At 44.8% G+C, this 72,089-nt stretch overlaps 1 long non-coding RNA gene across 2 annotated transcripts; it reads left to right on the top strand.

The window, feature by feature from the left end:
• The first annotated feature begins 35,556 nt into the window (after positions 1-35,556).
• On the top strand, positions 35,557-46,808 carry LOC138849192 (uncharacterized). Of its 2 annotated transcripts, XR_011387632.1 has the most exons (4): positions 35,557-37,084; positions 37,458-37,529; positions 40,781-41,004; positions 46,759-46,808. It is a non-coding gene; the product is annotated as an uncharacterized lncRNA (long non-coding RNA). The 2 variants fall into 2 exon arrangements; XR_011387631.1 differs by lacking the exon at positions 35,557-37,084 and having other exon boundaries at positions 37,091-37,529.
• The last annotated feature ends 25,281 nt before the right edge of the window (positions 46,809-72,089 follow it).

Genomic DNA, 72,089 nt, shown 5'->3' with positions numbered 1-72,089 from the left:
AAAAAAAAAATCAAAATCCATCTATTTGCTGCCTACAAGAAACACATCCTAACAAGAAAGATACATGCAGACAGAAAGTGAAAGGATGGAAAAAGATATTCCATGCTAACAGAAACCAGAAAAGAGCTGGTGCAGCCATCCTAATATCACAAAATAAACTTTAACACAGAAACTGTTGAAAGAAGGGCACTGTGCAATGAATAAGGGATAAACTCAACAGGAAGATGTGACTATAATAAATGTATACACACCCAACTACAGGGCCCCTGGCTATTTAAAAGAAATATTGATGGATCTAAAGGGAGACTTAGACTCTCATACAATAGTAATGGGGGACTTCAATACCCTACTTTCAGCAATGGACAGATCAACCAGACAGAAATTCAGCAAGAAAACAACAGAGTTAATTGGCACTATAGACCAAATGGCCCTAACAGATATCTACAGAATTTTTCATCCTATAGTTGCAGAATACACATTCTTCTCACCAGTGCATGGAATTTTTCTAGGATAGATCCCAGACTAGGCCATAAAGCAGGTCTCAGCAAATTAGGAGGAATCAAAATCATACCGGGCATCTTCTCTGACCACAATGGAGTGAAGCTGGAGATCAACAACTTCAGAGTCTCTAGAACGTATGCAAACACATGGAGACGAACAACATGCTCCTGAATGAACAGTGTGTCAGAGAGGAAATCAAAACACTTGAGGAATAGTTTTTTCATACTATTTGTTGAACTCTTTACTTAGTATAATCTGTGTATAAAGTTAATTGAAAATAGATTTTAGTAAAAAATAAGAATGGGAACAGGAGAGGGAGAAGGAAGAAGTGTGGGAGTAGGGGTGGGAGGGTGGGTAACAATGGGAAGAATCACTATCACTATGTTCTTAAAGTTGCATTTATGAAATGCATAAAGTTTGTATGCCTTAAATAAAAGGTTTTTGGGGAAAAAATGAATACTGCCAACTACTGGCTCATGTGGTAGAGGAAGACTGGTTGGTTTGTGATGTCCTTAATCTTGGGAGAAATTTTTGAGATGAAGCAAGTTCTCAGTTGTGTGAAATGCTGATAAGATGCCAAATGTAGAGAAGTGACCACTGCATTCAAAAATGGAGTCACGGTGCAAAGAGCAATTTGGGTAGAGTGGTGGCTTTGGAAGCACAAATGAAGGTTTTTAAGGTTGATCATGAGGACACAGGGCTGCAACAGGTGCTATTCCAGAGCCCAGGAGTCAGTGAGGATATGCTACAGAGGGGCCTGGCCTCCTCAGGCTACTCAGTTTCTGACCTGAGGTCTGTGAGAGAGGGAGGTGTTAACCATGTGAGCTGCAGGGGAGGGCGAAGAGGCTCTCAGGGAACAGAATGTGAGAACATCCAGGAGTAACAAGGCAAGTGCACAGAAATGAAAGAAGGCCAGGGGACACAGGAAGGCGGAATGGGGCAGGTGTGGATGGTGAGCTGAGAGTGCTCAGGAACCCCAGCTTTGCATGTGCATGAACCTTACTTGTCTATCACACATGTAATGGGATATAACTGAGAGGCTTTTAAAAGTAGAGTTTTATGGTTTTTTAAGATTTATTTATTTATTTATTTGAAAGGCAGAGTTACAGAGAGGCAGAGGCAGAGGTGACAGAGAGGCCTTTCATCCACTGGTTCTCTTCCCAATTGGCTGAAACAGCCAGAGCTGCGCCAATCCGAAGCCAGGAGCCAGGAGCTTCTTCCAAGTCTCCCAGGACTTGGGCCATTTTCTATTGCTGTCTTAGGCAATAACAGAGAGCTGGATCGGAAGTGGTGCAGCCGGGACTAGAACCGGCATCCATATGTAATGCCAGTACTGTAGGCAGTAGCTTTACATGGTACGCCATGGCACCTGGCCTGAATTTTATGGTTTGAAATATGTGGATCATATACAGAAAGCAGAGAGGAGGTGGGTGGGTGAGATTAATTAGGAAGGTTTGCAGGGGTTCAGGTGAGAAACGATGGTAGCTGACTCTCAGCATTTAGGTCATTGGAGGAACTGTGTCACAGAAGCCCCTCATAGGACAAAGAAACAAGTTCAACCATAGCAATAAAAATGTTTTATCTTTCGAAATGAGCATGGTCTTTGCATTTGACAATATCTCATGTTAATTTATTCCCTTGACTAATTGTTCTTTGGAGAAATTGAACTCATTCACCATTAGATTTGACATGTTAAATTAATCAGATCTCTTAAAAGGCTTCCAACTTCTGAAAGCCTCAGACAGCTCAAAATTGCAACCACATTTATCAACACCGTTTTTGACATGATGTGCAAAGGCAAACAGCCTTGTTCATTCCTGTCTGCTCTCTAGCATACTTCTTATGGCATGGGGGCATTTACTGGGTTAAGATGATTTCCCTGTGAGCCAGGATAGACTGGTTGCTTTAGACTTGACTTTATGACTAATCTATTATTTATCAGAGAGGAGCCTGAAAATACTGTTTTAAAAGTTAAAACACTCACACAATAGATCACTTTCTAATTTATTATCTCATCATTTCTGATTTTGATGTTGCTTTAAAAAAGATTTTCTCTTCTTTGTAATGAGATGTGTTGTCTCTAACACATTTCCCATCATACTGACATTTTCCTTTAATGGAACTCAACTCGAAGCACCCATTTTAGCTTAGAGCAAAATGAGATTCTTCTGCTGAGTTGTTGCGTTAACAATCCCTGCTGTCTTGAACCCTCCGAAGCCTCAAGTGATGCACTTAATGGATCTTCTTCTCACATTTGACCCATCATTTACATTTCCAATGGATCATAAAGACTCCCTCCCCAAATCTAACCCCTAGGCCTTTCTCCCAAACTCAACCCTTTCATTTTCATGCCTCACTTCCGCATACTTTACTCACTTAAAGATGTCATTCTTGTTTTAGGAGATGCAAATACCTAAAAATAACATTTGCACAAACATATTTAGGAAGGCTGACCTTTTCAGGGGGCCTGAACTTCATCTTGAACAAAGACCTGACTATGTCCTTTTTTTTTTTTTAGAGGAAAGGTTTATTGTGGGGTGGGGGAAGTCCCATGGGCCAGGGGGAGAGAGGAGGAGAGCATAAAAAAGGGAGAGATCCCTGACCATGTCTTTGTGTATAATGTGTGAAGTCTCAACTTGAACCAGTGCTCTGTTGGTCTCAGGAATGTTGCTGCTAAGTGCTGTATTTGTCTTGAGCAGGACTGAATTCTCTCTCTCTCTCTCTTTGTAAAGTAGTCTCGTGACCTGTCTTTCTGTGTCCCTGTCTCACAAGCATCCTACCACTGTTCTGATGAAAGGCTGCCAGTTCTATCTTTTCTCTACACTGTCCATTTTGATCCAGAGCTTACATCCATTCTTCTCACCAACTCCCTCCTCCTTTTCACCATGACTCTGGTAGTCTATGTCCTGTATGTTCATCCACTTACACATTGACCATTTTTTCTTGACAGGCAGAGTGGACAGTGAGAGAGAGAGACAGAGAGAAAGGTCTTCCTTTTCTGTTGGTTTACCCCCGCCCCAATGGCCGCTGTGGCTAGCACGCTGCGGCCAGCGCACTGCGCTGATCCGAAGCCAGGAGCCAGGTGCTTCTCCTGATCTCCCATGTGGGTGCAGGGCCCAAGCACTTGGGCTGTCCTCCACTGCACTCCCGGGCCACAGCAGAGAGCTGGCCTGGAAGAGGAGCAACCAGGACAGAATCCGGCGACCCGACCAGGACTAGAACCCAGGGTGCTGGCGCCGCAAGTGGAAGATTAGCCTAGTGAGCCGAAGCGCCAGCTGACCATTGTTTTAATATAGTAGATTATCATGTATCATTCATTCAGTAAGCCAAACTTGTAGAGCCCTGAGTGCACATCCATCAGTGTGTTGTATACTAGGAACCCAGACACAATGAGATCAAACCTGTGTCCTCAAGGAACATCATGAAGGAGGGGCAAGGTGTTGCCTAGACTCAAAAGGAAGACTAGCTGAAGCCTGGCTGAGATAGAATCTGCCCACTTCAGGGCAGCAGCACCAACAACGCATTAAGGATTTTCCATGGTATCTCCAGGGGATGCTTGCATTAAGTCTGTGCTAGGAGCCTGCTGTAATCCAGACCTGTTACACTCATTAATCTCCAAAGCAATCATGAGAAGGAAAACATTATTATCCCTGTTTCATTGATGAGAAAATCAGAACTCAGAAAATGTACAACTTGTCTCATATCACACAGCTAATAATTAAGTTGTAAAGGCTTCTTTAACTTTTACCACAGGCATTTTTGGACACATGTTCAGCATCTCTCATCCATCTTCATCAGTTTTCAAGATCCCATTTTTCTTTCATCTATTCTTATTTTCTTTTTTTTTCTTTTTGGTCAAGAATTATCTTAAGCATATACAAGATGTCATATCTCTGTACCTATGCACATTTCAGTATGCATCTGTAATAGATATGGACTCTGAAGAGTTATACACACAGCAGTATTAGCACTACACACAAAATGAACAACTTTCCTTAATAATCACAAAATATCATCTAATGTTCAATGTGTTCCCACTTTCACCTGAGTGTCTTATTGGAGATCTTTTTTTATTAATCATGAAGATCAAAACCAGGCCTACACACTGTGTTTGGTTGATGTAACCCTTTTTTAAAAGATTTATTTATTTATTTGAAAGTCATAGTTACACACAGAGAGAAGGAGAGGCAGAGAGAGAGAGAGAGAGAAAGAGAGAGGAGATAGAGAAAGGTCTTCCATCTGCTGGTTCACTCCCCAATTGGTGGCAATGGCCAGAGCTGTGCCAATCTGAAGCCAGGAGCCAGGAGCTATTTCTGGGTCTCCCACATGGGTGGGAGAGTGAATCAGTGGATAGAATACCTCTCACTCTCTCTGTCTCTCCTTCTCTCTCTGTGTAACTCTGACTTTCAAATAAATAAGTAAATCTTTTAAAAAGAAGTTCTCCTCCTCACTTTTCTTCCATGCCCATTGTTGGTTGAAAACATCGGTTGTTTCTTTTGTAGAATTCCCCACACTTGGGATTTGGCTATTTCCACTTGGTTTTCTTTGATATGTTTCCTGATTTGCCATAGTTTCTATTAACTGGCAGGTCAACCTAGTGGCATTATGAGATTCAGATTAGCATGTGCTTTTTTTCGATGAGGTTTTCCTTCCTAGGTGATGCCAGGCACCTCCCAGGCCTCTGATCAGGAAACAGATGGTCTGGCCATCTCTTTCCCATGGATGTCACAGCTGATACCAGAGGCCAGGTGCTGTCAGTAGTCCCAGGTGCCTGTCACTGAGGGTTTAGTAAACCATTGATGGGCCTTACTCAATTTTTTATTTCAATAGGTGTCACAATGTGTTGATTTCTAGAATTCTTTCATTCCTGTTGCACTCGTTACAGGAGTGTCTCCTCATCTGTTACAAGACCCCAAGGAGATGCCTGAAGCCACAAATACTGAGCTCTATACTCATACACTGGACCAATACTACCAAGGGAGATTGTGCAGGATTTCGTCATGCTACTCAACACAGCATGCAATTTAAAACTTATGAATTGCTTATTTCTGCAGTTTTCCATTTAATGTTTCCAGATCTTTTGTCGACCACAAATTATGGAAAGTAGAACCACATGTAAGGGGATTGTTATAGTTAGCTTTTCTTTTTTTTTTTTCTTTGAGATGTATTTATTTTATTTGAAAGTCAGAGTTACAGAGAGAGGAGAGGCAGAGAGAGATATCTTCCATCTGCTGGTTCACTTGCCTAATGGCCACAATGGCTGGGGCTGGACCAAGCTGAAGCTGGGGTCAGGAGCTTTTTCTGGGTCTCCCACGTGGGTGCAGGTGCTCAAGAACTTAGGCTATTACCCACTGCTTTCCCAGGCACATTAGCAAGGAATGGATCTAAAGTGGAGCAGTCTGGACTCAAACTGGTATCAGATGGGATGCCGGAGCTGCAGCCAGCAGCTTATCCAGCCATGCCACAGCAACTTCCCCAGTTAGTATTTCCCTATAATAAGAACTTTTCCTTCGTGAATGATTGCTTACGCTGAAATATGGCTCAAAACTAAGGTGCAGGCTAAATGCTTGATTCTGACCCTTTACTACCAAGTTTCAGAGTAGCAAGTTGGTGGGCTACCAAGCTATCACCCAGAGGCATGCAAATCTTTGGCTTTTTAATTTCTGTGTATCTGGAGAGCATAAAATGCTACAAGAATAAAAGCCAAGTCCAGACATCCTAGTTCTTGGCAGTCAAGTGGTTAAAGAGCCAAGATCCCGGAGGCTTTTGCCGAAATGTCCAGGGTCTCTAGGGGTTACCATCACACTAGGTAGCAGCTCCTGCCCTTTGCAGGCAGGTTAACCATCATAATCACTTCAGACTCTCCACACTCAGATAGCCAACAGCTCTGTTTAATTAACAGCCTGGTGTCTGCAGAACGCGGACACACTCCCCTCTTCCCCTCACCTGCGCTCCCAGCCGCTGCTTGCTGATGCATCCCCTGCTCAGTCACTTTCTGGAGACGGCAGGCGCCTGTGGAAGGAGAGGGGAAGTGTGTGAGTAAATACAGTGTTTCCTCTCCAGCCTCAAGAGGGTTGCCTTTGTCAGCATCAGCCAGCGATCGTAGATTGGAAGTGACTCCACGTTTCTCCTGAGCTTGGCTAGGCGCAGCTGCTGGAACCAAGCATGTATCTGTGTGCCCATGTGAATACCTGGAAGTAATTTGATTTTTCCTATGCTTTTTAAGTGAAATAATTTTAGAAAATCCTCTAGGAGGCACCAATGCCATTGTGGGAGACCCAAAATTGGCAGTACTGTTACTAACCTCAGATGGGAAGACTGAGTCCCACCCTTACTCTTTGAAAGGGATGCCATGGGACAACAAAAGTGTTTAGAATTGCAACATCCCAGTCCTCTCCACAGAGCTCCCCCAAGTTCACCCCTCCTGGGAACCTTAAAAGGAGGAGAAGATTCCTCCAGGCAAGTGACTTGGAGAGGCAGCTGGTGGAGTGTTGGAGTAGATGGCATCCAAAAATAGAGAGAAAAGGGCAAAGGATTGGTGTACAGAAAGCCGATGGCCCAAGGAGAGTAGAGACGTGCAGCTGGCCTCAAAGGCAGGTGCACCCCTTTCTTATCCCTCAGTGCCCCAGGTGGAGCAGTTCCTCGCAGGAGTCCCATAGTGAGTCTTTAGACAGCCAGCATCCACAGGGTAGCTGCAGTGGAGGTGGACCAGGATGCACCTGCTGTTTTTCCCCATGCTCATATTTATGTGGGCACAGGAAAGAGACTCGGTCTCCTTCTGTCTGAGATCCACATGGGGTTGCTGTAGCAGTGGTAGAAGCTGGCTAGTGCATGCTGCCAGAAAGGTCCTACGGTCTGCACCAGCAGCCTTGTGCTTCCTGCGGAAAGATGGTGTCTTCCTAGGGTGGTGGGTGGGGGAGGGGACATTTAGGGTCAGCATAACCCAGACCAGGTGCTTAGGGCGCAAGAATTCCATTCCTTCTGAAATTTTATTGTAATATTAAATGTTCTATTTTATAAATATTTATTTGTTAATATTCTATGAAATTCCATAGTTAAAAAAATCGACATATCTGGAAACAATATTTAATGAGTGTTTATTAAATGAATACATGAAAGAAACAATGACAAAAATTAGACAGGATGGGCCACATCACCAGCATCCCATACGGATGCTGGTCCCTGTGTAAACTTTTCCACATTTAACCTAGATCCCTGCTAATGGCCTGGGGAAGACAGTGGAAGATGGCCCAAGTATTTGGGTCCCTGCCACTCACGCAGGAGGTAGGGATGCAACTCCTGCTCCTGACTTCAGTGTAGCCCAGCATTGGGCCTTGCAGCCATCTGGGGAGTGAACTAGTGGATGGAAGATCTGTCTCTTCCACTTTCTCTATAACTCTTCCAAATTAAATAAAATAAATCTAAAAAAAAAATAGAAAGTAGCCAGCACTTTGGTGTAGTAGGCTAAGCTTCTGCCTGCAGTGCCAGCATCCCAAATAGGTGCTGGTTGGTTTTCGGGATGCTCCTCTTGGGATCCAGCTCTCATCTATGACTTGGGAAGGTGGTAAAAGATGGCCCAAGTGCTTGGGCCCCTACAGCTGTGTGGGAGATCTGGAAGAAGCTTCTGGCTTCTGGCTTTGGATTGATTCAGCTCCAGCTGTTGAAGCCATCTGGGGAGTGAACCAGCAGATGGAAGACCTTTCTCTCTGTCTCTGTCTCTCTCTCTCTGTGTCTCTCTCTAACTCTACCTCTCAAATAAATAAATAAAATCTTTTAAAAAATAGGAAAGAATTCCACAAAAGTGCTTACGGGATAGATGGATGGAATCTCAATACTGCTTTTCTCAGGTAATTCTCCTTCACAGAGACTAGCATGAACCTGGACCTTCAGCCGCCCCTTGTTCTGTGTCACTACCACCACTTACATGGGGGACCCCCGAGGCTCAGGAACTGAGCACTGCTGTGGAAAAGTGGCTCCAGGACCACAGGCAGGTCTGCGAGACTTGGTACTGGGCTGGTTCCTCGGCAGCTCAAGGCTTGTGGGCCTACGGGGTTGCCTGAGCTGCGGAGCCGCTGCATCCAGGGAGAGAGTCGCAGCGCCGCTGTTCCACACTGGCTGCAGAGAGACTCTGCACATCCGGCTCCTCTGTGTGCACGCCTGTGTGGCCCGGGGCGGCGGCCTCTCAGAGGGAGGGCTGAGTCTCCTACACAGGCGCAGTGTCTCCCTCCGTCCACACACAGAGAGGACTGCAGTCTACTTCAAGCTCCAAAGCGCATGTTTGTGGAGGCTGGCGCTTGGCTCAGCTGCCAGGACGCTGCTCAGGATGCCTGCATTCCTCTCCTGGCTCCTGCTTTCTGTGGATGGCATCCTGGGAGGCAGCAGATGATGGCGCAAGTGGTTGATCACCCACCTGGGAGGTCCGGGTCGAGTTCCAGCTCCTGGCTTGAAGTAGGACGTGAACCTGGATGGGAAATCTCTCTGCTTTGCTAAATAAATAAGTAAATCAAATTAACTTTAAAAACAGGTGTGTCCACGTGGTTGAGGGAAGCTCTGTCTCCATTGGCACTTATGTCAGCACATTAGTGTCACCATCTGAAAAAAGGCTGAAACTGTTGGCAAATCAAACCAACCCTCCTTTGCTTCAACCTCGCTAGGTATCCCCATGTTCAGAACAAAATCGCAATGCCCCAGGCCACCTGGCCTGGCCCTCACCTATCCCTCTCACTTCCTAGTGTCCTGCCCCCATGGTACACCACTCAGGGCCTGTGCTGTGGCTGTTTCTTCTGCCTGGAGCTGTTTCCCTGATAGTCTTGTATGATGAAAGCCATTTTCCTCCCCTACCTTGCCTTCCTCCCCAGGACAGGGTAGATGGCTTCCTTGGGGTCCCAGGAGGGGTTGGGGGTCATATTCTTGGTCTTGTTCTGCTCTGCTAATTCAGTGCCAAATTACTGGGCCTGGCCCCTAATTCTGCCCTACACTTATTTGGATCTTGGACCCTGGTTCTTTTCTTTAGGGCCTGAGCTTTGGCTGAGCTGTGAGGCTGACCTGGCTGGTGACCGTCTGCTCTTTGGAGCTTCTGACTGCAGCTCAGTTCTGCTTCCAGCCGTTCCTACCCCTGCCTTTTCCTGTTTTGGTGCTTCAACACTAGTTCTGCACACAGCCCTCTGCCAACAAAATCACAGGCAAGCCTGAAGGGTTTCCAGGAAGGAGTTTTAGAAAAATCAGACTACCTACACATCAGTGGGCATGGTGCTGCCATTCCCATCTGGCCACTAGGGGCAGATCTAGAAGATGGAGACAAAGATACATGGAGATGGACTGTGTGCCATGTGAGGCAGAACACAAGAGAATGTTAAACCAGGGCGTTCAGAGCAGATCCTTGAGCCTGCACTAGCTCCCCCTGGAAATGTTCGTGAAAATGCAAATTCACAGTCCTTGTCCCAGCCCTACTTAAGATGAATATTAACAGGATGGCCCTGGGCATTTGTATACCCTGTTATTACATTTATAACTTTTGTTTAAAGATTTATTTTATTTATTTGAAAGACAGAGTTACAGAGAGAGGTTGAGCTAGAGAGAGAGGTCTTCTATCCACTGGTTCACACCCCAGATGGCCACAATGGCCAGAGTTGCACCTATCCGAAGCCAGGAACCAGGAGCTTCTTTTGGGTCTCCCATGTGGGTGAAGGGATCCAAGGACTTGGGCCATCTTCTACTGCTTTCCCAGGCCACAGCAGAGATTGGATTGGGAGAGGAGCAGCTGAGACTAGAACCGGCACCTATATGGGATGCTGGTGCTTCATGCCAGGGCTTTAACCCTGTGAGCCACAGCACCGGCCCCCCTTTTAAAACTTATACACTTTATTTTTAGAGTGGTTTTAGACAGGCAGAAAAATAAGGAGAAAATTCAGAGCTCACATCTAATCCCTGACTTGTTTCTTCTGCTATTAACGTCTTGTATGGGTACAGAACTTCTGTGAAAATAGATGAGCTAGGGCTGGTGCCGGGGCTCACTAGGCTAATCCTCCGCCTGCGGCACTGGCACCCCGGGTTCTAGTCCTGGTTGGGGTGCCGGATTCTGTCTTGGTTGCTCCTCTTCCAGTCCAGCTCTCTGCTGTGGCCAGGGAGTGCAGTGGAGGATGGCCCAAGTGCTTGGGCCCTGTACACGCATGGGAGACCAGGAAGAAGCACCTGGCTCCTGGTTTCAAATTGGTGCAGCGCACCAGCCATAGCGGCCATGTGGGGGGTGAACCAATGGAAAAAGGAAGACCTTTCTCTCTGTCTCTCTCTCTTACTGTCTAACTCTGCCTGTCAAAAAAAAAAAAAAATATAGATGAGCTAATATTGTTCCATTATTATAAGCTAAAGTCCGTGGTTGGTTTACATCAGAGATGCTTCTTAGTGTGGCACATTCTATGGGTTTTCACAAGTGTCTAAGATCATGCATCCACTAGCATGGTATCTTACAAAAATACTTTCCCTGCCTGAACATCCCCTGCGCTCAATGCAAGATACCCCTAGTCCTGACTCTTGGCCACCACTGACACTTTCACTGTCTCCATTGATTCATCTTTTCTAGAATGTTCCATGGCTGGAGTCATATGGTGTGTAGCCTTTTCATTTTGGCTTCCATTACTTAGCACTTGATAACTTTTCTTTTATCTCTGAGCAGTCTCATGTTGTATGGGTGTTAAGTACAGTTTGTCTATCTAGCCACTCATTGAAGGACGTCTTGCTTGCTTCTAGTTTAGGACAATTACGGGTAAAGTGGGTATGATCACTCATATGGAGGTTTTGTGTGGCAGCAAGTTCTTAGTTTATTGGGTCAATAACTCAGAGCACAATGACCAGATTGTATGATAAGATAATGTTCAGTTTCAAGAAACTTCCAAGGCAGTTGCATCATTTTGCATTCTCATCAGCAATGAATGAGCATTCCTGAAGTCCCACATCCCTGCCAGCACTGGGTTTGTCAGTGTTCTGGATTTTAGCCATTCTAATAGCTCTGTAGTGAAATCTCGTTGTTGTTTTAATTTGCCTTTTTCCTTATGATATTTGATACTGAGCATCTTTCAGGTGCTTATTTGTCCTCTGTGTATCTTCTTTGGTAAGGTGTCTATTCACATTTTTTGCCCACTTAATTATTATGTTGTTTGTTTTCTCATTGTTGAGTTTTACGAGTTCTTTGTATATTTTCAATGCAAGATACATATTTTGTAAAATTTTCTTTCAATGTGTGACTTTTTATCCTATTAAAGGCTTTAAAAAAGATTTATTTATTTGAGAGGCAAAGTTGAGGGGAGAGAGAGAGAGGGAGGGAGGGAGGGAGGGAGAGAGAGAGAGATCTTCTGTTCACAGGTTCACTCTCAAATGGCCAGAAACATCCAGGGCTGGTCCTGACTGAAGCCAGGAGGTGGGAGCTTCATCAGGGTCTCCTGCATGAGTTCAAGGACTCAAGCACTTGGACCATCTTTTGCTGCTTTCTCAGGCGCATTAGTAGGAAGCTGGATTGGAAGTGTAGCAGCTATGACAGGGATCCATGCCTATATGGGACACTCACATTGCTGGCTTTGGCTTAACTCACATGCCACAACACCAACCCTATCAGAAGCTTTTAAAACTTTACACTGGGACTAGCATTGTGGTATAGTAGGCTAAGCCTCTGCCTCTGGCACCAGCATCCCATATGGACACCGGTTCATATCCTGGCTGAAACTTTTCTAATACAGCTCTCTGCTAAGGACTGGAAAGCAATAGAAGATGGCCCAAGTGCTTGAGCCCCTGCACCCACATGGGAGACTTGGAAGAAGCTCCTGGTTCCTGGTTTTGGATCATCTCAGCTCTGATTGTTGAGGTCATTTGGGGAACGAACCAGCGGATGGAAGATCTGTCTCTCCCTTTCTCTGTCTGTAACTCTACCTTTCAAATGAATAAATAAATAAAAAATCTTTAAAAATATTTTACCTTTGTGTCTAATAAGCAAAATGCTAAACTACTGGGTGCTATGGGCCCTCAGAACAGAGTGGCTGGGTCTTCAAAGGTAGCTTCACGAAGCTGGTACCCTGGCACTCAGTAAAATCTATAAAAGTGTGCGTAAGGCGAAAACAACAGATTAAATCAGGGATGTTGTCAGTAGATGGGACTTTGGATGAAGCTTACAGATGGAGAGAGCATCAGATGAGTTGGATGGGTTGAAATTAAACTGGTTAAGAAATGTGAGTAGGGGCCGGTGCTGTGGCACAGTGGGTTAACGCCCAGGCCTAAAGCGCTGGCATCCCATATGGTGCCAGTTCTGGTCCTGGCTGCTCCTCTTCCAATCCAGCTCTCTGCTATGGCCTGGGAAAGCAGTAGAGGATGGCCCAAGTCCTTGGGCCCCTGCACCCATGTGGGAGACCCAGAAGAAGCTCCTGGCTTCGGATCGGTGCAGCTCTGGCTGTTGCGGCCAACTGGGGAGTGAACCATTGGATGGAAGACATCGCTCTTTCTGCTCTCTTCTCTCTGTGTAACTCTCTGACTTTCAAATAAATAAATAAAATCTTAAAAAAAAGAAATGTGAGTAAATTCATGGCTTGAACACAATCACGGGGCAGGAAGGAAACTATTGGATAAAGTAAAGAAACTTCTCTGTGGTACAGAGAAAATAAGGGGACCAGGGTTTATAACAGAACAACAATCAAAACAGGAGCCCATGCTGTAGGATATATATATTTTGGATAGTGTACTTTACAAATGGTGTGACTTGTATGCTTTGCTATCCATTTTGGTCACTGGCTTGGTGCCTCACCCTCCTGAGGCATGGAGTCCTGGAATCCAGAGCAGCGCAGAGAAGGCAGGGCCCGGAGTGGCCGTCAGGGCCACCTCCAGCATTCTGACCCCAGGACGTGTGTGATTGCAAGTTCTACTGAGGGCACAGTGTTCAGAGTTCTGTAGTCATTATCCTTCTGCCCCCAACACAGTATTTTTGGTTGCTCACTTTAGTCACTTTCCCGCCCCTGATAAGCCAGGCCCCTGTTTTAAAGGCATCGTCTAGACTGGGAAATAGTTCTGCTGAGCCTTTTGAGACTCCCATCTGCATCCCTTCCAACTTCCTTGAAGGCCCTGGTAAGGGGAGGCCTGCGGGGTCTGTTAGAGGACCAAGGGGGGCAATTCCAGGTGTGTCTTTGTACTTTGAATATCTTGGTGCACCCTAAATCTACATGGGTCTGTCCTCATCTCAAACTAGGAAGTGGGCAGAAGTCCAGTAGGAACACACAGGAAACATGAATGATCTTGTTCCTTATTATAGTCCATCGGGTTGTACCAACGCGAGCAGGGGACGGGTGATCTAGACACCAACAAGACTCTGGACAGGGAAGGGCAGAAGGAAGGGAGAAAGCATTGTGTAGTACAGAGGCTTCCACCAGGAGAAGGGCACCTGGTGGCTGAGTGTGGGCTGCTCTGTGAACCTGCAACTTGTAGAGCCCACTCCAATTCCAGGGGATCACTCCCCCTTCACGTGCCCTGTGCTTTACACACTTGCGAAGGAGAGAAGCGCGGGTGCCTTGACCACACTCCACGGAGACACACGCCCGGTCGGCACATGGCAACTTTCCTCACAGTATGAAGAGCTAAGTTTAAAGAGACGTGAAGGTTTTGTTGGAGAAATGAAATGCCTGCTGCTTGTATTTACTTTTCTGTCAAGAACACCTGGAGCATTTTCCATTTCCCTCAGTTGCTCTGAATTCCAAGCTGGGCATCCTTTTTAAGATCTGCTATTCGTTACTGGATGGTGGGCGGGCAGGGGGTGTGGGTGGGGAGTGAGAAAGCCAGGCTGGCAGAACTGAGGCCGGGAAGTCTGGGCGGGGGAAGGGGGGGGACGCACAATTACAGCTGTGGGAGGGGCCGGCCCAGAGGGCAGCAACTGCCTTTGCTCACAGGTCTCCATTCTGCTGCAGGGATGCAGCAGGAAGACGTGTGGATGGACCTGTGTGGTCAGGCACGCTTCTTTGCCGATGTCGGCCACACAATTTAGGAGGCTGATGTCAGAGGAGGCTCATTGCTTGGAATTTTAGTTTTCAAATGCCTGAAATGTTCATTGGGTTCTAGAAAGAGAAATGTGTTTACCTGCAAGGTGAGCATACCTGGGCCCAGCCCTGGGGATAGGCTTCCCTGGGACTGTTTAGGATTCCATTACCATGTCCGGAGGGGAGATGGTACTCGGGATCCTCTGGCCAGTACCAACCCCTTGCTTCTCACTCTTCCTGCTTTCTTCTTTGTCTTTCTCTGTGAGAAATGAATAGATGGATGTGCATTCTAAATTCCTATTTAGGGAGACAGGCTACTTTTGAATTCTAAGTTTAACATCTAATGCAACTGTATATCTTAGGGAAAAATTTAATAAAAACCAGTTTCTTCCTTCTCTCAAAAACAGTATCAATGATTATGGTATGTGTGATTGTGTCTTAAATTACTTTTGCTTGGTTTCACGTGATGAGAATATTAGTGACCATCTTCAGCTTAATTATTCAACAGTACCCTATCAGCCATCTGTGATGGACATGTCATGTGGCTAGACCTGGGATGTAGAGATGACTTGCCACAATTAATGCACTCAAGGATCTCCAAGTCTTGAGGAAAGATAGAGAGCAGATCCTTACATCCACAAGAGAAACTATATTGAAGATTCTCAGATTGATTTCAGAGCCTATTATTCCCCCCGCAGGATGCCGGAAATTAAAACTGAAAAACTAGTCTCATTCAGGTCCTATGTCATGCCCCAGGAAAAGCACCTGGCTCCTGGCTCCTGCCATCGGATCAGCGCGGTGCGCTGGCCGCAGCGCGCTGGCCGCGGCGGCCATTGTAGGGTGAACCAACGGCAAAGGAAGACCTTTCTCTCTGTCTCTCTCTCTCACTGTCCACTCTGCCTGTCAAAAAAAAAAATAAATAAAAAAAAAAAAAAAAAAAAAAAAAAAAAAAAGTCATCAACTGAGGAAGCAACTAATTCAACAAATATTCATTGAGGACGTACTCCATGTCAAAAATGTTTATGGATGCACCAGCACTTAAGTATCTGCTTGAGATGCTGGCATCCCATGTGGGCACCGCTTTGAGTCCTGGTTGCTCCACTTCCAATCCAACTCCCTGCTAATGTGCCTAGGAAAGCAGTGGAGGATGGCCCAAGTGCTTGGGCCCCTACACCCACATGGGTATCCAGAAGCTCCTGGCCACTGGCTTTGATTTGGCCCAGCCCCAGCCATTGTGAATATATAGGGAGAGAACCAGCAGATGGAAGATCTCTCTCTCTCTCTCTCTCTCTCTCTCTCTCTGTATTTCTTTCTTTTAAATAAATAAATCTTTTAAAAAATAGAATGCTTGGGGGTTGACACTGTGGCATAGTAGGTTAATCCTCTGCCTGTGGCCCTGGCATCCCATATGTGTGCCAGTTCTAGTCCCAGCTTCTCTTCTTCCAATCCAGTTCTCTGCTGTGGCCTGGGAAAGCAGTAGAAGGTGGCCCAAGTCCTTGGGCCCCTGCACCCACGTGGGAGACTGGGAAAAAGCACCTGGCTCCTGCCTTTGGATCTGTGCAGCTCCAGCCGTTGCGGCTATCTGGGGAATGAACCAACAGAAGGAAGACCTTTCTCTCTCTCCCTCTCACTGTCTGTAACTCTACCTCTCAAATAAATAAATAAAATCTTTAAAAACATAGAATGCCCATGGAGCTTAATTTGTTAGATAGTGATAAAGATGGTAATTCAGAAATTAGACTAAAGATAGGCAGAGATTGGGGAGAGCTTCTGAATAGGATGTCAGGGAAGGCCCATTTGAGAAGGGAGCATTTGAATAGGGAAAGAAATGAGTCAAGCAATGTCTGGAGAAAGAGAAGCGCAGTGTCTGAGGCAGAGACGAGCTTGGCACATTTAAGGGACAGATTGGCTATAGAAGAGGAAGTAGAAGTGAGTGATGACGAGGAGGAGGATGTCTGTACAGCTACACAGGTCCTGGTAAAAGTTTTAGATTATTCAGAGTAAGAAATCTAGTGGCAGGTGCATCCATAATAAACATTATTTAAGATGATATTGCAGTGTTGAACAATGAAGTAATATTATCTATGCTTCCAGACTTTGGTCCACACTGGGAAAAGAAAGAGGTGGGTAGGTTTGGTGAGTTTTGAGTGGAAGGAGGGCTTTCTCTCAAAACCACTCCACATGCTGCTTTGGGAACAGCCTAGGTGGAGGAGTGGGGAAAGCAGGACATGGCTATGGAAACAGTTCGGGTAGATGTTGGAGGCTGGAGCTAGAATGGCGATGATAAGAAGGGCAGATGCTAAGGGTGTGCTGAAAGTGGAGCCAATAGGCCCAACAGGAGATGGCTTGTATGCGGTAAGCTACATACAAAGAACCTGGCTCTAGGTTTTGTCCTGAGTGACTGGTAGACAGCAGCAGGCATCTACCAAGGTGGAGGTGTGGCTGTATTTGCAGTCCTAGGTCAGGTGAGACACTCTGAGGAGTAAATAGTGGACAGGAGAAGAGTGAGGCATGAGCTGAAGGCCACTCCACAGTGGAGGTGTTGGGAAGATGAGCAGCATCTGGAGGGGAACTGAGGAGTGGAGAGTAAGATCAGCGGACAACGGAGAGATAGGCTCCTGAATGCAGGTGAGGACGCCCTCAGCCTCGCCCTGCTGCTGAGTGCCTCACTACAGGGCACTCTCTGTTTTCATTTTGTTATCAGCCCTAAAAGTTAGCTTTTCATGCCTGCATGTGGAAGGTTCCCCTGCCCCCGTTTTTTTCTTTTTTTTAATAAAGAAGCAATTTTCTCAACTATTTGTAAAATGGATTGCGTGCTGTCCTAGCCTGTACCTAGCCTAACCCTAGCCCTAACCCTAACCCTAGCCCTAACCCTAACCCTAGCCCTAGCCCTAACCCTAACCCTTACCATTACCTAACAAATACTGTAGACCAGATAATTTGTGATTCAAAGAAATCTCTTTCCCATGAGATTATTATTATTAGGGTTAGAATTAGGGTTAGGGTTAGGGTTAAGGTTAGGGCTAGGGTTAGGGTAAGGGTTAGGGTTAGGGTTAGGATTAGGGTTAGGGTAAGGGTTAGGATTAGGGCTAGGGCTAAGGCTAGGGCTAGGGTTAGGGCTAGGGCTAGGGCTAGGGTTAGGGTGAGGGTTAGGCTAGGGCTAGGGTTAGGGTTAGCGTTAGGGTAAGGTTTAGGGTTAGGGTTAGGGTTAGGGCTAGGGTTAGGGTTAGGGTTAAGGCTAGGGCTAGGGTTAGGGTTAGGGTTAGAGTAAGTGTTAGGGTTAGGGCTAGGGTTAGGGTAAGGGATAGGGTTAGGGCTATGGTTAAGGTTAGGGTTAGGTTTAGGGCTAGGGCTAGAGTTAGGGTAATGGTAAGGGTTAGGGTTAGGGCTAGGGCTAGGGTTAGGGTTAGGGCTAGGGTTATGATTAGGGGTACGGTTAGGGTAAGTGTTAGGGTTAGGGTTAGGGTCAGGGTTAGGGTTAGGGCTAGGGTTAGGTTTGGGTTAGGGCTAGGGCTAGGGTTAGGGTTATGGTTAGGGTAGGGTTAGGGTTATGGTTAGGGTTAGTGTTAGGGTTAGGGTTAGGGCTAGGGTTAGGGTTAGGTTAAGGGATAGGGTTAGGGTTAAGGTTAGGGCTAGGGTTAGGGTTAATGTTAGGGCTAGGGCTAGGGTTAGGGTAGGGCTAGGGATAGGGTTAGGGTTACAATTAGGGTAAGGGTAGGGTTAGCGTTAGGGTTAGGGTTAGTGTCAGGGTTAGGATTAGGGTTAGGGCTAGGGCTAGGGCTAGGGTTAGGGTTAGCTTTATGGCTAGGGCTAGGGTTAGGGTTAGGGCTAGGGTTAGGGTTAGGTTAAGGGATAGGGTTAGGGTTAGGGCTATGGCTAGGGTTAGGGTTACAGTTAGGGTAAGGGTAGGGTTAGCGTTATGGTTAGGGTTAGGGTTAGGGCTAGGGTTAGGGTTAGGGCTAGGGCTAGGGCTAGGGTTAGGGTTAGGTTTATGGCTAGGGCTAGGGTTAGGGTTAGGTTAAGGGATAGGGTTAGGGTTAGGGCTAGGGCTAGGTTAGGGTTTGGTTGTGCTAGTGCTAGGGTTAGGGTTACAGTAGGGCTAGGGCTAGGGTTAGGGTTAGGGTAGTGGTTGGGTTAGGGTTAGGGTTAGGGTTAGGGGTAGGGTTAGGTTTAGGGTTAGGCCTAGGGCTAGGGTGAGGGTTAGGGTTTGGGTTAGGGTTATGGTTAGGTTTAGGTTCCTGAGGCTGAGACTTCCAAGATGAAGGCCACAGTAGGTTCAGTGTCTGGGGAAGGTTGCTCAGAAGGGTTTGGGCTAGTGTTAGGGTTATGGTTACTGTTAAGGTTAGGGTTCGGGTTAGGGTTAGGGTTATGGTTAGGGTTAGGGTTAGGTTCCCGAGGCTGAGACATCCAAGGTGAAGGTGACAGCACGTTCTGCGACTTGGAAAGGTTACTCAGAAGGACTGCTTCTGCTTTGTTTGCATGTGGCAGGAGGGGCAAATCATTCCCTGGTGTCTCTTTCTAGGCCTCTAATCCCATTCATGAGGTCTCTGCACTCATGACTTACCCTATGAAGTCTCAAGTGTTCAATATTTATTTCTAGTTACCGTAAGTGTTACACTTAAGGCTTAGTTTACGCTTTCATGGGTGTCCTGTTTGTAGGATGATGGGATACAATGGATTAATCAATACTCCATATTAATATTATCACAGTGAGGACTAAATTCTAACTTATGAATTTTGGAGGGCCTTTGTACAATAGCACTTAGCAAAATGTATGACTTCGCATTGAGATGGACAGCTGGGCTCTGGGTTGGTTGGGTTGTATTACTATCTTCATCGACCTCACACCATTTGTAGTTCACATTTATATCTCAGCAAAAAGACAGTTTCCTGTATGTTGCTGACCTTTGGGTCTGACAACCTGTAATTGAAACTGCAAAAGTTAAACTCATAAATACCCAGAGCAGACAACAAAGAGTTGCAGGGGTTGGTTGTGATCAGAACATGTTCAATTTAGGCACAAAATGTAAGGATAGTCAATTTGGCTTGCTATGTGGTTTGTTTATTTATAACCTGCTTTGTTCCAAACTGTAATCTTTCAGCAGTAAAATCTATGTTTAAAGTGCCCATTGCTTCCAGAAAGTTGGACTAAGTGCCTGGGGATAGAATGAAGATTTAAAAATGCATGATTAGAAGAAATCTTCTGGTTGACTTCCTTCAGCCAATGTGCAGAAGTTGCATACTTCTTAGACTTTCAGTTTCTCACTCGTGGTCATTTAGATGCTAACCACTCAGACCAAATCCAGCCCACAGGCACATTTAGATTGATGCACACAATGTTGGCTTACATTTTAAAATCTGGAAATGTCACTCGTATATCCACATTTCTGGTTCATTTTGGAAAAAACCATCCCAACAATTGCCTTAACTATTCCATTAATAGATACAAATTTCACTGTATAAGACTTATAGACGGCCGGCGCCATGGCTCACTAGGCTAATCTTCCGCCTTGTGGCGCCAGCACACTGGGTTCTAGTCCTGGTCGGGGCGCTGGATTCTGTCCCGGTTGTCCCTCTTCCAGGCCAGCTCTCTGCTGTGGCCAGGGAGTGCAGTGGAGGATGGCCCAAGTGCTTGGGCCCTGCACCCCATGGGAGACCAGGATAAACACCTGGCTCCTGCCATCGGATCAGCGCAGTGTGCTGGCTGCAGCGCGCCGGCCGCGGCTGCCATTGGAGGGTGAACCAACGGCAAAGGAAGACCTTTCTCTCTGTCTCTCTCTCTCACTGTCCACTCTGCCTGTCCAAAAAAAAAAAAAAAAAGACTTATAGACAATCAAGTTTGCAATAATTGACTTACAGGATTTATTTATCAGATGTAAATCATTTCTCATTGAGCCTTCCTTCAATACAACTTCAAGTGGCTTACTTGTAAAAATGTTTCAGGATGATAAAAATCAAGTTTTCTTCTGTGTGATACATTGTTTTTGGTGCTATAAAAAACCACTTACAAGGTAAGTATTTGGCTGAGCTGTTAAGGTATCACTTGAGGTACTTGATTTCCATATAGAGGGCCTTTCTTTGAATCTCGGCTCCTGACTCCAGCTTTGCGGGGCTGTGTACTCTGGGAGGTAGCAGGTAATAGCTCAAGTAGTAGGTGGCCTAAATGGAGTTCCCAGCTCCTGGCTTCAGCATGGAAGCCTTAGCTATTGTGGGTATTTGGGGAGTAAACTAATGGGTGGGAGTTCTGGCTCTCTCTCTCTCTCTCTCTCTGCCTTTAAAATAAATGAAACAAATAAAGGTAACATTTAAACAATCATTTGCACTATTATTTTTGATATGTCAAAATGAAATGATGTGGTCCTGGTGCTGATAAATAAATATGTGCTGCCACATTTTTTCAGTGTCAGAGTATTACAAAGGATGGGTAAGTTGAGTCCAATCTCTGACATGGTTTTTATTAGTTTATTTTGAAGATTTATTTATTTATTTGAGTGTCAAAGTTACAGAGAGAGAGGGGGAAGGATTGATCTTCCACCTACTGGTCCACTTTCCAGATGGCTGTAATGGCCAGGGCTGGGCCAGGCTGAAGACAGGAACCAGGAGCTTGACCTGGATATCTGGGTCTTCCATATGGGTCCAGGAGTCTAAGGACTTGGGCTGTCATCCACTGCTTTCCCGGGCCATTAGCAGGGAGCTGGATTGGAAGTGGAGCTGCCGGCATACCAACTGGCGCCCATATGGGATGGCAGCATTGCAGGCAGCAGCTTCACTAGCTCCTCCTCAGCACCGACCCCCATTATTTTGTTTTGAAGGACTCAGGACACGATATCTCAAAACAGATATTAAGATTGGCATAGCCAGCACTGTGGTGTAGCAGGTAAAGCTGGTGCCTGCAGTGCCTACATCCCATATGGGTGCCGCTTCAAGTCCTGGCTGCTCCACTTCCAATCCAGCTCTCTGCTGTGGTCTGGGAAAGCAGTAGAAGATGGCCCAAGGCCTTGGGCTTCTGCACCCACATGGGAGACCTGAAAGAAGCTCCTGGCTCCTGGCTTCAGATCGGCACAGCTCTGGCCATTTTGGCCATCTAGGGAGTGACCCAAAGAATGGAAGACCCCCCACCTCTCTACCTCACATGGACTCTATCAGCAAGATGTCATCAGATGAGGCCCCTGCATGCTCTTACACTTGCACCCCCATAACCATGAGCCAAAGTAACCTCTTTTCTTTATAAAGTAGCCTGCCTCAGTATTTCATTATAGTAATGCAGAAAAGACTCCTAAAATGATTTTACCTGCCATTAGTTTTCCCCATTTATTTGTCTTCTCACAATTTACTACCCTGAAGCAAAAACTTTCTCTAGTTGCTTCTCTATCACTTTGTTAAAATGGTATATAACAATTTTAACCCCTCCTTGGTTTTTTTTTCCTTCTGTGAATCCCTCATACATGTAAAAATTATTAACATAAAATAGAATTTGTTTGTATGCTTTTCTCCATTTGATTTCTATTTTGTCAGTTTAATTCACAATTCCCAGTGAAATAACAGAGGATAGAAAAAAGTTTTTCTGGCCGGCGCCACGACTCACTAGGCTAATCTTCCGCCTGCGGCACCAGTACTCGGGGTTCTAGTCCCGGTTGGGGCGCCGGATTCTGTCCCAGTTGCTCCTCTTCCAGGCCACCTCTCTGCTATGGCCTGGGAGTGCAGTGGAGGATGGCCCAGGTCCTTGGGCCCTGCACCCGCATGGGAGACCAGGCTCCTGGCTTCGGATCTGTGCAGCGGGCTGTAGCGGCCATTTGAGGGGTGAACCAATGGAAGGAAGACCTTTCTCTCTGTCTCTCTCTCACTGTCTAACTCTGCCTGTCAAAAAAAAAAAAAAAAAAAAAAGAAAGAAATAAAAAAGAAAAGTGTTTTTCCTCTGCTATGATTTATTCACTCATCTACATTGGTGCCTTTTATGTGACAGATGCTGCTAGGGGATGAGAGAATAGTCCTTGTGTTTATCTGCCATCATGACTGTGGGTAGATGAATACAAAAACTCACGATCACGATTGAGTGGGCTACATGCAAAATGAAATATCAGCACAAGGTGCCAAGGAATCAGAGAGGAGTGGGGCCACTAACCCCACCTTCATTCCTAACTGCTGAATGAGTATCATTGACCTTCTTTAAACTTGTCATTCTATTTCATGCCTGGGTGTTCCATTCCAGGGTATTCTTCTACCCCCATCCCCTGCCCTGGTGATGAAGGGGAGGTTAAAATTATTTATTTTAAGATGGTTCCCAGGGACAGGCTTATATATGGTGACAGAAGAGGCTCTTTGTCCAAGAAATTTCTTGTCTTTTGCTTTGCCATGGGCCATACATTGAGTACATAATTTATGTTCTATAAGTTCAGTGTACATGGTTACTAATGAGGCATTAGTTTAGATTAACCTTTCTCAACTAGGGCTCCTCCTATGAATTATAGAGCACAGAAAATGATATGAGTGACTATTTCCTCACTTCTCCCAAAGGGAGTATATAAGTTGTGCCATTTGAAATGAATAGGAGAGAAACTCATTCTTCTATACAATGGATCCCTTAAGGCATTAGGGCTTAATTCTCTCCAGAACTCTGCTGGTCCTGCTGCTGCATCTAATTGGTCCATTATTGATCTATTCTTGCCGTCCTGCCAGCCAGAAGTCCACATTATGACCAGGAATCCAAGTCAGCAGGTGCTGTTATGTATGCCCCCTCTCCCTGTGATACAAACCTTGGCTAGCTGTAGGGTTTGGCCTATGTGGATGACTGATGTGAAGGCCAAGGTTGATGTTGTCATAACTTCTGTAGGTGTTGTTCCCTTGGAAATGGAAATCTCAAGTGTCTGAGAAAAGTAAGGAAGAACTCAATATCTAATATAATGTTAGGGCCAGAGCTCCTGATATGGTGGCCAACAGTTGCACTGAGTTTACCAAACAGAATTGTGAGTATAAACTCAATCCATGAGCCATCATTATACCAAGAGGCCATGAATATCAGAGTGAATTAAAATAACAATAATGAAGAAAATGGCAGATACTCACTATCAAGGGTCCCTTTTGTGTAGTGTCTTATTTAACGTTCATGAGAACTGCTTGTCTTGACGTCCTGCTCCCATTAACAGGTGAGGAGCTCAGAAGAGTTAGGTTACTTGCTCAAGATGCAGGGCCAGCGTCCAGCACTGTGGTGTAGCAAGTAAAGACGCTGCCTGCAGTGCCAGCATCCCATGTGGGTGCAGGTTGGAGTCCCTGCTGCTCCACTTCCAATCCAGCTCTCTGCTATGGCCTGGGAAAGCAGTAGAAGATGGCTCAAGTCCCTGCACCCACGTGGGAGACCTAGAGGAAGCTTCTGGCTTCTTTTTTTTTTTTTTTTTTTTTTTTTTTTTTTTTACAGGCAGAGTTAGAGAGAGAGAGAGAAAGACAGAGAGAAAGGTCTTCCTTTTTCTGCCAATCCGAAGCCAGGAGCCAGGTGCTTCCTCCTGGTCTCCCATGCATGTGCAGGGCCCAAGGACCTGGGCCATCCTCCACTGCACTCCCGGGCCACAGCAGAGAGCTGGCCTGGAAGAGGAGCAACTGGGACAGAACCAGGCGCCCCAACCAGGACTAGAACCTGGGGTGCCGGCGCCTCAGGCAGAGGATTAGCCAAGTGAGCTGCGGCGCTGGCCCACTCCTGGCTTCTGGCTTCAGATTGGCAAAGCTCCGTCCAGTTGGGGAGTGAACCAGCAGATGGGAGACCTCTCTCTCTCTCTTTCTCTCTTTGCCTCTCTGTGTAACTCTGACTTTCAAATAAATAAATAACCTTAAAAAAAAAAAAAAAAAGATCCAGGGCCAGCCATGGCAGAGGCAGGGAACAAATCAATGTCTCTGTAACCATGATGACCTTGTTCTGAGCAGCCTCTCCTTCATAGCAAATAGGAGTCAGGTGATGTTTTCCAAAGGGAGGGAAAGCCTGAAGACATGCTAGAGTGCTCAAAAAAATGATCAGCTTGGCAATGAACAGGCTGAGGGCAAGGGGTGCAGGCATCTTCATGGGATATACTCCAGGTGATTTAAAATAAATTAACATTTATTTGAGAGGCAGAGTTACAGAAAATCAGAGAGGTAGAAAAAGAGAGAGAGAGAAAGAGAAAAATCTTCCATCTGCTGGTTCACTCCCCAGATGGCTGCAATGGCTGGAGCTGTGCTGATCTGAAGCCAGGAGTCAACAGCTTCTTCCGGGTCTCTCATGCTGGTCCAGTGGCCCAAGGACTTGGGCCATCTTCTACTGCTTCCTCAGGCCGTAGCAGAGAGCTGGATTGGAAGAGGAGCAGCCAGGACTGGAACCGGTGCCCTTATGGGAGGGCGACTTTACCGGCTACGCCACAGTGCCAGCCCCACTCCAGGTACTTTAAACACTACACTTAAGGAAGGATTCCCAGTTCCACCTCCAGCAGTTGATGGCACTGAGAGCAAGGGCCAAATACTGCCGTGGCTGGAGTTGATGCAATGTCCAAGGGAGGTGGGTGCTGAAAAGAGCCTGTAGTTCAACCCCCTGGGTGCAGGTTAATTGGGAAGGGGCTGAGATTGGTGCTGCTTGTGGGGCTACCTGCTAGGGAGTGAACCTGTACTCACATTTTTGTTTGGGACTATTTGGTTTGAAATAGCATCATGGACCCTGTGGGTCCTCCACATGCATTTGCTCAGATCCGTTTTAAAGTTTTTGTGCAATTCTTCCCCACATTTTTTGACTTCTTGCCTTATTTTCAGAATTGCCTTTAGGCGGAAGGATTGATTCTTGCAGAGAGAGTTAGAGTGCTTGCAGGGTCATATCTTCCAGGGCAGCCCATCATGGGCCTGGCACTGAGAACCATGGTGACTCAGCTCCCATGCCTGAGTGAGCTATTCTGAGACAGCTGCTTCTGCAGAGTGATGGTCTCTCTCTCTCTCTCTCTCTCATTCCTCTTTAATAAGTAATTTGTTCCTGATCCTTGTCTCAGGAGCTGCTTTGGGGAACTCACCCAAGACATGCAGTATTCATGTTTTTCTCTTACATATTTATATACAAGTTGAGTCATATCCCAAACTCTTGTGAAGTATTGTTCACTGAAGAGAGAGCCTAGGGTTTGGAGGCTGATAAATCTTGCTCATACGCAAACTGAGCCCTCACCACTGCCACTGAGGGCCTGGGGCAAGGGACCGTCCCCCTTGTTTGCTTGTTGCATATCGTGTGATATATCAGCAATGACGCCTAAGCTGGAGAAGTCTGAGTATAATGGGACAAAGTAATGAAAGCATCTGGTACTCAGTGATACTACCTATTAAAATCCCACACAAAATAAGACTGGAGACCTTTCCAATCCCGGGACAGTCATAAAGAAATGACATCTAAAATATCCCATTCATTATATGGTATATTTTGCACAGATCTCTCTCATGTGCAAAAAGGAAAAAAAAAATCCTCCCATCTCTGACCTTCCTAGAGACAGGCAGTGCCTGCTTGGAGCACTGTATTGTTGCTGCCAACATGTTCCCACCCTCAGGAGGCACTGTCTGCGGACAGAGAAATAAATATTTCTGTTTGTTTCCTCATTTAGTCTATGTCAGTCCTGCATTGATCTTGGCTATTTCCCTCAAAGGGATGGATGTAGAAGCAGCTTTCACAGTGCAGATAAATATTAAAGGCATATTTAGCTCCCCACAGCGAGCACGGCTGAGGAGAAAAACAGGCCCGTCACTGACAGATGTGTTTGAAGGCACTTTCAGGGCCAGCCGTCACAGGGGCCTGCGGGCGGCCCCCACAAGTGCGCCTTCCTGGGAGCTCAGAGACCGCTTCTCTGGCTTTGGACTTGGGGGAAGTGCATTGTCCTGGGCCACTCCTGCTTGCTGTTCTTTCTCTGACTCGTTGTTCAATATTCTCCTCACGGAAGCCTGAGCCATGGCATTTCCTGCGTTTCGTGTAGAACGAGAAGTTCTTTCTCAGACACAATGTGGGCTTTGGGTTGGCACCACCTGCCCTCTGGGAGCTAAGAAAGCCCCCAGTGTGTATTCAGTAGGGCCCCCTCTCTGACTTGGGCTGAGGGAGCACTTAGCACCTTGTGGCCACTCCAGACTGACCAGCCTGTTTCCCACCCCTCTGCCTTGGCTTATCCTATTTTTTTTTTTTTTTTTTTTTTACAGCATGGACTTTCCATCCCTTCTGTTACCCCTGCACCTGTCTCCACTTGCCTGGTGATCAGCTACGCCGACCCCACAACTCAGCTCTGGCAGTGCAGTGGCATCTCTGAGAGGCCTTTCCTGACTCCTGTAGTGAACTTTTTTTCAAAAAAGACTTATTCATTTGAAAGGCAGACAGACACAGAGAGAGATCGATTTTCCATCTGCTGGTTCACTGCTCAAATGGCTGCAACAGCCAGGGCTGGGCCAGGCCTACGCCAGGAGCCTGGAACTCCATCTGGGCCTCCCACATGGATGCAGGAGCCCAAATACTTGTGTCCTCTTCTGCTGCTTTCCCAGGTGTATTAGCAGGGAGCTGGATCAGAAGTGGAGCAGGCAGACTTGGACTGGCTCCCATATGGGATTCCAGCATCGCAGATGGTAACTTAACCCACTGCACCACAATGCCAGACCCACGTGGTATATCTTGTTCCTTGCCCTGGGTATATATAGGAGCAACTGTAGTCAGCTAGTGCCTGGGACTATGATTTCCTACAAGCAAGGATCAAGATATCAGTTTGTGGTCTTTGCTTATGCACTAGGCAGATAAAACATTACTCAAAAGTTGGCGAGTAAAGGAACAGTCTTGAAGCCATGGAGGATGCATCGAGGCATATTATGTGCTGGAGAGGAGAAGAGAGACACGGAACGAGAAGCCCCGCACATGCTCGCGGCTATTCCTCCAGGAGGGAAATTTTGTGTCTCTTTCATTCTGATTTTTTCTGAATGCCTTAAAATAGTGCCTGCTGCATAGTAGGACCTCCGTATTTTAGGGATGAAAAGAGTGAGTTCCATGTGGTCATGATCCCAGCTCTTCTAGGAATGGCTCCTGTTTCAGGTTACATCATGAGAAACTTCCTGCTTTGGATCTCCAAATCAGACAGATAGCCTCGTTGCAGAGATAAACTTCCCTGGGAAAATGCAATGGTAATTATTTTACATCTCAGTCTAATCAAACAGAAGGATAATAAATCCCAGGAAAACCGGTCAGCTTTGAGCTCAAATGCTGTCCCAGAGACAGGATAGTGCACCCTGGGTTTTGGTCCATGCAGCCATCTGCAGCCACAAGACTCATGTTGAGCTGTAGATTGTTTTATCCCAATTTCGGGAGTTAAGTAGAAAATGCTTTCCTGATTGAAGTCATTTCTGCTCTTCCCTTGTTGTTAGGTACTTTGTCACCATGGTAGCTTTTGTCTCTTCTTTCTCTGTGTGGACAGGGAGGTCGCCCAGAGGGCACTGAAGCCCTTGGCACAGGGCTTCAGAGCAGGCTGTGCCCCTGGAGAGTTCCTGGAAAGCCCATGGCAGGTGTCTCTGTGGGACTTCTGATGGCAAAGTGGAACTGCACTCTGACTTCCCAGCACTGTTTTGACTCTAAGGAGAGATGGTTAAAGAATTATGAAAAATAATTCTATTCTAAGACAAGGAATCTGAGGAGATTGAATTTAGCTGTGAACATGAGCAATGAAGGAGAGGAGAAATCACAAAGTGTAGACATATTTACCCCCTGAGTTTTGTCTTTAAGTGTGTTATTTGCTTGTATTCTTCTGTTTAGTGTTTTTTAAAAACATAAGTTTTATTTATTTGAAAGTTGGAGTTACACAGAGAAGTAAAGGCAGAGAGAGAGAGAGAGAGAGAGAGAGAGAGGTCTTCTGTCTGCTGTTTCACTCCCCAGTTGGCTGCAATGGCTGGAGCTGCACTGATCTGAAGCCAGGAGCCAGGAGCTTCTTTCAGATTTCCCACGTGGGCACAGGAGCCCAAGGACTTGGGTTGTCTTGTGCTGCTTTCCCAGGCCACAGCAGAGAGCTAGATTGGAAATAGAGGAGCCAGGACTTGAATGGGTGCTCATATGGGACACTGGCACTGCAGGCGATGGCTTACATGCTACGCCACAGCACCGGCCCCTCTGTTTAGTGTTTTTTTTTTTGTTTGTTTGTTTTTGTTTTTTTCAGTGGGAGGTAAAATAGCAAGGTTTATTAGGGAAGAGGCATCTGTAAGGATGGATGGGCACTTCTCCAGACAGAGCCTGAGAGGGTGCCCAGTCTCTCGAACTGGGGGGGGGGGGAGAAGGGAAGAAGCGAGGTTACATGGTTGGGTGGAGAGATTACATCTGGCCAGACCAGGCGGGAGACTCAGCAGAGAGGCAGAGGGCTGAGCACGCAGTCTGGTTGAGGCAGGGGGTTTTTAAGGAGATGGGTCTTGCTTCCCCACCTGTTCCTCTTGGAACAAAGGGCTTTTTGGATGCAAATGTTAAGAAACTTCTCCCTGAGTTTTGCAAATGTTAAGAAGCTTCTCCCTGAGTTTTGCAAATGTTAAGAAGCTTCTCCCTGAGTTTTCTCTTGGAGGTCTGAAACAAAGGAATTTATGGATGCAAATGTTATCAGACAGGAGGAAGGGAGCAGGGTGTTTGAGATGCAGATACTGGGCTGCACCTGGGAGATACCAGGTAGAAGGGGTCAGGGCAGGGCAGGATGTTTCAGGGCTGCCCCTGAAACACCATCAGGATGACTTTGAGATGCAGATGCATATGCTGGACATAGATGTCTTCTCTTTAGGCCTTTATGTCACACACACAGAAGCTCATAACTGACTTAATACCTAACGTTCCCCCCTCAAGAGGTAATATCCAAAATTCTTCTTTGGGATTATGGATGGAGTTCTGTTTTCTGTACTTCTTCAAAGCTGGCATGTGGGCGTCAAGGGGGATTTGGGTATTTCCCCTTGCTATCTGTCTTATGGTGTGCGACAGTGGCCTTGGAAAGACTGTGCTGCTCGGTCCAGAGGGCTGCTCAGGTCGTCCAATGGAATGGGCTGGAAGCCTTGTCTGACGACCATTTGGAGTTTGACAGCTTTTAGTCTGTTAGAGACAAAATGAACAAGGGCATTAAAAGCACATGGTGCAAAGAGAAGCATCAAGATTACAGAAGTTATTGGGCCAAGGAGAGGAAATAGCCAGGATTTCCATGATCAGATGTCAGGCCAGAAATCCTAGCCCTGCTTTGCCTGATCCTGGAGCTGTTTGGCTTTTTCCAGGAAAAGTACGAATTTGGATTTGTACCTGTCCAGTCTGATTGACCCAGAGACAACATTCTTCCTGAAACATGGCACAGACACCCCCCGGAGCAGCAGTTAGCATGTCCAATATTTCTTTCTTTCATAACCTTTTGTGACTTCCACACACCCTCTTCAACTTACTTGAAACATTCCATCATTTCCATTTCAGTCTAGAGTAAACTAACCATCAGGATTCTTACAAACCATGTAAATATGGAAAGCCTTATTTAAAAAGCTCTTTCCTTTTTAACCCTTCTTACTAACAATACTCTTTCCTTCTAAACCTTTCTTACCAAGCACACATTTCTATACTTGTGATGTTTTTTATAGAGTCTGGTTGGCTCTTTTTACCTTACTGGAAGACTGTGGTCTTCATGCAGAGTGAAGGTGCCTTACAAATCCCTTCTGTGATCTAGAGCTCTATTTAAGGCAATCAGTTCTGCTAACTGAGCAGAAGTTCCTGGGGGCAGAGCACGCTTCAATAATGTGCCATGCCATCACTGTTGTATACCCTGAGAAGCAGGTCCTGTCTGACAAAGCTGCTTCATCTGCATTAGTCAGGGGGCTGTCTTTTAGGTCCCTTCTGCTGGCATAGATCAAGTCTATAGTCTCAGCACAGGAGTGGAGGGGACCACTTTCCCCTGGAACTGGCATTAAAGTAGCTGGGTTTAGAGTAGAGCAATGCCTTATTTTCACCTGAGGGTTTTCTTGAAGGAGGACCTGATACATTAGTATCCTACTATCTGTGAGCCAGTGATAGCCCTTTTGCTCTAATAGAGAATTTATTTGATGTGAGGTATAAAGGGTGATATTTTGCCCCAATGTAGCTACCTCCTCTGTCAGCAAGGCAGCTGCTGCTATCATCCTTAGGCAGTGAGGCCATCCTTGTGCAACCATGTCTAAGGTTTTAGAAAAGTAGCCCACAAGTTGCTTAACAGGTCCCAGATCCTGAGTTAGCCCTCCTAAGGTGACTCCCTGCCTCCCAGTGATGAGAGGGTCTCTCTGGGTTTGGCAGTCCTAGCACAGGGGCTTTAGTCATAGCATCCTTTAGCTGAGCAAAGGCTGTGGTTTGCTCTTTCTGTTTAGTGTTAATAGAGATATCTATTGCTACTTATTTGGAGAAGTCAGTTTAGTATCTTCATCCTTAGAAAAGAATGTGCTCCATAGTTCAAGCCAGATAACCATGATATCCTTGCTCCTCAGTAGACATTTTCTGGAAGAAAAGAAGGAGAGAAGCAGGAAGTGGGCAGGGATGGCTGCAGGTGGTGGTGAGGGGTCAGACAGTGTCTGGCAGGATCCCTAAAGAGAGAAGAGGACATGGCCTAGCAGAGTGTTTTCTTGTAGGTACCTGCTGTATAAAACCAGAGTCTGTGCCCATCATCTTGCCCTTCATGCCAGAAAGGGAATGTGTTTGCTGTGAGTAGGGAAGCTATGAGGAGAAAGGAAGTGATGCTTTAGGGTCTGGAGGAGTGGCTCAGGTTGCCCAAATAGCTGGTGAGAGCAGGCAGTCCCATTTATGCATTCCAAGCATCCTTCCTTCCCAGCTATGGTTACAGCTGTCTCTGCCACAGGGGCTGGAGTTGCTTCTGTTGGGACTTCTACCCAGGAAGGCCATGCCTCGCTGTGTGGTGCTGGAGATGACATATTGCAGTTAAGCTGTCCTCAGGGGGCTTTGCAGATTTAGGGACTCATTATCCTGGATAGTGTGACAGTATTGATATTGATGCCCATGGGAGAAGTTATTATACAGGTGGGATCATGGGACAGTCTCTGCTACTGCCTCTACCCATTGGAATCCAGGCACTACAGGATGCAGAGGGAGTTTTATTTTTTAACATTGCTTCTTTGTGAGCAAAAGAAAGGAAGTTATGTTCCCTAAAATGAGATCGTGATTTGTCCAAGCAGAATAAAAAACTGCCTCCTTCCAGGAGAGAGGAGATGCCACAATTGGTCTGGATTACCCTTTTTTGAAATGCAGAACGAGAGTTTTAAAAAATATTTATTCTTATTTATATGAAAGAGAGAGAGAGAGAGAGAGAGAGAGAGGCAAAGATCTTCCATCTCCTGGTTCACCCTCCAGATGCCTCCAACAGCCTGGGCTGGGTCAGGCTATAGCCAGGAGCCAGGAGCTCCATCCGGGTCTCCCAAGTTGGTAGCAGGAAACCAAGTACTGAGTGATCACTGGCTGTCTCCCAAAGGGCATATTAGCAGGGAGCTGGAGTGCAAAGCAGAGCTAGGACCTAACCCAGGGATTCTGTTATGGGATTTGAGCATCCTGAGTGGTGTCTTGACTGCTACATCAAATCTCAGATTCCCCTTTTCTGCCCCTGTTGGAGGAGAGCCAGAGAGCGCTCACGGTAACTGCCTCCCACCCCATGGCAGAGCTTTTGCAGTGCCACGTGTGCACTCTGAGGGGTCCGAGTGGTGGTGCTCGGCATTCCGGTGCTCTGAAGACACTGGAAGCCTGGACGTGGAGAGCTGCTGCATACTGGTGCTAGCATCTGGGCCTAGGCTTTGTCTTCCTTGTACAGTCAACAAGTAGTCCTTCCTTCCTGTTGTTCGTCATGAACTTATAATTGGTTCACCAGCCAAGCTCTCTGCTTCTATGTAGTACACAGCAGCAGTTAGGACACACTTGTGAACTTTGCTGCCCCTGTGGGCAAATAGTCCATGGCAAGATGTGTTCGTTGAGAAGGATGAGTGAGGTTAGAAAGTGTTTACCCCGAGGAGACTCTGCCTTATATCTCTCTGAGACGCTGATGGCTTCCGTAAGGCTGGTGGGCATCACTGGAGCCTGCGGCGGCATTGGGTTTTAAGTGGAAGATTCTCTGCTTTCTCATCGGACCGTGGTCAAACTTGTGAGTCCAGCATCATCCTTCATCTGTCATCCATCCCTGTGTGCTAAGAGACAGCTTGAGGCAGTGGCAGGAGCACGGCAAGGAGTAGAATTTCCAGTCGCCTCTACAGTGGGACCCACGCTGAAGCCAAGGGAGGTGGCTGCCTCACCAAGAAGGGATGCTGCTAGGAGGTGTGTCCTGACTGTGTTGTGAGAAATGGGATTTCAGGCAGGTTCCTCACCAGCTCTGTGCCTCAGCTTCTTCATCTGTGAAATGGCCATAGTACTATCGACTATACTGCCTGAGGGAGGCAGGTCTGTATATGAAATGTTTTCAAGGATGCCTGTCCCATAGTTGGCTCCTTGTAAGGGTTCAGTTTGTGTGACGAGGCCTTTATCATGGGCAGCTTTGAGACTGAATGCAAGAGCTCCTGGGGAGCTAATTTTGCCTCCAGCAGATTTTTGCCCATGTCTGAAAACACTGTGGTTGCTAAAAGGCAGTGAGTGGTGGGTGGGTGCTTCTGGCCCACAGTAGGTAGCTCAGCACAGATCTCAGAGCAGTTACCAGTCCAGATGGGAACAGGGCTGAGGCCAGAGGACTGCCCCATGCAGGGCTTCCGCCTTGGCCCTAGGCAGGTTGCAAGGGTGAAGCAAGTGGCGATGCTCCTCCCTTTCCCAGCCTGCTCACGATGTACCATCGGCTGCCACCTTTCTTCATTGTCAGCCACCTCTACACCGTGTTCCCACTTCCTCTCTCCCTCCCGCCCTCCCTCCCTCCTTCCTCCCCTCTACCTACCTCCCTTCCTTCTTTCCTCCCTCCCTTCCTCCATTCCTCGTCCCTTCCTTTCTTCTTTCTTTCCTCTATTCCTCCCTGCCTCCATTCCTCCCTTCTGGAATGTACTAGTTGTTGGGATTTTGTAGGGGTATTAAAATAAAATCAACTAGCTCATCAAAAGGCATTCTTTTTAGTGGTCTTTTAGTATCTCTTCAGGGCCTGGCATTGTGGTGTAGCAGGTAAAGCCACTGTTTGTGGTGCTGGCATCCCTTATGGGCACCAGCCCATGTCCTGGCTGCTCCAGTTCTGATCCAGCTTCCTGCTAATGGCAACAGAAGATGGCCTACATGTTTGGGCCCCTGCACTGATGTGGGAGACCAATAAGAAGTTCCTGCCTCCTGGCTTCAGCCTGGCCTAGCCCTGGCTGTTGTGGGCATTTGGAGAGTGAACCAGAGGATGGAAGATCTCTCTCACTCTTTCTCTCCTTGTCTCTCCCTCTTTCTGTAACTCTTTAGAGCTTCCCGGAGAAGGTGAATGACAGCCAGCCCTGGTTTGAGGTTCAGCTTTTCATTGTCACAGTCATTGGAGTCATTGCCTCTGTTTCTAAAAGTCTGAGTTTACCAAAAGCATAGGCCCTGCCAAGAAGGGGCCCTTGGGGGTTTGGATGACATCTCCAGAACAGACAGAGTCCTCACTGATGGTGGGGAGGGCATTTCTCGGCCTCCCTTCTCTCCTTGATGGTGATCCTAGCCCCAGGGGGTAGTTGGTGTCACATGGAGGATCATTTCAGAAAGACTGTGCGGTCCACCTGGGAAGCTTCCATAGCTACAAGTCAATTGATAGCTCACAGATACATCCTTTACCTGAGTTATTACAACTATAGCTTTGGCTGCATATAGACTCCTGCTAAATCTGTAGGTTCTGCACTTTGCATATTTTGTGTCACTAAATGAAAAGGGAAGTGATCTTACGCAGTGTGGGGTTAGATGTGGGTTCAGAGGGGGCTTCCATCATACTCATTGCTGATCTTTGAGATGATGCCTTGCATGCAGTATACTCTCAGTTCTGATTTTGGTATTTGGCCATTTTTTCATGTTCTCAAAGCTCTTTAACTGTCTCTCCTGTTTAGAAAAACACCACATTTCTCTCACAGATGACTTATGGTTTTGGAGTAAGAAATATAAGCAGAAAGGAATTTTCCATAAAAGTAGCTCAGTGTTTTATTTTCAGGATTACAGAACGTTATTGAATATGAATGCAATATGCCTGTAACCTCATGGCACCCACAAAATATTAAAAAATGTGCATTTGATGAAGCGTCAGATATGAACCATGAGTCAGGGCAATTTTTCAAAGCCATTGTACAGAGCCTTATGACAGCAATAAATACCTAAATATCATATTAATAATTGGATTCTGACAAGTTTGCAATTGTGGCCACACATCACCAAAACTGTTTGCTCAGCACCTCTCAGAAAAAAAAAATGAGGATGCTTTTTGTGTGATCCATTTTCAAATAATAAAATATGAGAAAACAACAAAAACCACTAACAAAGGAGAGAAAAGATTGGAATTCTAATCTTGAGCCTTTTGTTGGGCCTGTTCCTTTTGTCTCACTTAGAAGCAGAAAGTGAAGGTCTCATGTCGAATGGGCAGTTGGACTTGTGTTCAAACTTGGGTTTTGCCTCTCAAGACCTCTACAACTTTGGTCTCTTTAGTCAATTAAATATGCAATTAAATATTTATTTAAATTATTAGGCTATTAAATCATTTACTCAATTAAATATTCATCTTAGAATGTTTTCATGCATAAAATAGAATAATAACTCTTTTTAAATGTTTTTAATAGAAAACTTTTATTTAATCAATATAAATTTCAAAAGTATAACTTTTGGATTATAGTAGTTCTTCCTCTGGTAACCACCCGCAAGCCATCCTATCTCCTACTCCCTTTCCCATCCCATTCTTTATTAAGATTTATTTTTACTTAGCTTTATATACAGAAGATCAACTCTATACTGAGTAAAGATTTCAACAGTTTGCACCCACACTGATACATGAAGTGTAAAGTACTATTTGAAGATTGGTTTTACCATTAATTCTCATAGTACAACGCATTAAGGACAGAGGTCCTACATGGGAAGCAAGTGCACAGTGACTCCTGTTGTTGATTTAACAATTGACATTCTTATTTATGATGTCAGTAATCACCCGAGGTTCTTGTCATGAGCTGCCAAGGCTATGGAAGCCTCTTGAGTTCACAAATTCTGGTCTTATTTAGACAAGGCCATAGTCAAAGTGGAAGTTCTCTCTTCCCTTCAGAGAAAGGTACCTCCTTCTTTGATGACTCGTTCTTTCCACCAAGATCTCACTCACAGAGATCTTTCATTAGGTCATTTTTTGCCACAGTGTCTTGGCTTTTCATGCCTGAGATAATCTCATGGGCTTTTTAGCCATATCCGAATGCCTTAGGGCTGATTCTGAGGCCAGAGTACTGTTTAGGGCATCTGCTAATATATAAGTCTGCTGTGTATCCCACTTCCCATGTTGGATAATTCCCTCCTTTTTAATTCTGTCAATTGATAATAACCCTTTCATGGGGATTTTGTGTGGGTGAAATGAGATAGACCACATATAATTGGAATACAGGAAGCAATACTTGAGAAACTGTATCTATCACTAGCTCTTATGGCGAAGGTAGTGTGGAACTTGTTTAATACTTACAAATATGTTATTTTGAATGTTAATCCTCTTATTATTTCCTTTTAAAAGAAATCTTTGGAATTGGGAAAGATTTGGGAAAATCAGAAGTATGACATATTTCTACTGTCCAGTTCAAGGTGAGCTTGGACACTATATTGTAGGGAACAAAACTGTCTCGAGGAAGCCCCAAGTTGCGTTAGCCAGATTTTCAGGCATCTAGCTGGCTTGTGAAAGTCGCAGACTGAACAGCAGAACTTTGTAGGATCTTCCAAAATGCCAATGGATGGAAATGACTCCAGCTGAGAGAGAATTCACATGAGTGAGCAAAGGACCAGTTCTCTTCTCTCTTCTGAATTCAAGTGTAAAGGTGAAGGAGGAAAATCATGTGGGCTGTATAACTTCCTTGCTTCTATTGGTCTTCCATCCAAAATGCAAATCAGCTGTGTTCCAGCCCTCCTTCACTAGGTGTATGATCAGGGCAAGTTGTTCAACTTTCTCAAGCCTCCTGTCCTCTATCTGTGAAAGGATACTGGTCACAGTACTTGCTATGGTTTGGATATGGTTTGTGTGTATTCCCCAAAAGTTCAAGGGCAGGGAGCTGGTCCTTGGTGTTTTGGGAGCTGGTGGGACCCGGAGGGAGGTGATAAGGCCAGCAGGCCACTGCTCTCTGAAGAGATTAATGGTGATCTCCTGGAGTGAATTAGTTCCTGTGAAATTGGATTATTACCAAATAGCAAGGCTGGCTGCTCCACACTCTCCAGCTTCCTGCCTTGCCATGTGATCTTGCCCTTTGCCCATGCTGACCATATAATATCCCCTGCCATGCTGTGTTGCAGTCAGTGAGCACTACATAGGTGTGAGCTCAACAATGCTTTTTTCTTGGTAAAGTGACAGCCTCTGGTATTTCATCATAGCTGCAGAAAGTGGACTAAGACAGCACCTGTCCCTACACACAGTCATGAAGATTAAAGGAGATGATGCAAAAAGAATGCTTCACCTCTGATGGTTCTTACTACTTCTTTAAGAATTTATTTATTTATCTGAAAGTCAAAGTTACAGAGTAGGGAGACAGAGGCAGAGACAGTTGAGAGAGAGATCTTCCATTTGCTGGTTCACTCCTCAAATAGCTACAAAGCACAGGGCTGGGCCAGGCTGATGCTAAGAGCCAGGAGCTTCTTTTGGGTCTCCCACATGGGTGCAGGGGCCCAAGGACTTGGGCCATCTTCCATTGCCTTCCCAGGCACATTAACAGGGCACTGGATTGGAAGTGCGGCAGCTGGGACTTAAACTGGCACCCATATGGGGTGCCTGCACTGCAGGCAGTGGCTTTACCTCTTACAGCATGGTGCTGGCCCCTTTATACTTTTATTATCTCTAGTCCCAGAATTCTTTGGTCTTCTCCCTGATTCTCCTGGTCAAGTTTGCCCAGGGAGCAGCGTTTGAATGGCAGGTGAGTTTTTGAGCTTCTGACAGCTGCTGTTGTGAGATATTAGGTTCAATAATTCTGCTGGTTGCAATGGCCTTGGAGTATCACAAAAAGGGAAGGTTTGAAACTGCCAGGAGAGGAGAGCCACCTGTAATTAAGCATCTCTTCTTTGATCCATTCATTGCACCCATGTATGTATGCATAGATATTGACTTACAAAGTATAATTAGGTTAAATATTTCTGGTGACATTTTGCTAACTCTTCTGTGACATTCCCCATGACTATTTTTATTGCAGTGCTTTCTAGAACAAAACTTTGTTGCCAAAATTTCTGCAAAATTTTTAAAATACATGTATTTTAACTTTTGCTTTACATGTGGTTTTTTTTGAAAAAAATGTATCACAATGGAAATATTCCCTGTGATTTATAGCAAAATGAAAACTTCAGGAATTATAGGTGCTTTCATCCTGGGATAACGTTTGCTGTTTGCTGGGAATGAATGCCAGCCATAAAAAATAGATGGGCGCTGCTTATTTAGTGTTTTCATTTGTTGTAGCAAATCTATCTGTCAGGAGAATTTGACAACAAGATGAGCACCCGCAGTTTGATTCATACAGGAAGAACAGGAGGAACTCTGCTGAGATTGGACTTCGGCTTGGTATATGGGGGAAATGCAGGTTAATAAGGAAATCCAAATAAATTCCAGAGCCAGAAAACTTACCGGAGCAAGGGGAATGTGATGCTAGCCTTCGGCCACCTGATAGTGACACACATTTGAGGAAGTCTCACTAGCTTTAGATTTGAAGCATCAAGGATCCTTCCTCCAACTTGAATTTGTGGGTCACAAATTACTTTTATGATACTCTGAAAGCTTGCTTTCTTCATAGGATTCTGTACAGGCAGAGACTCATACAAAAGATATTTATTAATGCATCCAAGAGAACATCTTAAATACCTGATGTGTTCTAAGTAATTGCCACTGAGGCAGGTGCTTCCTGGAGAAGTAAGAATGGGACAAAGAGGAACTTGTGCATAAATAAGCAAATGCAAAGAGATGCCAGAAGCTCCCCAACAGGGAGCTTTGTGATACAAAGAGGGAGAAAGAGGAGGGAATTGTAGGAGTCCTCTCTATCAGAGCAGGCTTCCAAGCAGAGATGGGGCTTGGGAAAAGATGAAGCATTAGCAGGTGTTCATCAGAGCAGAATAGGACAGGAATTCCAGGAAAAGGCAGGACTTGAGCAAAGGCAAGGGGGTGCATAACCCATGAACCAAGTACGAGGAATCACACTCGGCTTCATCTCGGCATGCCAATCATGCCCACCTGCTGTAAAAGATACAGGAACTGGGGCTGGTGTTGTGGCGTAGTGGGTTAAGCAGTTTCTGTGATGCCAGCATCCCCTGTGGGTGCTGGTTCATGGTACGGCTGCTCCACTTTCGATCCTCCCTGCTAATGCACCTGGGAAAACGGCAGAAGATGGCTCAGGTGCTTGGGCTCCTGTATCCAGGTGGGAGATCCAGAAGAAGCTCCTGGCTCCTGGTTTTGGCAGGGCCCAGCCCCGGACATTGTGGCCATTTTGGGGGAGTGAATCAGCAGATAGAAGACTCTCTCTCTCTTTCTCTCTCTCTCTGTAAATCTTTTTAAAAAATTTTAAAAAGACATAGGAGCTTGGGTTGCTCTGAATTTTAAAATGCACTCAAACACATATCCTTGCATGGGTAAATATCTATCGCTTCCTAGAATGCCTTTGATTGGAAATCACTGCATCATTGTCATGATAGCACTCTGGGTGGAAGGGTGATGATGGCATTTAGTTGATTGTAAATAAATTGTGAAAGATATGTATCTGTATTAGGAACAGAAATATGTGTCTTAGAATTAGGGAAGCACAGCATTTTTTAACCCCATGTGACACCTACCCCAAGTAGGAGGCTCTTTGGGAAGTTTGTTCAGTGGAGCTGATAGTTTTCTGCGTCGATTGAATAACAGGGGTCCTTTTGTAATCAGCAACCCTGGGTGTATACCTTACAGTGTGTAGCAAACATGTCTATGTTAGGAAACTGGCGCGGTCTTATCTGTGGCACGACCTGCACCTTGATTTACATTCTATACCCCGGTTCCCGCCGCCATTACTGAAAGCCAGGTAGCCACATGGCCCAAACTACATGTGCCAGGCTCCACCCTCAACCTAATGGGATTCACTGCTCCTGCTTCCCTGCCTGCCCGTGGGCAAAGTTTTAAAAGGACCTATTCCTGAACACATGGCTCTCTTGGCTTCTCTCTTCTCTCCTGCTCACTCTCTCCAGCCTTCTCTCCTCTCTCACTCCCCCTCTTCTCTTTTTCTCTTGCTCTCCCTTTCCCTTTTCGCCTCTTCCCTCTTGCCTGCTGGGTTTTCCTCAATAAACTCTTTCTCTTACTCCAGCGTCCGGTGTGCTCTATGACGGCTAACAGAAATATATAACAGTCTACTTCCTGTCTCAGGCCTTAACATCCACTAGCAGCTTTGTGGTGTACCTGCTGTGTGAGAACCTAGGCAGGTTCAGCCAAGCCCTTTTGCTTTCTTGCTAATCTTCACCACTGTGGTATGGATGAAGGCTTGGGAGAGGTCCAACAACTTGTGGATGACCACACAGCTAGGGAACATCAGTCCCTTAGTCTGACCCAAGGCTGGAAAATGAGCTCCAGGGTTGCTCCTGCTTGCCTGATAGCACTCTACTGAGTAAGGTTACTGTGCAACAACCCAGAGTCTCACCTGGAAAGGAGTCAAGGTCTGGACCACACTGAAGAGACTCTACTTTCCAGAAAGGATATTTTCACTTAGCGAACTAGTGAAAGAAAAATCCCAAAATGGACTAGATTTTCCAAGGACATCTATTTCAACTCTTTAATTAGGTGCACTCCCAAATATTATAAGGCACATGTGTTTAAACTGAATTAGAGATGGTCACCAGGGGAAAGACTCCTGTGCTGGAATTTGTATTTGGGTCAAGCAGAATTAAGAAGCTGCTGCTGCTGAAATAACATCTGGAAAATCTAAATTTGCAATAACCTGATAACTAGACTCAGTAGCAAGCTACACAATGCTTGTCATCCTGGGTTTGCTCGTAAAATTGTATGCAGTCTCCCACTGTCTTGTGTGCTCTCTCGCTCACTCAACAGCAAGTGAATGGTGTCCTACCTAAAGGAGTTGCAGCTCTCAACTTTCTATCCCCCTCATGCTGGTGCAGTTTGCAATTTCATTGTGGTTTTCTGTCTTCCTTGGATCCTCCCCCATAGGATCAGGGGTCTGCTTGCCTGCTGGGCCGGATGGACACATTCTCACTAAGAACTCCTGTGAGGACTCAGCCAGCTCAAGGTTGCTCCCACAACTCCATTCCTGCAGATGCGTTGGAGATGACTGCTGGCCTGCGGGGTTGGAGAGGCGTGGTCTCTCACAAATCACCCAGTGCGATGGGGATAGCCTCCTCCCTGTCTGCTGTCCCGAGTTTCCATCCAGACAGGTTCGTGTCCCTACTCCCCTCTCCATCCCACAGCCTCCACCTTTGGTTGGTGTCCTTAACTCAGTTTCTCTGGCACAGCTTTGATCTTGTCACTCCCCTGCTTCAAGTCCTATAGAGAGCTCCCAGCAAAGCCAACAGGGCCCCTTGTGATCTAGCTCCTAACGGTCTTTCTGGTCTTAGTCATTGAGATGGTCCCCTGGGCCCCCTGCACTGCAGTTAGTTGCAAAAACATGGAGGAACCTGCACATTGTGTTTGCTTTTTCCTCTTCCCTTTCCATCTGCTTGTGGAGTGTCATGGGCTTTTCAAGATAAATCTGAAAATTTACTTCTTGTTCAGAAAAAAGATTTATTTATTTGAAAGAGAGAGAGAGAGAGAGAGAGAGAGAGAGAGAGAGAACAAGAGAGAAAAAAGAGCTCTTCTATTTGCTGGGTCACTCCCCAAATGGCCACAAGAGCCAGATCTTTCCCAGGCTGAAGCCAGGAGCCTGGAACTCCATCATGGTCTTGCATGTAGGTGGCAGGGGTCTAAGCACTTGGACCGTCTTCTGGTGCTCTCCCAGGCACATCAGTGGAGAGCTGGATGGGAAGCAGAACAGTTTGGACTCTGACTGGCACATCCCATGTAGCTAATTAATATGCTGCACCACAGCACCTGCACCAAATTTACCTGTTTTGAGGATTCCTCCCTAATGCCATCAGGGTGACTGACCCCTACCTGCTCTTAGCTCCCCTACATAACTTATAGCATGGGCTTGGGAATCACAGCTTGTAGAAGTAAGACTGCATTGATGGCCAGTGCCGCGGCTCACTAGGTTAATCCTCCGCCTTGCGGCACCGGCACACTGGGTTCTAGTCCCGGTCGGGGCGCCGGATTCTGTCGCGGTTGCCCCTCTTCCAGGCCAGCTCTCTGCTGTGGCCAGGGAGTGCAGTGGAGGATGGCCCAAGTGCTTGGGCCCTGCACCTGCATGGGAGACCAGGATAAGTACCTGGCTCCTGCCATTGGATCAGCGCGGTGCGCCGGCCGCAGTGCACCGGCCGCGGCGGCCATTGGAGGGTGAACCAACGGCAAAAGGAAGACCTTTCTCTCTCTCTCTCTCTCTCACTGTCCACCCTGCCTGTCAAAAAAAAAAAAAAAAAAAAAAGACTGCATTGTGGGCTGAGGCTTTGGGTCCTTCCAAAACTCATGGGTGGAAGCACTAATCCCATGTGTGAGGGTACTAGGAAGTGGGATCTGTGGCAGTTGGATAGAACATGAATGTGGAGTCGTCATGATGGAATCTGTGCCTTTATCAAAGTGACCCAAAGGGCTGGCATTGTGGCACAATGGATTAAGTTACTACTTGCGACACTGGCATCCCATATGAGAACCAGTTCAAGTTCCAGCCACTCTGTTCCCACCCACCCAGTTCCCTGCAAATCCATCTGGGAAGGTAGTAGAAGATGACCCAAGAGCTTGGACCACTGCCACCCATGTGGAAGACCTCATAGAACTCCTGGCTTTGGCCTGGCCCCTCCTGATTACTGTTATCATTTGGGAGTGAACAAGTGGATGAACGATCTCTCTCTGCCTATAAATAAATAATAAATAAAACTGTAAAAATTAAAAGTGACATACGAGAGAGATTTTGTTTCACCACAGTTTGAGGGTTTAGCAAGAAGGCAAAGGGGGAAGCAGTTCTTCACCAGGAATGGAATAACTGGCACCTTATCTTAGCCCCTGAGCCCCCACAACTGTGGGAAATAAAAGTGTGTGGTTCAGGCCACACTGTCAGTGGTGTTTGTTACAGCTCCTGAGCTGACAGAGGCGGACATGCTTGAGAACATCTCAGAACACACTTGAGTGGAGGTGGAGGCCTGTGAGCCAACTGGAATCAAATAGATTGGAACCCAAGTCCGTGGTTGAAGAGCTTTTATTGCCAACAAAACCACATTCCTAGAAGATACAGAACAGTTTCCTTCCTTCAGTGGAAAACCTCATTGCCTGATGGTTGCAGGTTGTGAAGTTTGCTGCAGCCCGAAGATCGTTCGGAGGGGCTGCAGTTGCCAAGGAAGACAGAGATCCCCCTAAGCCCTCACCAGATAGGGCAAGGAGGACAGTGGGAGAGGGCAGAGCTATGTCTGCTGCAAAACAGGATCCATGCTTAACCAGGAGCTGCCCCTCACTCCCAGGCCCCTGAATCAGGTGTCTTGCCAGGGCCCAGGACTTCTGTGTTCTCCATTCTTTTAAGTTCAGACTGCGGATTTACATTGTCATTTTCCTTAATGGTCCACTATTGCTTGTTAATGTGCCTGTCCCTGTGTGGGCAGGTGACCCTCCACAGAACCACAAGAAACCACACATCACCTGGAGCACCAGCAGTGGGGCTAGACACAGGCCTGGCTGGGTCTCTGCACTGTCTCCAGTGGGGGGTGGCACCACGAGGAATGCCACACTTGAATTCACCAAGCCTCTTTGCTTTCTCTCCCTGGCCATTCAGGAAAATATCCGCAGCCACTGCCAACAAGTGCATAGTTGTTGAAATTAGGTAGGGCCTTGCCAGTGAATTCTGGCTCTGGAATGTGGGTGGATATGGCCTGCTTTTTAGGGCTGACTCTACAACCCCTCACAGGAGCCTCCACACTTTTTTTTTACCGCCTATTCACAGCTAGGTTTTTTTTTTTTTTCTTGACAGGCAGAGTTAGACAGGAGAGAGAGAGAGAGAGAGAGAGAGAGAGAGAGAGAGAGAGAGAGAAAGGTCTTCCTTTTCCGTTGGTTCACCCCTCAAATGGCCGCTATGGCTGGCACGCTGCGCCGATCCAAAGCCAGGAGCCAGGTGCCTCCTCCTGGCCTCCCATGCAGGTGCAGGGTCCAAGCACTTGGGCCATCCTCCACTGCCTTCCCCGGGCCACAGCAGAGAGCTGGACTGGAAGAGGGGCAACTGGGACAAAATCTGGCGCCCCAACCCTAGAACCCGGAGTGCCAGTGCCGCAGGCGGAGGATTAGCCAAGTGAGTTGTGGCACCGGCTGACAGCTAGGTTTTGATTCCCAGGGACTCCTTCAGGACCACACATTTAACATTATGAGGTCTTTGTCATGAAAGTGACACCTGCCCCACCTGGCACTGGTTTACGATGTGGCATGAAAGAGCAATGTGCTTTGGCTGCATCAGGTCTTGGATTTGGAGGTTGTTGGCAATCAGCTTACCCTGACAACTACAGTCTAACTCCTACTTGTAACCTTGGCACATAGGAGGCCTCTTGAAACACAGTAGCTGCTCAGTACAAACACACACTTGTTGAATTAATGAATAAAACAACATACTGTGTATAAGATAAAAAGAAATTCCTAATGATCTGTTATGTGACAGGAATTCAGAAAAGTACTACAGGGGAATAATGTTTACCTATGCAGTTAAATATCTATTTTTTTAAACAAATCTTTATTTCACTTAACTCATTCACTTTGTTCCTTCATGGTTTCAAAGCATTAAGATCAGGGAAATAGAAATTGTATTTATTTGAGAAGGGAAGATAGAGATAGAGATGGAGATAGATAAATAGATCCCATCTACTGATTCACTCCCCAGATTCCCATAACTGGCTTGAAGCTAGAATCAGGACCAGAGAGGGACTTGAACCAGAAACTCTGATATGGGATTTGGATGTCCCAATTCAGTGGCAGAAGGGTGGGGGAGCTTAAGCACTGGACCAAATGCCTATCTCAGAAATCGAAAATATTTTTAAAGATTTATTTTATTAACCTAAAAGGCAGAGCAAGAGAGTCACAGGTGGCAACTTAACCCACTGCTCCACAAAACCAGCCCCCAGAATAGAAGTTTTGATGGGTAGTCAAAATGAAGAAGAAAACTTGTAGTGCTAGGGCTGTGGCACAGGGAGTTAAGCTGCTGCCTGCGATACCTATAGCCCCTATGGGGATGCTGATTTGATTCTTAGCTGCTCCACTTCCAATCCAATTCCTTGCAAATGCATCTGGGCAAGCAGCAGAAGATGGGCCATGTACTTGGACCATTGCATCTCACATGGGAGACCTGGAATGGGGTTCCTGGCTCTCGGTTTCAATCTGACCAGCTGATAGAAGAATTCTCTCTCTCTCTCTGTTACTCTACCTTTCAAATCAGTAAAATCAATTCAATCTTGTTTTAAAAAAGAAGAATGAAATATGCAGCTACTATTAGGCTGCTAATACTCTTCCTGGTTCTGGAGTTGAGCATCTCAATTTCCAGGAAGCCAGAGCAGAAAGTACGCATGGCTAGAAATCCAACTTTTATTGTAAGAGCGAAAATCCAAGGGAAGCAAAGCTTTGCATGCTGTAAAGTATAAGTCACCACTTTCTTCCAGACCATGCCACTTTTCATTAACAAATCAAATCATTCATTAGAATTAGGAAGGCCATTAGCATTCATGTTTTAAAATGTAATAGAAATGGTTTTTTGAAATTCTAGTGAAATACTGTTTATTTCTGTGCATATGAGCCTAATGCAAAATTTTGGGCTAGTTATCCCTACTACACACATGAAGGAAGGGAAAAGTGTATTTTCATTGATACTTCCCTAGTGCCTAGTACCTAGTAAGCACTCAATAAATATGTGTTGAATGCACATGAGGTTAAATTTCAATTGAATTAGAGTTGGTTACTTTTTATAGATTGGGTTTTATTAAAGTTCTTTCAATAAGCCTTACATAATAGACCACATTGATTTTAATAAAATGTGCATTGATTAAGGCAAAATGTCAGTTTTTTTGCCCTGAACACAATTTCCCACAGTCATTAAACAACATAATAATTTTATTAAATCAATCCTATTCATTCACTTTAATTAAGAATGACTTTTTCTTTGACCTTCCTTTTTATTCTGGAGGGCACTGGATTGAGATTTAGCAAGAGTTAATCCCTTTACTCAAATGCATTCTTTGGATCCTTAAAAAAAAAAAAAAAAAAAAAACCAAAACCCTGCAAATATATTGTCTTGGTCTTAGCTAAGAATAGGAGTGAAACATGTCAGTCATATCACCCTAGCTGTCAGTTTGGGAGTGAAAAGGACAAGTGTGTCAAAGTCATTTGCTTTTGAGCCAGGTTCTTCTTGGTGTGAGTCTAAGAACGACATCACAAACCAGAGGTTGCCCTTTGAAACACTCCTTTTCCAGTAGGTTTCTTTCCCTCTCTATGCTATCTTTCACTTTTCACTCTATTAAGTTTCGGCTTTGTTTAAGACACATGAAAGAATATACTCAACTTGTAAACATGTGTTCCTTGAGGTACTACTGATCTACTGATAGATAACGTTTTATAAGTTCCCTCTTTCAAGGGATTTTGTATCTCAATATGAGGAAATACCTAGATCCTTCCTCAGTAACCTCATTTCTCAGGCTAGGCTGGATGTGGCTGCCTGCCTGAGACCGGTTCAGACAAGTTAATGAGCTTGTAGCTACAGCAGGTGGTCCAGTGGTATTGACTCCTGCCTCTGGTCACTGATGTGTATATGCCGGTGAGCTTGGCTCAAGGAGTAATTATAATCAAGGCACTTTGTGACCATCTAATTTTCATGAGCTCTTTGTGTGGAATTTTGTGAATGTTCCGTTATGGAATAGGTGCCCTTTTGAACTATTCCAGGCAAAGGAGAGATAAGTACTACAAATCTCTTAGTTACAATGAATTTATACTTGTGCCCAATCCAGTTCAAGTTTATACATTAACTCATCACTTTGTAGGAAAGAACATGATAATCAATATTCCAATGCATTTATGGGTTTCAGGACATGCAGCCGCTATGGAGAGGAAGAAGAACTAATCAGAAGGGAGTATTAACATGAAACAATAAAACTCTAATTGTGGTCACCGATCCATGTTTCTGCTCCTTCCCTTTCTCCCCCTCACTCTTGTCTGCTGATGCCGTCTGTTTAGTCTTCTGATTCCTCCTTTCTCAACTAGTTCAGGAGCTCTTTGGGAATAAGATCCATGCTCACTGTGTGTCTCATTCCTGGTAAGTGCTCAATCCTTGCACATTGAATACATGAGTGAATCAAAGAATGAAAGAAAAAAATCCATCTCATTTGTGAAAATTCAAATCATATTTATTTGTTATTCTACAAAATTAAAGAAACAATCCCCAGAGAAAGTCCAAGTAACAGAAAAAAGGTCATCAAGGTTAAACGGTCTTAAAAGTCTCTGACATGCCTCAAGGACAGTTTTTTATGATAAAATAAGACCTCTTACCTATTCTATAGTCATTTTGCAACTGTTTAAGAAGGCTGGTTAGCACTGAGCCAAGCATTATAGAGAATAGATGAAATTACACTGCAGCATTCCTGTCTACAAAGTCGGTGTTGCATGAAAGCACCCCCAACATTTCTCTTTTTAGTCTTCATGAGTAAGGCTTTTCTGCAAGGCAGATGCAGATCAAATGTCTGCTGGAGGAAGCTTTAGGGGACGCTTGATGAAGGGTGAGGCATTAACCTGTGTGTGAGAATGGGTGACTCGTGGGCTCAGCAGAGAGGAGGAAAATGGGTATTGCAGCTGGGCAGCAGTGTATGTGAAGTCCAAGAAAAGAAGGTAACTCTGCTTTTCAAATAAATAAATCTTTTTTAAAGATTTATTTGTTTATTTATTTGAAAGAGTTACACACAGAGAGAGAAGGAGAGGGGGAGAGAGAGAGAGAGAGAGAGAGATCTTCCATCTGCTGGTTTGCTCCCCAGTTGGCTACAATAGCCGGAGCTGCACCTATCTGAAGCCAGGAGCCAAGAGCTTCTTTTGGGTCTCCCACGCAGGTGCAGGGGCCCAAGCACTTGGGGCATCTTCTACTACTCTCTCAGGCCACAGCACAGAGCTGGATCAGACGTGGAACAGCCAGGACTCAATCAGCGCCCACATGGGATGCTGGCACTCCAGGCAGTGGCTTTAAACCTATGCTACAGTGCCGGCCCCCAAAATAAATTTTTTCAGAAATATTTATTTTTTATTTATTTGAAAGGCAGTTACAGGGGGAAAGAGAGAAAGAGAGATTGATTCTCCATCTGCTGATTCAATCCCCAAATGGTCTTCACAGCTGGGGCTGTGACTGGCTGAAGCCAGGAGTGTTATCTTGGTCTCCCACATGGGTGCAGGGGCCCAAGCACTTAGGCCATCTTCCACTGCTTTCCCAGTGCATTAGCAGGAAGCTGGATTGTAAGTGAAGCAGCTGAGGGGCCAGCACTGTGGCGCAGTGGGTTAAAGCCCTGGCCTGAAGTGCTGGCATCCCATATGGGTGCCGGTTCAAGTCCCAGGCAGGACCACTGGGGAGTACTGGCTCTCATTGACTGCCTCTAAGGTAATGAACTGTGCTTTATGGGTGATGTCCCAATAAAAGCCTCATCCAGAATATACAGGGAAATGTAGATGGCAATTTGTTTCTGGTCATATGAGATTTAGTGTTCACATTTTTATATCATAACCACAGAACAGTTCATCTTCTCCTGCATTCTGAAGTGACCACCTTGCTACGACAGGATGGATTTTTTAGGTGCCTTCTGCTACTCCGCCTGCAGCATGCATTGCCAAGGGTCCTGTGCAAGGAGTCAGGAGAGCAGTTTCACATTCACAAGGCATGTCTGTCTCCCATCTAGCTTAGCAAAACAAATCTTAAATTCAAGAAGATTGAAGTCATATCTCATGCATTTTTTGGATCACAATGTTATGAAATTAGATATAAATAACAGGAAAAATCTTTAAAAATAAATATGTGGAAAGTAAACAATATGCTCCTAAACAACTAACAGGTCACAGAGGACATAAAAAAGGACAAAAAACATATCGTGAGACAAATGAAAATGGAAACTCACCAGAACTTATGGGATGCAGCAAAAGTAGGTATAACAGGGAAACCTATAGCAATAAATGTTCATGCCAGAAAAGAAGAAAATTCACAAATAAATAAACCAACATTACATCTCGAGGAATCAGAGGAAGCCCAAAGCTACCAGAAAGAAGGAAGTAGGAAATATCAGAGCAGAAATAGAGACTAGAAAAAGCAAAAGAAAATGTGACAAAACTAAGAGTTGGTTCTTTGAAAAAACAAAAATAACCGAGAAATCTTTAGCAAGATCAACCAGGAAAGAGAAGTCAGAAACGAAAGAGGAGACATTACAACTGCTAGTATTAAAACACAAAAGATCCTAAGAAACTCTATGAACAATTATATGTCAACAAATTTGATAATCTAGGAGAAACGGTTAAATGCTTAGAGACACAGAACCTACCAAAACTGAATCATGAAGAAAGAAAATCTGAACAGATCAATAATGAGTAAGGAGAATGAATCAATAATAAAAACATTTCCAACCAAAGAAAGGCTCAGGACTGGACAGCTTCACTGTTGAATTCTACCAAACATTCAAATAAGAGCTAAAATTAATTGCTGTCAAGCTCCTCCAAAAATGAAGTAAAGGCAAATTTCAAAACTCATTTTATGAAGCTATAGCTCACCTGATGTCAAATCCAGGCAAAGATACTACAAGAGAATTATAGCCCAATGTCTCTGATGGATATGTTTGCAAAAATTCTCAACAAAATGTTAACAAACCAAATTAAAAAATGCATTAAAAGAATCATTTACCATGATCAACTGAGATTTATTTGTATGGTACAAGGATGGTTCAATGTATGCAAAGTAATAAACACGGTACAATACATTAGCAAAATGAGGAATAGGAATGATAATCGTCTCATAAGAGATGAGTTTGACAATATTGAACAAATTTAATGAAAAAAAAAAAAAAGCCTCTCAACAGATTAGGGACAGACGGAATGTACCTGAACTCAATATAGACTATCTAGGACAAGTCTGTCACAAATCACTCTTATGTATGAAAAGCTTAAAGATTTTCTCTAAGATTAGGGAGAAATACAGATAACCGTTCTCATCATTTCTCAATAGTGCTGGAAAATGTAGCCAGATTAGGTCAGAAGAAGTAATAAAATGTATCCAAACAGAAAAAGAAAGGAGTCAGATTATCTATATTTGCTGGTTATATTATTTTTACATGTAGAAGACATCAAAGATTTCAGCAAAAATTCTCAGATGTGATAAATTTAGCAAAGTTGCAGGGTATAAAGCTCAACATACAGAAATCAGTAATGTTTCTATATACTAACAATGATCTTATATGAAAAGAAAATTAAGAAAATAGCCCCATTTGAAATATGAACATAAAGCTAAATACTTAATTGCATATTTAATCAGGGAAGTAAAATTTTGTACACTTGAACTTATAAAACAAGTGTAAAAGAAATTTAGGGAAACATAAATAAATGGAAAATTTCATGTGCTATGTTCATGAATTGGAAGAATTAATATCGCAAAAAAGTCCACATTATTCAAAGTAGTCCCTATGAAAATATTAATATCATTTTTCAGAGAAATGGAAAAATCCTTAAATGAATGTGTAACCATATAAGATCCCAACTAGCCAAAATAATTATGATAGAAATGAACAAACCTGGGAGCATCACACTTCCTGATTTTAAAACACAGCGCCGTGGCTCACTAGGCTAATCCTCCCCCTGCGGCGCCAGCACACCGGGTTCTAGTCCCGGTCGGGGCGCCGGATTCTGTCGCGGTTGCCCCTCTTCCAGGCCAGCTCTCTGCTGTGGCCAGGGAGTGCAGTGGAGGATGGCCCAAGTGCTTGGGCCCTGCACCCCATGGGAGACCAGGAGAAGCACCTGGCTCCTGCCATCGGATCAGCATGGTGCGCCGGCTGCAGCGCGCAGGCCGCGGCGGCCATTGGAGGGTGAACCAACGGCAAAAAGGAAGACCTTTCTCTCTGTCTCTCTCACTGTCCACTCTGCCTGTCAAAAAAAAAATTAAAAAAAAACACATTATAAAATAATTGTAATGAAAACAGCATAGTACTGTCATAGAAACAAATTGATTAGTGGAACAAGATAGAAAAAAAAAAACAAATAAGAAATAAACCCACATACTTGTACTCAACTGGTTTTTGACAAAGGAACCAGAAACACACAGTGAAGAAAAGAGTTTCTCTTTGATAAATGGACTTGGGAAAACTTAATAGTCACATGCAGAATGATAACAGATCCTTATTTTGCAACATATACAAAAATCCTCTGAAAATGGTTTAAAGGCTTAGTCACAAGACCAGAAACTGTAAAATTACTAGAAGAAAACAGGGGACAATTTCCATGGAATTTGTATGGGAAATGATCCCCAAAGTACTGGAAACAAAAGAAAAACAGAGAAATGGAATGGTGTGTAACTACAAGGTTTCTGCACAGCAAAAGAAACAGTTAACAAAAATGAAAAAAATCCCTTAGATGGGAGACAATATTTGCAGGCCTTACATATGGTAATGGGTTAATACCAAAAATATAGAAGGATCTCAAACAATTCAATATCAATGGAGCAAATAACCTAATTTTTAAGATAGCAAAAGGACCTGAACAGTCATTTCTCAAAAGAAGACATATACATGGCTAACGAATGCATGAAAAAAAATACCCAGCATCTCCTATTATTTAGGGGAACACAAATTAGAACCACAATATTATCTTAAGCCTACTAGAATGACTTTTCTTAAAAAGATGACATCTAGTGAGTTTTGAAGAGGATGTAGAGAAAAAAGAACTGTTATACATTATTAGTGGGAATATATGCTATTAATATAACTATAGCCTTTACTGAAAGTGGTATAAATGACCCTCAAAAAGCTAAAAATAGACCTCCCACAGTCCCACTTCCAGGAATATATCTAAAGAAAATGAAATCAATATGTAAAAGGGATATCTGTACTCCTATATTCATACAGCATTATTCACAATAGCTAAGATATGGAAACAGCCCAAGTGTCCATCAATGAATGAATAAAGACTATATACATTTTCTTTTCAGCCTTAAAAATAGAGAAATCCTATCATTGGTGATAACATGGATGAACCCAGAGGACATTATGCTAAGTGAGATAATTCAGGCAGAGAGGTGCATAATCTTCTTTATATGTGGAAGCTAATGAAGTTGAATTCACAGAAGCCAGAGTACATGATGGTAACCAGAGACTGTAAGGTGTGAGGAAGGGAATGGGGAGTTTTTGAATGAAGGGTGCAGTGTGTCAGATAGACAGGAGGAATAGGTTTTGAGATCTATTAATACAAATCAGGGTATGATAGTCAATAGCAATGAATTACATATTTCAAAAAGACTAAGAGCAAATTTCAAATGGCTCACCATAGAAAACATAGGATGTGTGTGGCTATGTTAATTAGCTTTATTTCTTCTTCCCACATTGTATACCTTTATTAAAATATCACATCAATGTCTTTCATTATGATTCATCAATCTAAAATAATAATGCATTTTTGCAAAGACAACAAGGACTATAAGGCCCTTAGACCAGCCTAACTAAATATATTTTTCCCAGCTGAGAGATTAGGGAAGAGTGAGTTCATGATTGTCCTTGCTGGTGAGTGTGACTCCTGACAGTGGCTGTATAAATGAAGAGGTGTCTCTGGACAACATCAGGAGACTAGGGAACAAGAAGCCAAGGATTAGTGTATTTTCTACAATAACACATACAGAAGATTCATGTTTTACAAAGAACCCTCTGGGTGTCTTCAAAATGAGCTCTATTGATGAAATAATGCTATGTGAGTAAATTTTCTAGAATGTAACCATTTTTAAAAGCAATACTAGGTCTGTTGTTTGGCTTTCCAACATTTCTGGAACATGAAAAATATATTTGAAAAAATTCCTTTCCAGAATATGCTTTTACAAAGCTGGATGAACCCCAGAACTGCTAATCTTCCTTTGGACAAGTGCCTGCCTGTTACCAATACATAAGGCAACACAATGATTAAAGGACATCTGAATTGCAACAGGGGGTAGATTCTTTGTTCCTCAGTAGTAAACACGTCTAAAATTCACTTTCTTTCAAGTTTAAATGAAGACATCACATGTGTTTCATTTGAATAACTGAGGGAAGATATCCCTTCCATTTATTATAATCATTTTTTCTCTTGTCCAACACAAAAGTATTGTCTTCATATAGAGAGAATAAAATTAATATTTTATAGAGTAAATTTAAGTAGAGATGTTAACTTCTATGCCATCAACACTCAAGTAGAGTAAAATGTTTGTATCTGTACAGAATTTCTTTACATTAATTCTTTGAAAGGTTTGTGACTGTTGTGGGAGGAATTGTGTCTGCCAAAATTCTTATATTGCATTCCTTACCTCCAGATTCTCAGAATATAATCTTCTTTCTAGAAGGTGTATTTAAAGAGGTGATGCAGTTAAAATGAAACCATTCAGGAGGGCCCTAATTGTTGATTTGGATATAAGTGTCCTTCCAATAGTTGTATTGATTTAAGAGATGGAGCTATTGAAAGTGATTAGATCTTGAAGATCCACTCTCATAGATGGGATTAGTGTCCATATAGAAGAGCTTAATGGGCTGGCACTGTGGCATAGTGGGTAAAACCACTGCCTGCAGTGCCAGCATCCCATATGGGCACCGGTTTGAGTCCCAGCTGCTCCACTTCTGATCCAACTCTCTGTTATGGCCTGGAGCAGTAGAAGACAGATCAAGTTCTTGGGCCCCTTGACCCACATGGGAGACCCAGAAGAAGCTCCTGTTTCCTGGCTTTGGAATGGCGCAGCTTTGGCCACTGTGGTTTTCTGGGGAGTGAAGCAGCAGATGGAAGACCTCTCTCTCTCTCCCTCTCCCTCTCTCTGCCTCCTCTTTTCTCTGTGTGTAACTCTGTCTTTCAAATAAATAAACCTTAAAAAATATAGCTTAAAAGAGTGATTCTCCTTTGAGCTCCTTCGTTAATGTGAGCCTGTAATAAGAGGCACCATCTACAAAGTGGAGAACAAACCTTCACTAGACTCTACCTCTGCTGATGTTGATTTTAGATTTCCTTTCAAGCTTCTGGAATTATGAGAAATAAATTTCTATTATTTACAGATTTCCCATTCTAAGGTATTTTGTTGTAGTAGCAAAAGTAGACTGAGGCAGTGGCCCAACATGACTGGAGTTCTCCTAAGAAGAGGATAAGGTAGTTATTTATAAGCCTAGGAGCCTGGTAACACCTTGATCTTGTATGTCCAGCTTCCAGGACCACAAGGGAATAATCTCCTGCTGTGTAAGTTGCATACTGCAACTAATAGTAAACCAGGACTTAACAGTCATGCAACACAGGGCTAGCAAATCCAATGGAAAACACAAGTGCATTGCTTCCTTGTCATTTTAGCAGAACCACAGCAATCTGCTCCCTTCTGAGCCCATTTCTTTAACAACAGCACTAATAATAATGACAATGATAATCTCATAATACAATCCTAGCCTCTACCACCTATTATGTATTCCCTAGGCATTGTGCTCTGGGATTTCCATTCACACCAAAGGACCACCACAGAGCCTCTCAAAATGTCAGTGTCTTAACCCTATGTATTTTTATTTCTTGCTCAAGCATTGGAGCTGTGAGACAACATGTTTGTTTTAAGACTCTTGGTTCTGATGACTTCTGATGGTAGCCCTAGGAAATATTTTTAAAAGACTTATTTATTTATTTGAAAGGCAGAGTTACAGAGAGGGAGAGAGGAATAGAGGGAGAGAGGGAGAAAGGGAGAGAGGGAGAGAGGGGAGAGAGGAAGAAAGAGAATCTTCCATTCGTTGGTTCACTCCCCCAGATGGCCGCAATGGCCAGAGCTGTGCCCGTTCGAAGCCAGGAGTCAGGAGCTTCTTCCAGGTCTCCCAGGTGGGTGAAGGGCCCCGAGGACTTGGGCCATCTTCTGCTGTTTTCCCAGGCCATATCAGAGAGCTGGATTGGAAGTGGAGCAGCTGGAACTCCAACCGGCACCCATATGGGATGCCTGCACTGCAGGCAGAGGCTTTACCTGCTACACCACAGTGGCAGCCCCAGCCCTAGGATATTAATATAGTTGCCTGTGAAGTAGGCAGGCATACAGGTTAAAATTGATTAGATTTGTGAGCTGGAAGACCACACCTTCTCCACACCCCTGTGTGACCTCATCTCCCTACCTGGGGGCCCACCAGCCAATCAGGTTTATTAACCACTCTCCATTGGAAGTGGGTTAAAAGCCTGGGACACGGTGTGTCCCAGGCCCTTCTCTTCTTCCCTGGCCTTTTGCCAGGAGGGGGCTCGCTGTAGCCCTGAGCCTCCAGGGTGCGTGGCCTTCAGACCACCTGCCCTAGGTTTCCTGGCCTAGATGCTCTTCCATGTGGCTGGTTCCTGGTGCTCGGTATGAACTGAGATTTATCTCTCTCAATAAAACTCTCACTCTCCTATGCATCTTTCTCATTAAATAAAAGCTTTACCATGCTGCCCGGTTTATCTGTGCTGGTATTTAGAATTCTCTAAATATTAGGCAAGAACCCTCTTGGGCTCATTAATATTGGGGATTTATTAATAAGTATATGGTGAAATTGTATGGCACCCCAAATTCTGGTAGCACATATGGCATCCTGGATAGCAATTCTGGGGAACTTTAAAGGGCCACACTTTTGTATGAATTTTAGGGGGTCATGTGCGATTTCACCTGGGTACCTTCTGCTCATTCTTCATTTTAAAATGTATTTCTGGCCGGTGCCGTGGCTCACTAGGCTAATCCTCCGCCTTGCGGCACTGGCACCCTGGGTTCTAGTCCTGGTCAGAGCGCCAGAATCTGTCCCAGTTGCCCCTCTTCCAGGCCAGCTCTCTGCTGTGGCCCAGGAAGGCAGTGGAGGATGGCCCGGGTCCTTGGGCCCTACACCCGCATGGGAGACCAGGAGAAGCACATGGCTCCTGGCTTCGGATTAGTGCGGTGCGCCAGCTGCAACAGCCGGCCGTGGCGGCCATTGGAGGGTGAACCAACGGCAAAGGAAGACCTTTCTCTTTGTCTCTCTCTCACTGTCTATCCTGCCTGTTTTAAAATAAATGTATTTCTGCTGTTTTTGGGAAAGCTTTCCTACTCCATTCCTCAAGATGTCTCTGTTCTCTAAGCCCTAAGCGGGCTTTGACCATTTCCACTCCTCCTTTAAGACCTAGTACAGGCATTAGCTTTCTAAGAACGTCTTCCCTGAATACCATCAATGCCTTAGTGAGCAAGGGGCTTTGATCAGTGATACCATGACTTCTAGATCTTTATTTTTATTTATTTATTTTATTTTTTATTTTGTAAATATAAATTTCCAAAGTACAGTTAATGGATTACAATGGCTTCCCCCCCCCCATAAATTCCCTCCCACTCACACCCCTCCCATCTCCCGCTCCCTCTCCCATTCCATTCACATCAAGATTCATTTTCAATTATCTTTATATACAGATAGATCTTTATTTTTATTATGATACTCATCATGTTAGTTTCAATATTTATTTTTATATGAGCCACTTGAATACAGGGACTGTGTCTCTGTGTCTGATGCCACGGATCTTCAAGGTGTATTTATTGAATCTTGTACATGAAAGAGGGCTGGAAATTGAGGAAATTGGCTCAAGTGCATTTGGTAATGTCCTTGTGATTCTCACTTTACGTTGATCTTAGGTCTTGCCTTTATTTTCTCAGAGTCCTTGGTCTCTGAATTATTTGGAGTAGGTTGGGATTGGGGCTATAAGTCTGGGTACTATCAGTATATATAGATGCTATATGTAGATTATAATCTGGGCCTTTAATACTTGCAGCATCATCAGAGAAGTTAGAAGCATCTCAGAGAGGTTTAAAACACCTCTGAGACTTTCCTGCTTTGTAAACATCTATCATTTTTATCTACTTCCTCTAATTTTTCTCCCTAGTGTTTAGTTATCCTTTCGTTATTTCATATTGTAAAATCATTATGAACTACGCATCAAATACCTTTGTTTTACTAAAAAGACCATTATTCACATCTCTTTGTCACACTGTGCTTAAATTAAAATAATTTTGATTTTATGCTTTGTGGTTGTTCCCTTTACATTCTATACTTAATCCTTACAGATATATATATTTTTTTTTGACAGGCAGAGTGAACAGAGAGAGAGACAGAGAGAAAGGTCTTCCTTTGCCGTTGGTTCACCCTCCAATGGCTGCTGCAGCCAGCGCGCTGCGGCCGGCGCACCGTGCTGATCTGAAGCCAGGAGCCAGGTGCTTCTCCTGGTCTCCCATGGGGTGCAGGGCCCAAGCACTTGGGCCATCCTCCACTGCACTCCCTGGCCACAGCAGAGAGCTGGCCTGGAAGAGGGGCAACCGGGACAGAATCCGGCGCCCCGACCGGGACTAGAACCCGGTGTGCTGGCGCCGCAGGGGGAGGATTAGCCCAGTGAGCCATAGCGCCGGCCTGGTAGAGCATCTTGAATCTGTTGTGGGTCCACTCCTCTCTCATTCTCCAACCCAATGGCTGTGCTGGGATTATTTCAACCCTAGCCCTGGAAAGTGACCATGTGACCTACATTTTCTGGAATTCTGAGCAAAGAAATAGAGTATGTTTAGTTCTGGCATTGGTTCTCAAATACAATCCATTTATTCTTGTTACCTTGATTTAGCTATCTGTTTACAAAACATATATCTGTTGCGCATCTGTTGGTGCCAGGCTCAGTCTTGGGAATGCAAGTTGAACAAAACAGGAACTCTATGCTCTCATGAAACTAACAATTGGGTGAAATGAAAGATTAAACCAGTAAGTGGGCTGGATGATTTGGAAGGTGATTAGGTATCATTAATGCAATAAAAATATGAAATACTGTGAACAAATAGAACATGGAGCTATCATAGTATTTGGTGTACACTCACGGAAGGGAGCAAAAGCAATTCAGACTAGATGGTCAAGAAAGGCATAGCGTATGGGCAACATTAAAGATGAGAATAAATAATGAAAAAGAGGCAGGCAACCTAAGACAGAGAAAAATGCAAGTGGCCAGGATGTAAATGGAGGAGGAAATGGTCCTATCTGAGGAAGAGAAAATGGTGAGCTTTGGGGAGCTTTCAGAGAACAGCTTAGAGAAGAACACGGATTTGACTCCTGAGAGGGTCTTGAAGTCTCGGTAAAGAAGTTGGGCTTTATTCTGAATGCAAAGCTGTCAAGAGAATTGGGAACTTGTAAGCAAAGGAGTGGGGTGATCTTATTTGTGATTAAAATGATGTTTTTGGGAAAATTAGATTGGGTAGGGGCAGAGAGACCAGTTAGGGGGTAACTGCAGTCGTCAGGTGGGAGGTGATAGTGACTTTGAAAGAGTCGAGCAAGAGAAATGGAAAGGAGCACATAGATTTAGGAAGCATTGTGGAATTAAAACTTATATGAACTGAGTACAGTGGGAGAGCAAATGAGAGGTATAAACTGAATTAAAGCTTAGCATATTATCAGGTGTTGGTGGCATTTCCTGAGATGGAAAAGAATACAGGTGGGAGGGTGGAGAGTTCTGTGAAGAGCCTGGGAGGTGTGAGTTGTCTCTAAGATGGAGAAGGGACAGCTCAATATGTGAGTCTGGACTTCTTTGGGGGAGACTGGGACTGGGGCTGTAAAGTTAGGAGTTACCAGTATATAAATGCTACGTAAAGCTATGCAACTAGATGTATTCATCTAGAGATTGTGTGTAGACAAAAGAAGATGGTTGAAGAAAGGCTCTGAGGACTCTGTAGCCTTTAAATGAAACAAAGTAGAGAAGGCAGGATTACTACAGAAAAAACACATAACAGTTATTAACACAGAGCTACTTAATGGATGAGTCCCCAGATGCATGAAACAAAAGCTGGCAGAACTAAAGGGAGAATTAGTCAACTTGACAGTAATACTTGGATACTTCCATATTTTACTTCCAAAAACGGAGGGGATGATTGTTAAATCAGAAAGGAAGTAGAAAGTTTGTACATCACTGTAAGTCAATTGGACCTAACAGACTTCTGTCCACATTTCACCCAGCAACATCAGACTACATTCTTCTTAACATGGGGTACTGTACAGGATAGACCATAATTTTGATTATAAAACAAACCCCAATAAAATTGGAAGGGTTGACATCATACCAAGTATGTTATTGAAAGAACCATTCAATAATAACAGAAACTAAAGACATAAGAAAATATTTGGGCCGGCGCCATGGCTCACTTGGCTAATCCTCCGCCTGCAGCGCCGGCATCCCATATGGGCATCTAGTTCCTCTTCCAGTCCAGCTTTCAGCTGTGGCCTGGGAAGGCAGTGGAGGATGGCCCAAGTGCTTGGGTGCCTGCACCCGCATGGGAGACCAGGAGGAGGCACCTGGCTCCTGGCTTTGGATTGGCATAGCTCCAGACGTAGCGGCCATTTGTGGGGGTGAACCAACAGAAGGAAGACCTTTCTCTCTGTCTCTCTCTCACTCTCTAACTCTGTCAAAATAAAAAAAAAATTGAAATTCACATATATGTGGAAATTAAATAAAGCATTGCTAAATAATAAGTTAAATAATAGAAAACTCAACAAAACAAAAGTTGGTACTTTGAAAAAGTTAACAAAACTGACAACTCTAGCTAAACTAGATTAGCAAAAAAAGACAAATAAATGAAATTGAAAAGAGAGGATATTGATAGATTTTAAAGAAGCAAAAAAGAATTAAAAGGGAATTATATGAAAAGTTATATGTCACCAAATTCAAAAAGCTAGATGAAGTACATAAAATCCTAGAAAAGTATAAACTACTAGATCTGGCTCCAGAAGATATATAGGACATCTTCATAGACACACAACAAATAAAGTAGTTGAATTCAAGACTATTACTTTCCAAAAAGAAAAGACCAAGACCAGATGCACTCCCAGGTGAATTCTACAAAGCATTTAAAGAAAATGAACATCTTTTTTTAAAAGAATCTTCCAAAAATAGAAGTAGAGGACACATCTTTCATCCATTGTATAAAGTTATTGTTACTCTGATATCAAAACACATCAAATATAAAAAGAAAAAATAATACAAAAGAATATTTCTGGGGCCGGCGCTGTGGCTCACTAGGTTAATCCTCTGTCTGCGGTTCTTGCATCCATATGGGTGCCGGGTTCTAGTCCCGGCTGCTCCTCTTCCAGTCCAGCTCTCTGCTGTGGCCCAGAAGGCAATGGAGGATGGCCCAAGTGCTTGGGCGCCTGCACCCGCATGGGAGACCAGGAAGAAGCACCTGGCTCCTGGCTTTGGATTGGCTTAGCTCCGGCCGTAGCTGCCATTTGGGGGGTGAACCAATGGAAGGAAGACCTTTCCCTCTATCTCTCTCATTGCCTAACTCTATCTGTCAAATAAAAATAATTTTAAAAAAGAGTATTTCTTTTGAATATACCTGCACAACTTCTCAATAGAATAATTGCAAACTGTTATGTACAGAAGCACATAAAAATGGCTATATAGCATGACCAGCTGGAAATTTTTCCCAAGAGTACAAGTGGTTTCATATGCAAAAACGTCAATGTAATCCACCGTGTTAAAATAACTAGGGGCCAAAATCATATAGTGATCTTAATAGATCCAAAAGAAAAATTGACAAAATCTAATATACTTTCATGATAAAAACACTAAATAATGTAAGAATAGAATGACTTTTGTCCACATATTCATGAGTATTCATGCAAAACCCACAGCTAACATCATGCTCAATAGTGAGAGACTGGAAGGTTTCCCTGAAAGATCAGGAGCCAGGCAAAAAGGGTTATTCTTGTTGCTTCAATTCAATATTGCAGTAGAGGTTCTGGTACAAGAATTTAGGTAAGAAAAAGGAATAAAACTTCTCCAGATTGGAAAGTAAAAGGTAAAACTGCCTGTTTTTGAAAGTGATATGCTTTTGCACATAGAAAACTGAAAGAGCACAACAAAAATGACAAAAAAACACCCAGTAGATATAAATAAATTAGCATAACAACAAGATTGAGGATCAACATATAAAAGTCAGTTGTATCCTCATATACTGGTAATGGAAAATGTAGAAGTCAAACAATTCCATTGAAAGTGTCATCACACAGAATAAAACACATGGTAATGAACTTATCAAAAGAGATATAAGATTTGTATACCAATAAAAGAAAAAATATTGTTGCAAGGAATTATGGACTTCCTAAGTAAATGGACAAACATCTGATATCCACAGTGAAGATGCAATACTGCACAAAGTGTTCCCCAGATGCACTGAAATCCTTGTCAAGATTCCATCTGGAATTGTTTTCTGTTCAGAAATTGACAAGTTGATTCTAAAATCCATGAAGAAAGGCAATGAGTATAAAATTAGCAAAATAGTTTGGTCCAAGAACAAGGTAAAGGAATCCTGTTTCTGATTTCAAAACTTGTTTATAGTAATTCAGACCATGTTTACTGGTATAAATAGTTTTATAGATCAATAAAGTAGTATGAAGCAGGTCCATAAACAAATCCTCTGACGTATAGTCAATTTTTGTCAAGAGTGCTAAAATAATTCATTAAGAGAAAACAGTCTAAAAAGAAATACTGAGGCACTGGAACAACATTAGACATCATACAGAAAAATCAACTTGGAAAAGGTTATAAATCTAAATGCACAAGATAATACTATAAAAATATTACAGGTTTTTTGGAGCCAGTGACGGGGCACAGTGGGTTTAAGACTGGGTCTGTAGTGCCCGCATCCCATATGGGCATCCGTTAGAGTCCTGGCTGCTCCACTTCCAATCCAGCTCCGTGCTGATGGCCTGGAAAAACAGTGGAAGATGGCCAAACTGCTTGGGCCCCTGTACTCGAGTGGGGACTGGAAGAAGCTCCTGGTGTCTGGCTTCAGATCAGCCCAGCTCTGGCCATTGCGGATTGTGGTGGCCACTTCGGGTATGAACAAACAGATGGAAGACCTTTCTCTCTCTCTCTCTCTCTCGCTCTCTCTCTCTCTCTCTCCTTACTTCTCTCTGTAAGCCTGTCATTCAAATAAATAAAATAAATCTTAAAGAAATCAACTCACTTTGAAAAATATTTTAAAAATATATGTCCAATTCCATGGTCACCAAGGGGCCTACGTGTAAACACCTTCCAGTGGATCAGCTGCAAACACAGAAGTTGACACGCACAGTGAAAGCTGGTCTCCAAGACAATTCTAGCCCCCTTGGGTCACTTAAAACAGCAACCCTGTAATTGTATGGTGAGGTGGCGCCATGTGGTGGTTACTGCATAGGTTTCAGAGGGGGACAGACTTAGGTTTGATTTATGGTTCCGTCATGAATTAGCTGTGTAACTATGAGCGACCTGTCTCACAGAACAACACTGAGCACAGATTTGATGTGCTGGCACAGTATCTTATACATATTAAACATTCAAGTGCAGTTTAGCTGTATTATGACTACACCCTACTCCCTGCCATTTAGCTGACTTCTCATCTCTGGAATGACAGATCAGGCTCTTGGCATGTACGATGGAAGAGAAGATCTAGACCCCAGTAAACCTCTTCCAGGCATGCACTACTCTGATACTCTGAATCTCTTGGAGCTACACAAAACAGCATAGCTTCAGAAATAACGAGAGGGAGATGACAAAAAGGATTGCCAACTGTTTCTCTTTTTATTTGAGAGGCAGAGTAAGAAAAAAGAGAGAGGGAGGGAGAGGGGAAGAGAGTGAAGAGATGGGGAGAAGCGGGGGGGGGGGGAGAGATTTAGGGAGAGATCTTCCATCTACTCATTTACTCCTCAAATGCCTGCAATAGTCAGCGGGGGTTAGGCTGGAGCCAGGAGACTGGAACTCCATCCAGGTCTCCCACTTGGATGGCAGGTCTCCCACACATGGAAGCCATTGCCTCCTACCTCCCAGAGTGTGCATTAAGAGAAAGCTGGATTAAATGTGGGGGTGACTGAAACCCAGGCACTCTGATATAGGATGTGGGAGTCCCAGACAGGGGCTTAACCTGCTGCACCACCATGCATGGCCTGGATGGCTCAGTTTTTATCTTACCAAGTAATATTGTTAAATTTCAATTAAATAAAACAAATCCAACTGTCACACAAACTTTTCATAATTTCATAGAAGAAAGGGCATTCCAATATCAAAAGGGAATAATGAAATAACCCTGGAATAAAGAATGGTGTCTTGGATGCCAGATTTGTGGTGCAGTGGGTTAAGCCTCTGCCTGTGACACTGGCATCCCATATGAACACTGATTCAAGTTCTTGTTGCTTCATTTCTTTCTCTTTTTTAAAAAATATTTATTTATTTAAAAGTCAAAGCTACACAGAGAGAGGAGAGGCAGAGAGAGAGAGGTCTTCCATCCGATGGTTCACTCCCCAATTGGTCACAATAGCCGGAGCTGAGCCAATATGAAGCCAGGAGCCAGGAGCTTCTTCTAGGTCTCCCACATGGGTGCAGGGGCCCAAGGATTTGGGCCTTCGTCTACTGCTTTCCCAGGCCATAGCAGAGAGCTGGATTGGAAGAGGAGCAGACAGGATTAGAACCGGTGCCCATATGGGATGCCGGCGCCACAGGCGGAGGATTAACGCACTGCACCACATCGCTGGCCCCCAAACTCATTCCTTTACTTCTGTGCAGTTACATCAAAATTTCTGTAGAGCTCTGCTTGTCCATACACACACACACACACACACACACACACATATGTATATGTGTTTAAAGATTAAGGCCGGCGCTGCGGCTCAATAGGCTAATCCTCCGCCTTGCGGCGCCGGCACACTGGGTTCTAGTCCCAGTCGGGGCGCTGGATTCTGTCCCGGTTGCCCCTCTTCCAGGCCAGCTCTCTGCTGTGGCCAGGGAGTGCAGTGGAGGATGGCCCAAGTGCTTGGGCCCTGCACCCCATGGGAGACCAGGATAGGCGCCTGGCTCCTGCCTTCGTATCAGCGCGGTGTGCTGGCCACAGCGTGCTGGATGGGGCGGCCATTGGAGGGTGAACCAACGGCAAAGGAAGACCTTTCTCTTTGTCTCTCTCTCTCTCTGTCCACTCTGCCTGTCAAAAAAAAAAAAAAGATTTACTTATTTATTTGAAAGGCAGAGTTACCCAGAGAGAGGGAGAGGGTGAGAGAGAGAGATCGTCCACCTGCTGATTCACTTCCCAGATGGGCACAATGACCAGGGCTGGCCCCGGCGAGAATCAAAAGACTCCTCCAGGACTCCAATGTGAGTGTCAGAGACTCAAGCACTAGGGCCATCCTTCACTGCTTTCTCAGGTGCAATAGTAGGGTGTTGGATCAGAAGTGGAACATCCGGGACTCAAACAGGAACCCATATGTGATGCTTGTGCTTCAGGTGCTGGCCCAACATGCTGGGCCACAGTGCCAACCCCTGTCTTCATCGTTTTTTCCTTCTTTTTTTTTTTTGACAGGTGGGGTGGACAGTGAGAGAGAGAGACAGAGAGAAAGGTCTTCCTTTGCCGTTGGTTCACCCTCCAATGGCCGCTGTGGCCAGCTGTTGCAGCTGGCGCACCGCGCTGATCCGAAGCCAGGAGCCATGTGCTTCTCCTGGTCTCCCATGGGGTGCAGGGCCCAAGCACTTGGGCCATCCTCCACTGCACTCCCTGGCCACAGCAGAGAGCTGGCCTGGAAGAGGGGCAACCAGGAAAGAATCTGGCGCCCCGACTGGGACTAGAACCCAGTGTGCTGGCGCCGCAGGAGGAGGATTAGCCTAGTGAGCCGCGGCGCCGGCCTGTCTTCATCTTTTGATGGACCGATAGACACACAGGGTCTGCCTGTGCCAGCTTGTAGAGTGTTACTGCCATTGCTGGTAGAAAACAGCAGGAGTTTCCATTTCTCTTTGTGCACACTTCTTTGCATATAACATATAAAATAAAAAGTGTATTACATATTTTCTAATACTTATTTGACACATATTCTCTTTGAATAATTATTTTTCAGCATATATTATTATGTTCCGTGTGCTGTTTCAGTTCTTAAAGGTTGTATTTATTTCTTTTTATTTTGAAACACACACAGACACACACAAACACACACACACAGATGTTCATTCTGGTGGTTTACTTGCCAATCACCCATATTAACTGGTTGAGTATGGGGCTTTATGGGGCTTGCTGGTGTACATTGAATAACATGACAATGCCACTGGGAGTGAATACCAAGGACTCGGGTCTCTCCCAGTGCCAGCACCCCAGTGGAGGGGTTTACAGTGAAAGAGAGAGGTCTTCCATCTGCTGGTTCACTCCCCAATTGGCCCCAACTGCTGGAGCTGTGCCGATCCGAAGCCAGGAGCCTGGAATTTCCTCCCAGTCTTCCCACATAGATGCAGGGGCCCAAGGACTTGGGCCATCTTCTACTGCTTCCCCAGGCCATAGCAGAGAGCTGGATGGGAAGTGGAGCAGCCGGGACTCGAATCAGTGCCCATATGGGATGCTGGCACTGCAAGCAGTGGCTTTTCCTGCTACTTCACAGTGCTGGTACCTAAAAGTGTGTTTATACTGAAGTACATAATATATGAGGGGTCTTCAGTATGCTCAGCGAAGATGAATACTATAAAAATGCATGGCTTTCAAAAATTTTTCTGTCAAAATGGACTTACCAGCTTAAAAATTATTTATTTGAAAGGGGGCGGGGAGAGAAACCACTCCATCCCATCATTACCCAAAGCTCACAACAACCAGTGCTGGGCCAGGTCAAAACTAGGAGCCAGGAACTCAATCCTATGGGTGGGAGGAACCCAACTTCTTGGGCCCTTACTGCTGCCTTCTGGGTATGCATTAGAGGGAAGCTGGAACTGGGAGCAGAGCTGAGACCCAAAACTGGGCACTCCAATTATGGGATGGCGGTGTCCCAAGCAGCATCTTCGCTGCTACACCAAAGGCCTGCCCTTCCTACAGAGTTTTTGCAGTACCCTCCTATTAATGAAAAAAGGGTCTATTTTCTTTGAAATCAGGCTTGTTTGGAATTATTCCTCTCCTGTTATAACTTATGAAAGGTTGTGTGTTCAGTCAAGTCCCTTAAATCCTGCCAACCAGTAGTTTTCCATTTTAATTGAACAAGCTTAGTATTTAGGGACCACAACTATAAGAGAAGTGATCTGGCAGAAAATCATTCAACAGAGCAGAAGAGGGCTATTTCTTGGATAGCCAGCCTTGTGTGCCATCTTAAGTAGCACACAAATGGCAGCAGTCAATCATTGCTTGATTTTAATGATCAGGGTCTTAAATGTTCAGACATGAAACCAGGATAGGCACAAGGCTGTGTTGAGGATGAATTTGGGGACTAGACAGGTGAAGAGCAGCCAGGAGGTCACTGTTGTCTTTGATTGTGGGAAGGTATAAGCTTGGAGTCAAATAGATCTCCTACCTAATGACATATCTGAAGCCCGGGAAGCTACTCATTCTTCCTAAGCCCCAGCCTCCTACCTGCATGGAGGAAAGTAAGGTGATCAAACCTGCAGTGTAAGGATTCATTGGAATGGAGTGTCCCACAAAGCACCTGCCTTGCTAAAGAAATGACGTTATCATGTCATCTGATTCTTAGTTTCCTATCACAGTTTTTTTCAGTTCCTATGCAAGGTCAATGTGGGAAATTTCTTGGCAATCTAATGACATCTTTCTCAGTGCAAAACTTAGAATGAAAATCTCTCCATGAAGAGAGATCAGTGATTAAAATGAACCCTACTAGATACAGGTGACGGAGAGAAATGTTACCTGAAACTGGGGAGAGTGAGTCTGTGATGGAGTGATGAGAAGCGGACAAGCCACAGAAACCAGGGGCGGCTGTTGGTGGTGGGGTGTCGGGAGAATTGAAGACAGTTGGGTTTTCAGATTGTACTCTCCCATCAAGCAGCACTTTGTTGTTGTTGTTGTTGTTTTTTTTTTAATTTTTGACAGGCAGAGTGGACAGTGAGAGAGAGAGACAGAGAGAAAGGTCTTCCTTTTGCCGTTGGTTCACCCTCTAATGGCCGCCGCGGCTGGCACACTGCACTGATCTGATGGCAGGAGCCAGGTGCTTTTCCTGGTCTCCCATGCGGGTGCAGGGCCCAAGCACTTGGGCCATCCTTCACTGCACTCCCTGGCCACAGCAGAGAGCTGGACTGGAAGAGGAGCAACCGGGACAGAATCCAGCACCCTGACTGGGACTAGAACCTGGTGTGCCAGCGCCGCAAGGCGGAAGATTAGCCTAGTGAGCCGCGGCGCCAGCCTCAAGCAGCACTTTGTTAGGAGTGGAATTCCCTGAACGTGATTGAAGACTGGGGTTGTGTTATTCCTAAGTAATCAATTCAATTCCACTTTTGTTCCTGCTGATAATTTCAAGTGGGATCTTTTTTTTTTAGGGATTCTTTTTTTTTTTTTTTTTAAGATTTATTTATTTGAAAGACAGAGTTACAGAGAATCAGAGGCGCAGAGAGAGAGAGAGAGAGAGGTGTCTTCCATTTGCTGGGTCACTCCCCAGATAGCATGGTGACCCAAGCTGTGCCGATCCAGAGCCAGGAGCCAGGAACTTCTTCCAGGTGCAGGGGCCCGAGGACTTGAGCCATCTTTTACTGCTTTCCCAGGCCATAGCAGAGCTGGATGGGAAGTGGAGCAGCCAGGTCTTGAACCAGCGCCCATTATGGGATGCCAGCACTGCAGATGGCGGCTTTACCCACTACACCACAGCGCCAGCCCCTTGAAGTGGGATCTTTAGACTTGCAGGCAATTTGGAATGGCTTCGTGGAGCAGTTCAGTAATGCCCTTGTGGTTGATTATGTTTGTTCACTGGTAAAGCGATGAGATGGCTGTCATCCTCCAGAATAGTGGTTTATGTTAATTTATTTATTTATTTATTTATTTATTTATTTATTTTGACAGGCAGAGTGGACAGTGAGAGAGAGAGACAGAGAGAAAGGTCTTCCTTTGCTGTTGGTTCACCCTCCAGCGCACCGCGCTGATCCGATGGCAGAAGCCAGGAGCCAGGTGCTTTTCCTGGTCTCCCATGGGGTGCAGGGCGCAAGCACTTGGGCCATCCTCCACTGCACTCCCTGGCCACAGCAGAGAGCTGGCCTGGAAGAGGGGCAACCAGGACAGAATCCGGCTCCCCGGCCGGGACTAGAACCCGGTGTGCCGGCGCCGCTAGGCGGAGGATTAGCCTATTGAGCCACGGCGCCGGCCCAGAATAGTGGTTTATGTTAGCCTGGGGTATCTATCTATACCTGGATGGAAATACTGCTATTGCCACATTCAGGGGTGGATTTAGTAAGCTTTTTGTTTGTTTGTTTGTTTGTTTAAAACTTTGAAAGGAGCACTTTTAGTGGCAGAGTGAAGCAGTGCATAAGTTAGCTCAAAATGATGAGTTTTTTTTTACCTCTTTTGAGATCAAAACTAAAATGGACTTTTCTCTGTAGTTTTGGGATAGGAAGCTCTTTTTAAGCCATCATTTTCATTTTCCAATTGTCCAAAGTAAGTTGGGCACAGAAAGATTTACAGTGACAGTCACTCCCTGATAGCAGATATAATTGAGATAACTATATTTAATATGTTGTTAGTTTCTTAACAATTGAAAACTTGTCTCTGCTCACATTATATTTTCATGAAGTGTTTCTGCTATGATTTATAATTACTTGAAAACAACAACATGATGAGTTTGAATAGTCACGTGAAAAAGCAATCTAGCTATACAGACATGCCCTGTTTCTTATGCACAGTTGGTACACTTGGTAGAAGTATTTTATAACTAAAAGGATGAATAGGTTTAGGCATAAGTAGGGTTAGCTAAATGATTTCCTTCAAAGAACATGCCCTGTGCATGGATAAGACTGGCAGCAGCCAGATCCACAGTGAGAAATGGAAAGCTCTGAAGGATCCTGGTCTCAGATTCTGAAGCCTTCTGTCCTTCCGTAGTGCCATAGGTTCTGAAACCAGCCCCTGCGCAGTGTGGGACTTAGATTGTAGCACAATTCCTGGGGCTAGGAACCAGGTGATGCCAAAGGCATCTCCATTTCCCATGCCGACTGGTCATGATTGGGTCACAGGTGAACAGAAACACAACCCAGAAGGTGCACAGAGGTCACCCGTGGCAGATAGGTTTTCTTGGTACTCAGAATTGAGACATGAGGATACCACAAAATGTTCCTGGAAAATGAATTGAAAAGATAAGTTTATTTTACCGCTAAACATTTTTTAAGTCTAGGCGTCACACTCATATACAATACCCCTTACTAGTATATAGGGATCTTTAGTCCCCCCACTCTGCTTCAGATGCAGCTTCCTGCTGATATGATCTGAGAGTGAGAAGGTGATGGTGTAAGTGGTTGGGTCCCTGTCACCCACATGGGATACTCTAATGCAGTTCTAGACTGGTGGCTTCAGCCTGACAAGCCCTGGCTACTGAAGGTATTTGGGAGTGAACCTGTGGATGGAAGATTCTCTCTCTCTCTCTCTCTCCTCTCATCTCTTTCTCTCTTCCCTCTCCATCTCTCAGTCACTATGCCTTACAAATAGACATCAATCAACAAATAAGCTTTATAGAAAGTGTCTTAGTGAAATAAACCAGCCCTCAAAAGAAAAGTATAATTTTTCTCTGATATTTTGTAGTTAATATAGAATACCCCCCAAAATACCAATGTGTAAGAATGAAACTGATATCTTATAATTTGATTATTGTTTTTAGCCTTTGTCTATACTCCTGCAGGGAAGTGGTCTTTGTACACTTTACTTACTGAACATTGGGATTAGTGATGTATTAAACCTGTGATTATAAAGTAAATTTGAAATTGTGCTATTATAAAAATTTTAAAAAAAGCAACGAGGGATGGGGATGATGTTGAGGAAGGGAGGGAAATATGATTATCTCCTTAGAATTGCATCTGTGAAATACATGAAATCTATTCATTTTATATTAATAAAACATTTTTAAAAATATGTTGATTAGGGACGGCACTGTGGCGCAGTAGGTTAACGCCATGGCCTGAAGCACCGACGTCCCATATGGATGCTGGTTCGAGACCCAGTGCTCCACTTCTGATCCAGCTCTCTGCTAAGGCCTGGGAAAGCAGTAGAGGATGACCCAAGTCCTTGGGCCCCTGCATCCATGTGGGAGACCTGGAGGAGTCTCCTGGCTCCTGCCTTAGGATAAGCGCAGTTCCGGCCGTTGAGCAGCCATCTGGGGAGTGAACCAGTGGATGGAAGACCTCTCTCTCTCTCTCTCTCTCTCTCTCTCTCTCTCTCTCTCTCCACTCTCTGTGTAACTCTGACTTCAAATAAATAAACAAATCTTTAAAAAAAATATAGGGCCAGCACTGTGATTGATGTTCATAGGCACTGGAAAGCCACAGGGGTCTGGTACTGTGGCATAGCAAGTAAAACTGCTGCCTGCAACACCAGCATCCCATATGGGCACCGGTTTGAGTCCTGGCTGCTCTACTTTCAATCAAGCTCCCTGCTAGTGGCTTGGGAAAGCAGCAGAAATGGCTTAGGTAACCTAGGGAACCTACAGCTAACCTTGTAGGATACCTGGAAGAAGCTCCTGCTCCTCGCTTTATGTTAGCCCAGTGCTGGCCATTGCAGGCATTTTGGGAGTGACCGACAGATAGAAGTCCTCTATCTCTCCCTCTCTGTGTAACTCTGATTTTCAAAATTAATAAATAAATAGAAAAGCCACTGAAATAACTATTCCCATTTTTATTTTATGTATTTAATTATTTTATATTCTTTTTTTTTTTTTTTTGACAGGCAGAGTTATACAGTGAGAGAGAGAGACAGAGAGAAAGGTCTTCCTTCCATTTGTTCACCCCGCAAATGGCCACTACGGCTGGCACGCTGCGCTGATCCGAAGCCAGGAGCCAGGTGCTTCCTCCTGGTCTCCCATGCGGGTGCAGGGCCCAAGCACTTGGGCCATCCTCCACTGCACTCCTGGGCCACAGCAGAGACCCGGACTGGAAGAGGAGCAACCGGGACAGAACCAGCGCCCCATCTGGGACTAGAACCCGGGGTGCCAGCGCCGCAAATGGAGAATTAGCCTAGTGAGCCATGGCACTGGCCTAATTTATATTCTTATTAACTGTAGTCACCACGTTACTCCTACAATAGCAGCTTTATACATTTTATTCATATATTTACTTATTTGAAATACAAAGTGACAAGGAGAAAAAGAGAGAGAGAGAGAGAGAGAGAGAGAAAGAGAGAGAGAAAGATCTATCTCTGGTTCACGCCCCAAATAGATGCAACATCCTTGGTTGGGTTAGGCTGAAGCCAGAAGCCAGAAGCCAGGAGCCAGGAGCCAGGAACTCAGTCCTGGTCTCCCACATGGTTGGCAGGGAAAGTGTGCTTGGGTCATCATCTGCTGCCTTCCCATTATCTGGGAACTGGATTGGAAGGAGAGCAGCTGGAACTGGAACCAGCTGGGACTGAATCAGCTATGGGACGCTGGTGTCACAAAGAGAGGCTTATTCTGATGAACCAAAGCAGCAGTCCTGGCAGCAGTTGTTTTTATTTGTCAGGAGGCTCAGAAGTCAATCCTGGAGAACTTCTTGCCATGTGCATCTACTCTTTTGTTTCTCCCAGACACAGAACTCTTGGATTTAATTGCATGTTTACTGTTTCATGTTGACATTGACATCCACATTATTTTAATATTTTCTTGCATACCTTTCTTTGAGCCATATCAGATCACCATCGTGCAGCCATTGCCCCCCATCAACATTCTTGTCCTGGTTGCGTCTGCCCGGAGCTTTTACCGCTCTCCTCCTTCCCCTCATTCTGTACTTCTTTCACCAAACAGCCTAGGCACTGCCTCCTGCAAGCTCTGCTGATGCCTTCAGGCGTGGCCCTCATACTGCTTTGCAGTCACCGGTGGTGTACCTGCCTCCTCCTCCTGCCTGCCAGCTCTTTAAGGCCTGGAACTGTACTGTGTGGGCAGCAGCCAGGGCCTCAGATGTACTCAGGGAATGAACACAGGAAGCATTTTATGAATTACAGTAGAAAACCTGCAAAATCTTGTCTGTCACAATGCAATGGAAGAGCAGCTGCTTATGAGAATTGTAATGGATCGTGGTGCAGAGCTCATTCTGTGGCAGGAGGTATTTATGGGATGTTTCCATGTGAAATTATTAATTATGCCCCTCCCCCATAAAAGAAGATAGTGAGTGCTGTTGTTGCTTCCCTTTTCCAAGGGAGAACCTGGTGGCCCAGAGAGGTTGAACCACTTGTCCAAATTTACACAGCTGGCCCACTGTGGAGCCTGTGTACTGATTTGCTCTGCTATGTTGC

The sequence above is a fragment of the Oryctolagus cuniculus genome, chromosome 3, assembly GCF_964237555.1.
Source record: "Oryctolagus cuniculus chromosome 3, mOryCun1.1, whole genome shotgun sequence".
Lineage (NCBI taxonomy): Eukaryota > Metazoa > Chordata > Mammalia > Lagomorpha > Leporidae > Oryctolagus > Oryctolagus cuniculus.
This window is presented reverse-complemented; position numbering and strand designations above follow the sequence as displayed.